The sequence below is a fragment of the Zerene cesonia genome, chromosome 2 (assembly GCF_012273895.1).
Source record: "Zerene cesonia ecotype Mississippi chromosome 2, Zerene_cesonia_1.1, whole genome shotgun sequence".
NCBI lineage: Eukaryota > Metazoa > Arthropoda > Insecta > Lepidoptera > Pieridae > Zerene > Zerene cesonia.
The window spans coordinates 3649025-3718294 of NC_052103.1; the positions used below are offsets into that span (position 1 = coordinate 3649025).

The 69270-nt window shown below is 32.3% G+C and overlaps 6 protein-coding genes across 6 annotated transcripts in view; 2 read left to right on the plus strand and 4 right to left on the minus strand.

The window, feature by feature from the left end:
* The first annotated feature begins 6948 nt into the window (after positions 1-6948).
* On the plus strand, positions 6949-11292 carry LOC119833804. Its single transcript, XM_038357993.1, has 6 exons — positions 6949-7184; positions 8066-8222; positions 8926-9040; positions 9648-9782; positions 10238-10451; positions 11001-11292. The coding sequence occupies exons 1-6, from the start codon at positions 7022-7024 to the stop codon at positions 11153-11155; spliced, it is 939 nt and encodes a 312-aa protein (XP_038213921.1). The 5' UTR covers positions 6949-7021; the 3' UTR covers positions 11156-11292.
* Positions 11293-18744: 7452 nt separating this feature from the next.
* On the plus strand, positions 18745-20936 carry LOC119835530. The gene is made up of 3 exons (XM_038360422.1): positions 18745-18897; positions 19341-19554; positions 20782-20936. The coding sequence occupies exons 1-3, from the start codon at positions 18745-18747 to the stop codon at positions 20934-20936; spliced, it is 522 nt and encodes a 173-aa protein (XP_038216350.1).
* A 1836-nt stretch (positions 20937-22772) lies between these two features.
* Positions 22773-35911, minus strand: LOC119833983 (potassium channel subfamily K member 18-like). The gene is made up of 3 exons (XM_038358250.1): positions 35536-35911; positions 24827-25494; positions 22773-24388 (listed from the first exon to the last, which is right to left on the minus strand). The coding sequence occupies exons 2-3, from the start codon at positions 25422-25424 to the stop codon at positions 23595-23597; spliced, it is 1392 nt and encodes a 463-aa protein (XP_038214178.1). The 5' UTR covers positions 25425-25494; positions 35536-35911; the 3' UTR covers positions 22773-23594.
* A 2543-nt stretch (positions 35912-38454) lies between these two features.
* On the minus strand, positions 38455-48228 carry LOC119834571 (apyrase-like). The gene is made up of 11 exons (XM_038358970.1): positions 47946-48228; positions 45072-45294; positions 44680-44877; positions 44350-44480; positions 43195-43345; positions 42326-42452; positions 41498-41655; positions 40507-40588; positions 39693-39851; positions 39213-39358; positions 38455-38603 (listed from the first exon to the last, which is right to left on the minus strand). The coding sequence occupies exons 1-11, from the start codon at positions 48065-48067 to the stop codon at positions 38478-38480; spliced, it is 1623 nt and encodes a 540-aa protein (XP_038214898.1). The 5' UTR covers positions 48068-48228; the 3' UTR covers positions 38455-38477.
* A 3489-nt stretch (positions 48229-51717) lies between these two features.
* Positions 51718-59801, minus strand: LOC119835538 (apyrase-like). The gene is made up of 11 exons (XM_038360437.1): positions 59719-59801; positions 58303-58525; positions 57561-57758; positions 57244-57374; positions 56618-56735; positions 56216-56342; positions 55717-55874; positions 54857-54938; positions 53194-53352; positions 52209-52369; positions 51718-51843 (listed from the first exon to the last, which is right to left on the minus strand). Exons 1-11 carry the CDS (start codon positions 59799-59801, stop codon positions 51718-51720), a joined length of 1566 nt encoding a protein of 521 aa, XP_038216365.1.
* A 3269-nt stretch (positions 59802-63070) lies between these two features.
* Positions 63071-69270, minus strand: part of LOC119835080 (apyrase-like) — a 15865-nt gene continuing 9665 nt past the window's right edge. Inside the window, 7 exon segments of the mRNA XM_038359698.1 lie at positions 63071-63257; positions 65185-65327; positions 66035-66193; positions 66441-66522; positions 67655-67812; positions 68659-68829; positions 68917-68979. Coding sequence (XP_038215626.1) covers positions 63132-63257; positions 65185-65327; positions 66035-66193; positions 66441-66522; positions 67655-67812; positions 68659-68829; positions 68917-68979 — 902 coding nt within the window. The 3' untranslated portion in view covers positions 63071-63131.

Genomic DNA, 69270 nt, shown 5'->3' on the forward strand with positions numbered 1-69270 from the left:
AATAACCCTTAGCTATAAAACTCATTAAATTCGCCATAACTGATTCGAATGAAATACCCCCTTTATACCAAATAAACCACCGACCGAGATCATCCAATAAAATAAAAACAAACGAAGTAAACCAATAAAACACGCAAAAGTTTCACGTATCGTCCATTACAGTTTCACTTCAGGCACGGCGCGTGAAAACAGCCTAAATGTCAAGTAAATCACGCGTGTATTCAGCCCATTTGTCTGCTGTAAAGGAGTCACCAATGGACCCCGACGAAAGGCAATGTATTACCCATTGTTAATGGCTAGTGAACAGTTTTGCACGCGCCCACAAATAGCAGGCTCACGGTCCGACAAATCGAATGGATTTTCCATTACATCAAGTCAATTGGATGGAAGACGAGATTCGCGTCGTTTCTGGTAACTATTCTTTGAAATCTCTACGCATTTTAGTTGTGTAAGTTTTGCTTTTAAATTTGAATCATACGTAACTGAACTGATATTAAGATAATGATATTTTACGGGTAAATTCGGAGTAAATAATTATTAAAATGTATTTTTCTCAGAGAATATAGAAGTTTCATTTGTCGTCGATTCATAACCTACTACATTAAAAAAATAATAACAATATTAGAAAAAAATTAATTAAGATATTTTGATTGATCAAATAGTAATTAGACAAATAAATAATATGGTAATGATTTTTTCCCTTTAAAAGTATACATACAAATAAGACTTACTGAAATTTATTTGATATACACAACAATTTATTCAGTAAAACAGGTGAGGATTCCTATAGGGTAATAGGTAATAGGGTATTCAGCGCCAAAACTCCAAAGACCATTTCATAATGACAAATGCGTTGTGAAAAACAAACTTATCAATTATAAATACCTTTCGACGACCTCCTTTAACCATCTACTTGAACTAAGTTTTTTGTTTTATCATAATTATTGGCATTAATGTCATTATCAACAATTTTTAGTTATTTTCACTTACATCTCTTTCTGAAATAAAAGGATGTACATATGACGGACGGACATAACGAAACGGAATGGGTTCCTAAGTTTACTATGGAACTTTCAAACCAAATCTAAAAGCAGGGTTCTATTTCATCAGTTCTATACACTTTTTTCTTGTAAGAGAACATGACATAAGTACTACAAAACAAAAACAGAGTCCCCCTTTATAAATAAACGTATGTTCATATCTAATTCAATCAATCTCAGACAAAACCCTCTGCTCGATTTAATTACGAATGATCATAATAAATTGGTTTAACTTAAATCTTATATATTAGCTGACATACGAGTATATCATATGATAACATAGCTTACTGGAAAATCCAATTAGTTTATTCCCGATGTTAGTCGATCCGAGCGCTTGACGTGAAATCGGTGAACCGAATAGTCTAAAATTCGCGTGCGTTGTCACACGGTATAGCTACCAGATTAAATGTTAAAATAGAAACGATATCTCGTATTGTGCTTAACGTGTTTTTAATGTGGAACATGGGAGAGAATTTATAATTAATTTGTATAGTTATTGCACCCTTGACTTCGGGGTTACGCGAAAAAGTCTTTAAAATTATACAGTATAAACTGATCGAAGTATTGATTAAGATATAAATTGATAGGAAATTTACTGATAACGTTTGGGAAATTGGTCCAGACTTAGGGCCTACTTCTGAATGTAGTAAGTAAGCTAGTAAGCGGCCGCCACCATTAAATTCATAAGGAGTTTATAATTTTTTTATCAGTGTCTATAATTTCAACAGATCACATACAAAAAAGTGTGCAAATCTTTAGAGATTTAAATTAGTGCAGTGTTCATGCTGCGCCCTGGTTACAAACCAGAATTGAGAAAATTAAGGACTACATGACGATTTTGAAACACACCTACTTAGCCTTTAACTAACTCCTTTGTTTTATCATGCATGGAAAATGAAAGGTCACAGGTCAGATCAGATGGGGTTAAAGAATCTGTTTTTTTGGAAGAGAAAGAACATGAGCATTTTTTTCAAACTTCAAAACAATTGACAACACGCTGAGCATAATACAAATACTCTTGCATGTAATGTACATCTGACGAAATACAATAGAGGGAGGCAATAGAATTAGTCGCTCTAGTCCAGCCCTCCAGTCCAAACATTTTTTTTTTACTTTCTAAGAAAGGGAAAAACGTAAAGCAAGTCAGCTGAATACTGATCATGTTCTGCTAACAAAATGATGACAAGAACAACTTTAGCATTAAAGGGATTAATAACAACACATAAAACTATATTACAACGATATCCAATATTAATATCTCCCAAAAAATTGCATGTTTTATAAAGTAGAATAAGACAAAGAGACGAAATTATGCGATCAAGTAATGGGAAATAATTAATACTAAGGTTGGGTTCGCTATTTCATTTGTTTACGTTAAATTTACTCTAAACAAAAAGACAATCATGTTCTTTTCTCGTTTTTCCGATCGTAAATAGACTTCAGTATTATTTATAAATACTTTAATAACATTTACCTTGATGAATTTTTTATCGTTGACCCTGAGCATAACGAGTTTATTATTATTTGGTATTAACAATAATTAAAATAAAAGCTTTAAAAGACATGATAATCTTTTTTATAAATTTTATGAAACCACACTACTTCATTGGAGATAGATTTTTTGCATTAAACCAAAACTTCACTTTTAGCCAACATGCCGAAAAAATGGTTCTGAATTCCTCCTTTTTTCATTTTATTTGTTTCTCGATTACTCTATTAGTTTTCAACCGATTGACGTGATTATTTTTTTGTTTGGAAAAGTTTGCCCAATATTATATAGGCTATGAGTATAAATTAACAATATATTTGAAAACTAGCTGCGCCCCGCGGTTTGACCCGCGTAAGTCCGTATCCCGTAGGAATATCGGGATAAAAAATAGATGTTGGCCGATTCTCAGACCTACCCAATATGCTTACCAAATTTCAGAGGAATCGGTCAAGCCGTTTCGGAGGAGTATGGCAACGAAAACTGTGACACGAGAATTTTATATATTAAGATAATCTACTGATATCATGGTATAGGGTTTGAATTATATACCATGGTATAGGGTTTGAATTATAATTAGACTTAAAACGTGTAAAAAATATCTGACGTACACAGCAAATTGGCCATTCAATGTGTTTTATCTCCACAATCAACAACTTGGTAAATCGTATTGCTAATGCAGCAAGCGGACTTAAAATGCAAATTAAGAACTTGTTGTTTACTAGAGAATTGGTTTTTTATTCGAGTGATTTGTTTTTTCTATTACTTTCCTCTGAATAATGTTTTGTGTACGTTCTTTTGTTGTCTGCAGCACTTTAGCTGTTACCTTGTAGCAATGTGTTCGTAATATGCCATCAATATGGTATTTTATTTATGTTTCTTTCTCTTTTGTTTTCTTCTATGAGTATCTGTTAAATGAGTATATTGTATTGTAATATCTACACACATACATACTATATGTATGTGTGTAGGGCTGCATTAAATAAATCTACATTGAGGTAAAAGTTACATTAGCAGTATTATATAAAATAAATATTGAAATTAAAATGTCAATGGCCTTTTAATTTTCAAGACGTCACATTTTGGATTTAAAAGCTGAATTAATAACAGCCATACTTACAAAAGCGACCGCCTCCTTGGTACAGTGGTTAACGCGTGAGCTTAGAACCGAGGGGTCCTGGGTTCGATTCCCAGTGGGGACGTTAAAAAAAAAAAAAAAAATGTCTCGGTCTGGCAGGACACAGAAGGCTGATCACCTACTTGTCCATAAAGAAAATCGATCAGTGAAACAGATGTATATCATCTGCCCCATACCCCAGTAGGGGACACGGGACTTCACTTATACTTACAAAAACGTCCCATACAATTGATTAAACTGAATATAACCTTTTTGTTGAGTGGGAAAATCTTGCATAGATACCTACAGTCCCGAGTAAGGAGCTGTGGGTTCTTAACTGTACTGTGTTTCGTGGAGTCGCTTTAGTGTTGGGGCCACGGGAGCTGGTTAGAATTCGTCCTTGATAAATGAGTATAAAGAGCCTAAGAGTTAAGCAAAGATAACCAAATGTGTGACAAATAGACATGACATAGCTTATGCTTAATTCTAAGGATAACTCTGGAATAACTATTAAGTCGTCATATCCTGCTTTTAATAGAATCGTGAAATGTATGAAAGAATTTTCGTTACGTGTACCCTTAAAAAGCTCATGCATCTGTAAAAAAATTGATTTATCCGAATCAATCATTTTATTCTGGTTTAGCAGACCGCCACGGCTTCGTTCGTGGTACATATATAGCCTATAGCCTTCCTCAATAAATGGACTATCTAACACTGAAAGAATTTTTCAAATCGGACTAGTAGTTCCGTTTTCGAGATCAGTGCGTTCAAACAAACAAACTCTTCAGCTTTATAATATTAGTATAGATAAGCACATAGGTTACTTTTACACGGGTTACGTAGTATACGGTTAGTAACGCCACGGGATAGTCTTTTATTCTTTTCTTGAATTATAATAATCAATGCAGTAGAATAAAAAAGTGGTTAAATATTTACATATGAAAGTTGTTTATAGTAAAACAATTATTTTTATTACAGAATCGACAATTACATATTTCCAAAAATAGTGTAAACCAGTATTACATTTATTTACGGACAGCGGCAGTGGATTATAATCTTGCCTCGATGAAAATAAAAGTTAATTTATATTAAACCGACACATTAATTTTAAGATATTGTTCAATTTGTTAAAAATTGGTCGTTTTCTTATTTATAAAAAATGTATTGTTATTAAAAGTTTTTTTAGTCGAGTAGTCCAGATACAATAAAAATACAATAAACATAGTAAATATCAAAAAAAGTATAACCTACTTATAAATAAAGTGGAATCATAATGGAATATAGGGAACCCATCAGATCTTTTGTGACACTGAAGAAAATCGAAAAAAATATTGTATTCGAAAACCCCTTTTGATCAGTAAAAATAAGCTACCGACAATTTATTTATATACTAAAAATACACAGCTTTATATTCATTTTTATAGCACGCTGTTTCAAAAGGCAGCGCCTCCATCGAACAGTAATCCCAGTCGCTTTAAATTCAAATCTAATTTTCATACAAACGTTGCGGGTGGCGTTTTCCATACATTACCTGTCGATGTAGATAATACAATACCTGAACTATCCGACTATCCCTTTGTTTGCATTCTGTATCAATATAAAGATACTGTATTCAGTTTTCAACTTTAATACGTTTTGTTAGAGATTTAATTCAAGCAAAGGTTAGCGAGATTGTTTGGTCTTGATAAAGCGTCGTTACAAAACTTTCGTTTTACACATAAAATAATATGGAATTGAATTCTACTTCTATTTATATTTCTTAGATATTTTGAAGTATAGTTGAATATATAATATATGTCTAAATGTAGATTCTAAAAGATTTTCTACACAGTTTAACGAGCCATTAGTGTTGCTCGTTGTTGTCGTTGCTCGACATATATTATATTATCATACGAATCAAGTGTATTATTAAATGCATCAATAGGAGCATAATGTTTAATATGGAATATGTTGTTAAGTATTATTAAAATTATATGTAAACATAATGCACTTCTTTTCTAAGCTACTAGCCCCAACGATATAAATTCTTCATTTGGGTTAAAAACTTTCTCTTAATTTTTTTAAATATATTTTTCAACAACTTATGACGCAAGCATGAAATATACATACTCAATTTGACGTTTGTTGTTTTTACATTATTTCATAACTATAAGTACAATTCAGTTACTCATTTTATTTTTATAGAAGAAATATTAAATACTAAAAATAACATAAGTACTAAATAACTATATAAACATTTTAATATCTCCTTGGTACCTACTTAAAAAAGAAACAAGACAGGTATCATAGCAAATGGAGAACCAGTGAAAGGATATTGGCCTTATAATTTGTTTACTCATAAAAATAACTTGTTATTCCGTTTTGATTGCAGGAAACTAAACCTTACCTTAAGTATCTGTTAAATTGGAATCAACAATTCTCTATTCTGTTAGTGTTTCTTGCAGAAAATATTATGATTTAATTTATATTATTGAACAGTAAAAACATCTTAAATAGATAACCCCGATAGATAACCAAGATTTTCCTTGGAAATATCGGGTTTTGAATGATCTACAAAATAAGAGACAGATTAAAGATGTTATATTACATGACAGCCAGTCTCACACCGCATTAAAAACACACACAAAAAATAGAATAAAACATTTCTGGGTCGATAATTATAACCATAAAATAGTTAAGTATGCATTAAATAATTATTGGGAAAAAGAAAAAGAAACGTGTTGAAAACGGACATCCGACTAAAAACTTGAAATAGCTTGCTTATAGCTTGCTAACATGATTATATAAAAACTTTTAACTACTAGACATCTAGAAAATTGGGAGTAGTTTAAGTAAAAAAAATACTTAAATCTTTATCGATTCTGGAAAAGTCCTTTAAAACGGTCATTGGCCTCTGATCGATTCACCTTCCCCTCACTAAAATCTTTCGTATAAAAACTTAAGCCTTTTTTTGTACAAACGCATTTTATATATTTTTTAACTTCTTAAGAGATTCTGACTCTGACATGAAATTCTTAATTATTGTTTGATTTTAGTTGTTGTAAATACATAATATAGCAAATTGCAAGCACAAGTCACACAGTTATTTGAGTTTCCGTGTCAAGCTAAAATTTATCGCATTGTAGTGATTACACAGTAAATAGGGCTTATTAATACTTAATTCGTGCTTTCGGAACCTTATTTTTTGCAGATTGAACAACACTCTTAGCCATTCATATCTTACATGTCATACAATCACATTATCGTATGCAAAACTTACAATAAAATAAAAATGAATGCGGAACATTCTGCATTTAAGCGACCGCTTATACGTACTTTAAGTAAATTATTATTCAGTATTATAACAAGCATCGTTAAGAGAAGGCGGTCAAATATAAAATGGACTATAAACCAAAGAAAAACATTTTACGCTTACGACCAGATACTATCGATTATGTTTATAGAAGTATTAATTTAAGCAAGCCAGGTGAAATGGAATATGCTATCAGAATGTTACGAGATTGGACTGAAAAGCAACCCCATTTTAAAAGAAACGATTTTTGTAAGTTATGTATTAGTTATTTTATTTTATACTAGATATTGAGATCGCTATATAGGTTTCCTATTGAATTATCGATCGTGAACTTATTTGCTGTGATATGGTCATACAACATATACTTCATTAAGTTATCCTCATAGGAGGCCTGTGTCCCAGCTGTGGGAACATGTATGGGCTGATGATGATGATGATATTTCATTATAAGACTAATTGTGCCCCGCGGTTTTACTCACGTAGTATATATGTTGATGTTATATAGCCTAAGCATTCCTCAATAAATGGGCTATTTAATACTGAAAGAATTTTATCATACTAGTAGTTCCTGAGAAATAAACTCTTCAGTTTTATAATATCAGTACAGATTTAGTTCGGACACACTGAGCATTTAACACAGATTATTTAAACCATTATTTCGAAGTCTTCGAGTGATTAATATGTTCTTAATTAGTAGAAAATAGTTTGGGCTTGTTACGTTTTCCTAGCCTTCTATTTGTGCAAAATGAAACAGCGTGCGTTGTTAATGATTTCATGAGGTTGCCGCTTTTTAAGTTATGTACGAGTATGGGCCATGAACATTTGTAGATTTAAAAAATGTTTTGTTAGCGTGTTTGGATATTGGGATATAGAAGGGAAAATAAAAGACATCGGGAATTAATTAATTATATAATAATTAATAGGAGACAAGCCTACACTCCACTAATTCCACTAAACACAGTAGCATTCACGTCCTACCTGCTATTCCACGTCGAACTTCTGTGGGGGTGTGGTATCTTGAAAGCTTAGTGGAAGCTTTCAAGATAATTCTTTTTCTAATCTTATACTGAATTTGAATGTGATCATCTATTACAGTTTCTATTTACCTTCTAATTAAATTGTTATTACAGCTGACAACTTTTTGCGTTCCTCAATAATTGTTGCGAAGGGATCCATTGAGAACGCTAAGCAGAAAATCGACAAATTGTGTACTCTACGGTCATTACTTCCAGAGAATTTCCGTTGTTTTAACGCTAAGGAAGATTTCGCTCACGTGTTTGAAGTCATGTATGTGTATTTTATTACATCTTTATAAGCTAGTTTTCTGTCTGCGGTCTCGACCGCGCGCGTTGTAACTTTATGTCTCATGAGGGAGGGATGATGGAGGGATTCTGTTCTAAATTTATTGTTTAAGTGGCGATGAAACTCAAAAATAACAAAAGAATTTATTTGTTTATTTATGTTTATGAGTAAATATAAGTTTAATCATCCGATCTTACTATTTTATAATCTCAATATAATACATACAGATTTTTAAAATGAATTAATTATCTCGTGTTACCTATTAACTTATATAACGATATTGATTCATTTATGATTAACATTATCTATGTAACATTTTTATAATGAAAGTCGATTTGATTTATTCAGTTGAGATCTTATAACCACTAAAATGTTACTAGATCACATATAATGATATTAATATTCATTCTTCAAAATACATCTATATTTAATATATTTCCATTCTCAACTCTCAACTCTCAACTCAACTCGCAACTCCATTCTCTCAAAGAAAATCGTAGATCGGATGTAAAATGCATACAATATGTATTTCCCACTGTCAAATAACAAATTACCTCACTTCGGTAGATTATTTCATCGTTGACAATGCTACTTAATGAAACATTAGAAACATGTCAAGTTTTGACAATGTATTGAACGTCGAATTTCTTTTTTACTATTCTCTTACTATAATTATATGACATTTCAGGAAACCAATTGTTTTACCACAAGTTACAGAAGATCACTGCAGATTGATGACAGTGAAAGTTTACGGGACTATCGAATCGTGTCATATATCTGATGCACTCAAATACTCGATTGTTGTAAGTATTTAAGTATATTCTAATCACTGTATAATTTAATTACCGTTCTATGTGTCGGCCTATAATAACCGGCCTGTCGTGACAAGAACCTCAAACCCGAGATCGCCGTTGTTGGAAAAAACTTGCTTCTCGAGGAATTAAAGGAACAATCATCATCACTTTGTCTCGATGTCCAATCACAATCGATCAAAAGAACTTTTGATAGTGGCCGTGACACATATACTTGAATTATAAATCTGTAGGTACTATTCGATTCAAATGGCAACGTCAATGTCCCTTACATGTCTATTACGTGTCTATGTTCTTCTTAGAAAAATACTATTTACTTATAAAACGTCTTTACAAATAAGGTTAAATCAAACCTTACATCTTTGAATTAAAATGTTGTTTCCTAACTTTGCTTTGAATGAAGACCTAGGAATGACGATGACACAAAATGGGGCACTTTCTTTTTATTCTCGTAGTTTACCTGATGGTAAGCGATCACCACCGCCCATAAATTTTACTTAAAAAGTAAAATACATCTTGCTCTATGTTTTTACATTAGGTCGAAACCGGTGAAGGCGCGTAAATAGTCTAAATTAATTATTTTAACATTTAATTCCAGCTCGGCGATTATATGCGACAATGCGACTTCATTCGCGAATATATTTGTATTTTTGACTTGAGCGATGTCAACATAATGGACGTAATAACAAAACTTAATCTTATGGACTTAAGACACGCTTTCGCGGTATACTTTGTGAGTATTATACGAATTATCAATGTATTATTGCTCTCATTATTTAGTAAACGACGTACCCAAAAAACGAAGAGACTTAATCTGAATTCGACTGAACTCTTTTGATTAGTTTTGTTACTCGATAACTTCGTGAGTTGTCAATCGATTGGCTTTTTTTTTTTTGTTCTCATTGGAAACTGTTGTAATTGGTCCCATTTTAGAATATGGAGCGGTACTTTGGACTTTTATTGAAGAAAAGAATTGATGCCTATATTATACATAATATTTTTTTAGTTCAGAGCAAATAATATGAAGAATTCGAAAGCTTAAGAAGTACTTAATTATTATTGTTATGAGTCAGGATAACTGTGAAGATGGCTTACTAAGAAATACTATAGTACTTAATTTACCGACATACCAATATTTTGCAATTATTTTACCTATTTTCTGCACTTATAAAATGTTATTTTTCCTAGGAAGGACATGGTTTGAGATTTAAGAGCATGTACTTCATAACAACGTCCAAACTTGTAGATACCTTGATCAATCTCCTAAAACAAGTCCTAAAGCCAAAACTTATTGACCGTATCAAAGTCGTGAAGTCCTGGGATGAAGTACACAATATAATTGACAAGGACATCCTGCCTGTTGACTTCGGTGGTTACGAGAGATCAGAGCAGGAGTTACATGGTTAGTACTTTCAATTTAATAAATTTGAATGTTTTCATTGAATCGCGATCTGATGAAGATCGTTTATTTATTACTGTATAATTGTGGTTACTATAATAATTGGAATTGGATTGTTTGTTGAAATGCAACATAGTTTAAAACTGTTTTACCATATGTATTCGTTTTACAAACGTATCGTTTAAAAATATATATAACTTATCAATGTCCTGCAGGTATTTACCGAAAACGATGTAAAATTTACATACTTCATCATCAACATCACTCTATATGTGTTTCCACTGCTATAGCACAGGCCTCCTACGAGGCCATAATCCACCACGCTGGCTAAGTGGGGTTAGCAAATGTTACATATCATCGAACTTTTGATTCTCGGACATGCCGGTTTCCTCACGATGTTTTCCTTCACCGTTTTGAGCCGTGGTAATGTTACACATGCGCTGATAAATTGCAAAACCAATTTATTTCCTGCGAGCTCGTCTGGTCTCCTACTCCAACTTGTCGACTTTAAGTCCATTACATATACTTATTGTAATTTTTTTTTGTATGCAGATGATTGGTTAGAAGAGACATGCAATGAAGAATTCCAGAAATATTTGCGTGATATAAACTCAACAGGAACGGATGAGAGTTCGAGGCCATCTTACAAATTCAATGAGGAATATGCTGGAATGCCTGGAACGTTTAAACAGTTAACCGTTGATTAAAGAAATATTGTGTATTGGTTAAAGATAGATCACATTTAAATCCGTTTTCTATCAATTTTAGTGAAATATGACTTAACATCAATAACCAACAAATGAACTACGGGGATAATATTTATGAAAAATTAAAGTGATTTATAATGTATTGCAGTCAATTTTTCTTTGATAATATCAATGTTTTTATGAAACAATAAGATTATGATATCTGTGATTATTAGTTTTGAAAGTGCACGTTCATTAAAGTAGAAGATTAAATTTTTACACTAACAATAATTTATGTAATATTATGGATTTTTACACGTATAAAACTTATCAAATAAATATTTTAAGAATCAGCTGCCGTGTGTTTTTTAAACAATAAGCTGCTATATGTATAACTGTGGCAGTTCATTTAAATGAAAAAACAATTTTTCATAACATTATGAAGATAATTTAATTTTATTATACGTTTATCTATGTATATCAAATGTCTTATCGGTACTTGAAAATTTGATAATCACACTGTCATAAACTATAAGTAAAAGTTATGTAAAACTAGATGGTCGCCTCGGTTTCACCCATGGTACATATTATATAGCCTATGTCACTCAGTGTAATTGCAGCTTTCTATGGGGAAAGATTTTTTGAAATCGATCCAGCCGTTTACGCGTGATGGTGTAACCAAGGGAAATAGGGATCCAGTTTTTTATTTTATTTCTTAATTTGTTAACAAACGTACGAAATAACAAGCTGAAATGTGTATGTAAATAAATGAAAGATAACCGAATAAAACAGATTCCTGTAACATAATTTTCATTTTTCCTAAAAGTTACAATGTATTTAATAAAATGAATGTAACAAATAAAAAATATAATCCATATCCTTTATGTTAGTTTCGATTATCATATGAAAGTAAAATTTATGGACTTAACTATCTACTAAATGAATAAAATTTAAGTAACTAACAATAAAAAATAGCCAAAACGTATTAACACGATCCGAATTAGTAATATGAAACATATTCAATATATGTTACATAATAATTATCATATCATTATTAATCATAAAAACCATTTTTTTACATTTTACGATCCAACTGCCACAGTAGACTCATAACGTTTTGCGTAACTCGTAGATTCAAGTCCTAGCCAGAGTTAACCAGACACGCAATGAAAGAAATATTTAAAAAAAAAATAAATAACATACTTAACGTCGTAAAATAAGCCGCTTGGCTCATGAACGTTTTTTTTTTTGCAATTCCTTATATTTTTTACATCATAAATAGTTGATTTTATTCAATTTTAACACAACATCATAATATAGTTAAGTACTAAAAATATATTACAGTTATTTACAATTATAATATTTATACTGTAATTAATTAATTAACAGCACGCCCACATTAATAATTACATCACAGAATCGTGGGTACCACATAAAAAGTATGAGCTTAACATGTTTTTAATTAAAATTATTATAGATAAAAAAACGATGAGGTCAAACAAACTGCTTTAATGATTATGTAACAAAAATTGAATAATTCATAAAAATCGTAAGCCATAAATAATCTTAGGCCTAGGTCAATATAATTGTGTAGATGTCTTGAATCTTAATGTAGACTGATAGTGGTAATAGTAAAACGAAATAAATAAAAACATCTGAAATTCTTTTTTGAGTGATGGAATAAAAATAGTTTCTTGTTTAAATGTATTCCAATGCCTTCTTGACTTTTTTGGCATCTCTAATATCCTACTAATCCTACTAATATTATAAATGCGAAAGTTTGTAAGGATGTGTGTGTGTTTGTTGCTCTTTCACGCAAAGACTACTGAACCGATTGCAATGAAATTTGTTACATAGTTAGCGGGACAACTGGAATAACATATAGGCAACTTTTTATCCCGATATTCCTATGGGATACGGACTTACGCGGGTGAAACCGCGGGGCGCAGCTAGTAATACATAATTTGTCAAAAGTAGTTAACTAGGTAATACGTTTAACAATATTGTAATTAAATTAATACTGTAAATAGACGTTTATTCGCTTTAGTATATTTAGGTTATTTGGCATTTTATTACCCACATAATTGACTCGACTATTAAATCGAAACAAACAAAGTAATTTAATAAATACATACATCAAAACTATCAATGTTTATGTAAATGTAGTTGCGTAAGTAGTGAACATAATTATTGCCGGACTCTGAAGTCCCATTGAAGGACGAACGTGGTAGTCATATAGCTTTTTGGTACGTGATGGATTTTTTTTTGTAGTTAATTAATATTAAATTAGAAACATTAGATAAGTCTAGTTTTAGTCTTGGTTACAACTAGTTCCAAATAGGGTAAAAGGGTTTACCTGTGACAATTATATTATCGACAATTATATTAAAAAGAGGAAACCTTTGTATTTTTGTATGTTTGTAACGTTTTCAAAAAATTATTGCACCATTTGAAAGCTGCACCTTCATTGAGACATAGATATATGTACGGGCATAGCCGGGGACACAGCTCGAATTGAATAAAGAGGTAGGTAGATGGCACAACAATATAGTGTACCCTCGTGAAATCAAATATTATATATTTTTACACACCAAGAGACCAGTTCTTCATTTGCTGTATGTATCTAAAAACGCGTAATACAGCTCTTATAAAATCGAAGTATCAGTTCTGATTCTATACAATCTATGTAAATAAACAAAAAATGATTAATTTTGTTCTGTCATTCTGTTTATCGCATAATTTTTAAAAAAGCTACCAAGAACAATAAATTTTGCTGGTCACTTATTATTTAGATATGACTGTTTTATATCAGTATCATCTTATATATAAGTTAAAAAGAAGACTGGTTTCGTTTCATCGCATTTATTTGCATCTGTAAGTGCATTTATTACAACGATGAATAAAACTATAATATATCTGACTTATATGGACATTATTGCTAATTAATTGTAATACGATAAAATTTTGCAATTAAGTCATGATTTAATCCTTCCTACTTACATTATAAATACGAAAGTTTGTAAGGATGTGCGTGTGCTTGTTGCTCTTTCACGCACTGAACCGATTTCATTTATTTATTTATTTATTTATTTATTTATTTATTTCAATGAAATTGTGTACGTACGTACGTACAACTGAAATGACATATAGGCAACTTTTTATCCCGATATTCCTACGGGATACGGACTTACGCAAAAGCAGTGGTGGCTCAGTGGTGAGAACCTCGGACTTCAAAATCGATAAGAACTAAATTGGTTTTTCAATTTATCTGCGCATGTAGATAACATCACCAAAACTGCTTAAATCGGTGAAGGAAAACATCATGAGGAAACCGGCAGGTCCGAGAATCAAAAATTCGACGTTATGTGACATCTGGAAACCCGCAATTGGCCAGCGTGGTGGATTATGGCCTGAGCCCTCATAGGAGGCCTGTGTCCCAGCAGTGGGAACACATAAGAGCTACGGATGATGATGATGATGACGGTCTTAAGCAATTGAAACCGCGGAGCGCAGCTTGTATTATAAAATTGTAATAAATAGTTCTTATTTCCTATTTATTGTGCATGTGTGGGTAAGTAATTTTAAATATACTTATCGTTTATGGATTAAGTTATATATATATTAAGGATTTGAATTAATTAGTGATATGACAAATCCCAATTTATTAATTAATTTATACGAAAACGATTTTTTTTTTACATTTTCAAAATGCTCTTACGAACGTGTATTGCCGATATTTCCATTTATTATTGTATTATCGTAGTCTTGCTTTTTTATATTTTCTGCATGTATCGCGTCCGGATAAAATAGAACAAAAAGTGAGTGAAGTTACCTAAATTACCATCCAGTTAAAAAGTGGTAAAATTGTTATAAGCTATATATAAAACTAGCTGCGCCCCGCGGTTTCACCCGCGTAAGTCCGTATCCCGTAGAAATATCGGGATATAAAGTTTACCAAATTTCATTGCAATCGGTTTAGTAGTTTTTGCGTGAAAGAGCAACAAACACACACAGATCCTTACAAGCTTTCGCATTTATAATATTATTAGGACTAGTAGGATATCAAAAATCCTTTCCCTTACATTTTCAGCCGGTTGACAAACACCTTTAAATGTCTAGATTTACCAGACTATCACTTTTATCATTGCAATGCAGACTGCCTCAATTCTCATATCGTAATTAAACTTGACCTCAAACATATACTAACACCAAATAATTTACCGTGAGAATTAAAGCTACACCAAATGCTGAGGGCACAAGGGTTACCAGTAATATATCAGACAAGAAGATATCAGAAAAAAAAACAAAAAAATTTCTTATTCTGTATATATATTACTTGTAACTGCTTGTAAGTTAAAGTCAATCATAAAATATAAATGTTTGAAATATGTACTAATAAAGTTTTTATGTGATAAATTAAATCTTCCTTAGCTCTTAGATATTTTTATGGATTACATTTTATACATATTCGATTTCCAAAAATGGCCGTCTCAATTCTATTTATTACGAAGATTTAGATACACAGCATGCAACATCAAAAACTATGTTATTATGTACTGTTAGGTTTAATCACGTGGTGGCGCGAACGAGTTTTTTTGTTTATTTTGGATAGCCAGCGGAATTATGAAGATATGATTCAGTATAGCCTTTGGCCTTTAACAACGCACATCTCTACGTAACAAAATAAAATATAAATTGACGATGGATTACGAGGCTAAGAAACAAATTCTATTCCTACATTCGGACTCGGCTGAGGTCGCGTGCAAAAGGGTCAACTTAACGAAGCCAGGGGAAATAGATCAAATGGTTCAGTTATTAAGGAGCTGGATTCAAGAACAACCTCATTTTAGAAGAAAGGACTTTAGTAAGTTTTATAAGCAAATATTGTACTATAGTTTAGATTCTAAGTAGATAGGTATTAGGCGTTGCTTGCAGACGATGACTGCCGTTTAAATAACGGTAAGCGTCAGCGATGACACACATTGCTAACGTATTGTTTATTTCTTTACGAGGACTCTAAATCTTTCTTAATTTTTCTTATATGAATTAATTTTTAATCCCTATGCCTTGTCCCCTTTCTATTATTAATATTAATCCCTGTTTATTTATTTCCTAATAACTTGCAGTAATTTTATGTGTGTTACTTGTACACTTGATATTTTTATATTATATTGAACTGTATTAAGAGGATTTAGATTTCGCAAACTATTGTTTGGTGTCCCTGTTTTAAGTAAATCTTAATTAATAATAATTGTAGAGCACGGCAAGTTGCGCGTTATATTTTTGCACAATTTTTGTAAGTGTTATCGTAAATCTTACAAACGCTAATTATCTTGAATATTTTGATAAATATTATATTGCATTTTATTTGATAATGATATTTATTCAAGAAAATGCAGAATGAAACGCATAAATATTCTGATCACACGCTATATACATTATATTTAAACCTAGCATGTAATATAAATAAATTAATTAACAAATTAATTAATTAATGTATTCAAGGTGATGCTTACATAAAAATGACTATCCTCACCTCGAAAGGGTCATCGGAACGAGCCAAAAAACAGTTGGACAAAATATGCACGTACAGAACTCTATTACCAGAAAGTTTCCGAGACTGGGACATTAAGAGAGACTTTCAACATGCATTTGAAGCTGTGTAAGTTCGATATTAGTCTATGTTTTGAAATCCATGTGATTGTATTTTAATTGGCCTTGTAATTGGTACCTTTAAGATCCGAATCTTTCGTATCCGGACAACTAAGCTTCTAGTTAGAGCGTGTCAATGGACACACATTGTCACATTCATACATACAAACGCTCGAAAACCAATACCCTCCTTCGGCGAGTTGGCTAAAAAGAGTGCTTTGTTATGTGCTCATATAATTTCTCGTAAATTTTGCAGCCATGTCTAATTAAATACAATTGTTATTTCTTAGTCATATGTGACTATATACAACTGTAGCGGTGCCACCTGATACACTAACAAATACATATAATTAACCAGATTAAGGTTAATTTCTCTCCCAAATTGGGTATATTCTTCATACTACTCGAATCTTTTTCTAAAATTTGTTTAGACTTTCAGCTGTGAAATCGGAAAACACCTGCATAATCCTGCAAATTCACAGTCACATTTATCTTATATATAAAATTCTCGTGTCACAATGTTAGTCTCTATACTCCTCCGAAACGGCTTGACCGATTCCTCTGAAATTTGGTAAGCATATTGGGTAGGTCTGAGAATCGGCTAACATCTATTTTTCATACCACTAAACGATAAGAGTAAGGCAGAACAGCGTTTGCCGGGTGCAGCTAGTAATCTTATAAGATTTTGTAAAAAGCAGTTTAAAATTCGAATAAAAAGTCTTTATCACAACAAAGTATAAAACAAAGTTGCTTCCTCTGTCCCTATGTAACTATGTATGCTTTAATCTTTAAAACTACGCGATGGATTTTGATGGGGTTTTTTTAATAGATAGAGTGTAATAATTATTAAAAAAGTCGGACGCGAAGCGTGCGATCCCCCGGACAGAAGCTATTCATAAACTAATCCATTTAGCATAATGTTTCCATAAATATGTTAATAATAGTAAAATAGAATAATTTATTTTTTGCCTATCAATTTGAATCTATAATTTTGTTTTTATTTAATTCAGTTCACAGGTAATTCTGCCAAAATTAACCAAAAATCATCACAGAGTATTCTTATACAAAGCTTGGGAAAATATTAAAGATGCATCCCAGATGTCTAGCAACTTTAAATATTCTTATATCGTAAGTATTTTAATTAAATATAGTAATATGAATTATAATGATATAAAATAGGGGATGAAATCTCATATCATGGACATTTCTTTTGTCCTCGCGGGTGAAGCTACGGGCAACAGCTAGTTTGCATGTAAAATGCTTAGTCCGGTCCACCAGCCACGGCCATATTTCCTGTAGTTTTAATACATTGCATATGGACTTGCTATACACTGCTGACACCGGTGTCCGCCAGACACTACAAGTAGTTCCCTACAAATCGCTTCTCGTGGCGGCGATCCTCATTTACAATAAATTAAAGAAAAAGTTGAAACCGTAATACTACAAAGCTACTAAACGATCAGTCTCATGCTAGACGGACATGCGTCACGCAGGTAATAAAGCTAATGAGCAACTGCAAAAGAATTGTTCACCTATCGAATTTATGATGGTAGCAACCGTTGCTTGGATTTTAATTATTTATTGTTATATCGTCAACAAAATAGGTTTGAAAATTTGAAAATTTCATCTTTTGTGTGTGTTCATGAAAGACGTGCATGTCACTAACAAATTAATTGTTACACAATAATTGTTTATTTTAGCAATTTTCTTCTTACAATATATGCCCATTGCTGTTATAGAATACAAGCTGCGCCCCGCAGTTTCACCCGCGAGTGTCTGTATCCCGTAGGAATATCGGGATAAAAAGTTGCCTATATGTTATTCCAGTTGTCCAGCTGTCTACGTACCAAATATCATTGCAATCGGTTCAGTAGTTTTTGCGTGAAAGAGCAACAAACACACACACACATCTTTACAAACTTTCGCATTTATAATAATATTAGTAGGATTTATCGTAAATGCCTTTACAATTTCAGATAGCCGAGTACGTCAAACAATGTGATTTCGCATTTGGATATCACCTAGTTGTAGACTTCTTGAACATTAACGTTATAGATTTGATAAATAAACTAAATATTGTCGAATTTAGACAAAGCTTCAATCTTTATATGGTAAGTATTACATGAATATGATTAGTTATTGCTATCGCCTATCCTATAATAACTATCCCATATCCTATATCGGGTCTCAAACTATCTTTGTACCAAATTTTATCCTAATCAAACAAATGTACAAATAGCCAGACAGAGTTTCCTTCGCATTTATAGTATTAGTAGGGATAGTAGAGATTAATTTTTACATTATATTAGCTCACCCGGCAAACACTGTTCTGCCTTACTCTTATGATTTAGGGATATGAAAAATAGATATTGGCCGATTCTCTGACCTCCCCTATATGCACCCAATTTTGTTTAAATCGGTCCAGCCGTTTCGGAGGAGTATGGCAACAAACAGTGACACGCGAATTTAACATTAGTTACAAGCGTATAATATTTGTTCAACCATTTCTAAAACATATATGACAAATAACATTTTTTGGAGTCTTTTATTTTAGGAAGCTTATGGCATGAGAATAATTGCGATTCATATTGTCAGCACTTCAAAGCTTATAGATGCCTTCGTTACAATTTTAAAACAAATCCTAAAGCCGAAAATCGTGGAGCGAATCAAACTTCACAAGTCTTGGGACGAATTACACGACATATTGGGAAAAGAAGTTATACCCAATGATTTTGGCGGTTATGAAAAATCTGTAAAGGATATACACGGTGAGTATTACAATTTCTGTAATATATACGTGGTGTGTTTCAAGATGTTCAATGTTATACTGAAATGGAAACATATAGAAGTATACAGATCACTCTATTTTATTCATATTGAATAAAACTAAGCCAAATCATAGACTGTGTATCCAGCACAATTTTTCTAATGATATTGTGTTGGTAGAAATATAGGTATACAATGGAGCCAATCCATTCCATGTCTCTTCCATCAGTTGATAATCTCTCCTCAGCCTTTGCCTGAGAATTTATTTACGTGCTATTGGGCAGCCAAGCTGAGGGTACGCCTGATGGTAAGACATCACCATCTCTCATAAATATTTGTAGAGGTAAAGAACTTATGTAGATGCGTCGCCCGCTAATAATTGATAAGGAAAAGATAAGGATTGACGACAGGAATGATGGAATGGACTGGGAAATCCTTTCTCATTGAACTAAACACAGTTTCAGCGTATGCGTGCTACTATTTCACGCACAATCTTCTGTGGGGTGTGGTACTTTCCTCCATACAAGCTGGTACATTTCGTGCAGAAGAGTGCTTTTACCCTTTGCTCGTTATATGTTGTATCGAAGGGAAAGTTTTATAAATCATGCTAATTACTTTATAGGTAATTGACCGCCTCCTTGGTACAGTGGTTAACGCGTGAGCGTAGAACCGAGGGGTCCTGGGTACGATTCCCGGTGGGGACGCACAAAAAAAAAAAATGGTTTTACGTGACAACGTCTTTTTCTCGGTAGAATATTTATTGATATGAATATTATAAAATTGCACAATAGGAACAAGGCATTGAATGAAAATAAGAATTGCACAAATTTTAACTATAGAAAATATATTTTGTTTACTAAAAAGACAGAGACAGAGACACAAGCACGCGCCGATTCAATGCGCCTAATTCTCTAGTACTGCGCGCGCGGCGGACCGATCATAGTTCGGTGACTCATCGTAACGTTACCGGGCGTTACACTTTTTCATAAGTGACTCCTAGCCGCAACCTAATTTAAGACGTTGTCACGTCAAAAATTTCTCGGTCTGGCAGGACACAGAAGGCTGATCACCTACTTGTCCATAAAGAAAATCGATCAGTGAAACAGATGTATATCATCTGCCCCATACCCCACTAGGGGACACGGGACTTAAATTTTTTACTTTATAGGTAAAAGAAGACTGAAATCTGAAAAAGCAAGAAGTGTTAATATAATTTCAATATCTTCCAGATGATTGGGTGGAGGAATTATCGAACCCCGGATTCAGACAATATCTTCGCGAAATGAATTCAGCTTCCACAGACGAGTCTCGGCGACCATCAAATAAATTTAGTGAAGAATACGCGGGAGTGCCGGGCACTTTTAGAGTATTGAGTGTTGATTAATCAGATGTTTGTGTATTATGAAATTGTTTTGTCTTAAAACTATTATAATATAAATTTAATGTATTGAATTGAGTTATTAAAAAAGAAATGTTACATAGGAGTAGAAGAATATAATAAATATACGATGTACCTTTTTCTTACTTTTCCTATATTATAAGTACAGAATATGGATACTCGTACTCACAAAGAATTGAGTGAAATTGTTGTTTAATTTGAAGTTTTCATTGAGAAAAATTGTAAGGTCAGCAACTGCATTGAGCTATTTGACAGATTTTTCAGGTATCATGGTGTTATGGTTATTATTTATGTTTTTGGGCTTTCCCAGAACTTCATACATTTTCTTTCCTATCAAATTGCCTGGCAGAGATTGCTGTTTAGCAATAAGGCCGTCTCCTATACTAATGATGTATTTTTTATAATATTGATCCACTTATTGTTTTATTTTAAAGTTTGTGCTGTAAAATCTTATAAATAAATTAATTTCTCCAACAAACTCAAAAATGTTCGTATTCTCTTAGTTATTTTTAATTTTTGTATTTATAATTTTATATAAACAAACATGAATAAATAATTAACCAACAAATCTCCATCGGATTTATATCAATGATTAAATACGTTATTAGTTCAAAAAGTCACTATGATATTTGATTTTTGTATGTACTTTTTGGTTGTTATCTTTATCACAAAGGACTGTAAATAGGCAGTGTACGAATACAGCACAAACCACATTAAACTTTCCACGCTATAGCGAGACGCAAACTGAATTGGATTTTAATATTAATTAGAAATTCTAGTGACTTGCCTTTTTGCACATTGTTTAATCCCGGCGGCAACCGCTTTATGCATGTAGAAATAAGTAGAAGCTTGACAAATTAAACGACTTTGATTTTAAATATATCGGACGTGCATCCATAGATCGCAAATAGGACTGTATTTTTTTATTATTATGTTATCATTGAAAAGATGACGTAGCCAAGACATATAACATCTCAGTCTCCCCGTGACCACGCTCGCTGTAAAGTGTTCGAAACGTCGGGTTAATAATATAATGAATAAATCGCGTTTAAAATCCGTTGAAAAGTTTTTAATTTCTAAATGTATAATACTCGCGTGAAACCAAACACAAGAAAATATTATGACGTAGCCAGTTAATTGCAACTATAAATTAATTGAAATGTAAAATTTTGCATTTTTTAAATTCACATATCATATTCGAGTTATTTCTCTCCAACTTCCATAGTTATATTCTTATATTAGCGGTTCCGGCTTCGCTCGTGGTATATATAATGCCCATAGCTTTCCTCAAAAAATGGGCTACCTAACACTGGAAGAATTTTTCAAATCGGACCAGTCGTTTCTCAGATTAGTGCGTTCAAACAAACAAACAAACTCTTCAGCTTTATAAATTTAGTACAGATTATCTATTTATCTCTAAGCAAATAAAAAAGACATTCCCTCTCTATTTAAATGTACACTTATTTGTGTGGTGGTGATCCCGTCACCATCTCCTTTATTTATAACCTACAAGCTGTCCACTTGCGGCTTCTCCTGTGAAATCAAAGAACAAGACAGCCCGGGGTCTTATCCACATACCTCCTGTTGCCGGGATTACCGGGTTAAAACTTTCCTGTCTTTTATCGAGTCTTAAACTATAAAAAAAATGTCATCCAATCGGTGCAGTGGTTGGTGTGTGAAGAAATAACCCATACAAAGAACTACATAGATAAACAGGCAAACACTGTTACTTTATATCCATACAACCATCTTATGTACTATGATGTGTTCAAGCAATAACTAAATTCGAATTTGAAGATATAAATGTAACTCATTTGATCATCTGAAATGTGAAGCTTTAGGTTATTTCACACACAGTGTGATAATATAATGGAACAAATAAAGAAAACTTTGCACTTTTTAAAAGTTTTATTATTTTTACGTGTCTTTCAATTGCACAAAATGACTTTAGTCATTAATTAATAAAAACCACACTCGCTCTCAACTAACGTATCTAATTAAACCCTTTTACACTATCCGATTCAAAAGAACACCTTAAATCAATTCCTATAATACATTTGGTTTTAATTTAAATAAAACAATTCCAAACATAACCAAATCACCTGTTAATAATTTAGTGAAGTGGTTTAAAGGAAAATAATCATTACACATTGATAGTAGGTATCTAAAACATAACTCAATTCCATAATCATTTACACAATTATCACAATAAACAAATATTTTTACTAAGTGAATTTCTTACGTGTAGATTGCAATCTCACTTTTAAGATTAATATTCAATTTATACATACATAGTATAATACTGCTTTATATAATATGTAAATAATATTTAATAGTTTGGCACTATCTGCTTAGATAATAATAATAGTTAGTTATACGTCAGTCCTTCTCATTACTTTTAAATGATAAAATGCCATTCTCAAAAACGATTTGACTAAGACTCCTATAAACAAAACTATCAAAACCATTGATTAATTGAAAAATTTAATTTCATTATTCCGGCTCCTCTTTTACAGTATACACAGACCGACGAATTGCCCCACCGTTATATTTAGTTCTGGTAACGTGTTGTAAAACTTCGGGTAACATGTCCCCTTCTGATGATAGCAATGATTCGTCAGTCACATTTCCACTTTCATCCCGTCAGGAGCGCTGTAGAAATTCCGGCGTCAAAACTTTTTGAGTGGCCTTCATGATTTTTTCGTGGTGCCTTAGTCTATGAACAATTTCGTCATGTAAAACGTTAAAACACATTGCAGTCAACGCAAGGCCAGTAATTATGTATATGGAGCAAAACCAAACAGTTCCTGAAGACGCGCCATTTCTTTGTGTTACTCCAGGCGCCAAGTGACCAAATCCAATAGTGCTCAGACTCATAAAGCAAAAGTAGACACCGTCTACTGGACTCCAACCTTCCAACTGATATAAAACCAGCGCCCCGAAAAATATATAAGTAAATATAGCAGCGAGACATAAGGAAATAGGAGCTAGAATAGAAAATCCTCGAAGCGATATTTTTGAGTCGGTATCTGTGCAACTCATAGAATCACAGTCTCGTAGAAAATTCAATCCAACTGGCTTGTCCTTAATTGATGTGGTACTAAGGCTATTTGCTTGTGACGCAGAAATAATTGTGCCAGAAGGGGAACGAACGTAATAGGGTTCTTGAAGATGTAATGTTTGAGTTCGAAAATCTTCGGGCCGCCGCACTTTTTCCTTGCGATCTTTGTTTGTAATTGTGCTTTCATCAAGACAACAATATCCACATTTAACACATATACAACAGCATATAGCTCTGCTAAATATACTGCGGGCAAATCTAGAGAGCAATGCGCCCACAACTGATAAATAAAGGAGTGTTAATGGTATACCTATAACAGCATATCCAATTGTCACTACTTTACCTAAAGCCGTTTTTGGAGCAACACTGCCATAACCTGAAACAAAATAAAATTATATGTATATTGTAAGGACTGAATTGTTTTTATTATTTGCATCGTTTCATACATTTAATTTCACACAGAAAAAACGGTCAGCTGCAAAATATATGTGATACATAATAATAATAGAGGTTCAGGGGATATTGTTTGTACAAAGTAACAAAACTAACTTAGAAACATTTATTTTAATCACGAAATATTATAATTTGTACAAGCTGTACTTTCGTGGAACTTGGTACGATAATTTGGTAGGCGAAATGGCTACCACAGACCTCTAAAATCTACCCGCGCTTTTTGAAAACCTCTATATTATCAATTATGAACTAATATTACTATCAATTATACTGTACGTTATAATTATTGGTCTCGTTTAGAAAAGGATCAAAGTTATCATGTAATTTATACTACATCATTATTTACTAAAAAAATGCTCACCTATTGTTGTCAGGACAGTTAATGAATACAAAAATGCCTTGGAAAAATTCCATTCGTAGTCGTCGGTGACAAGCGCAGGTGCGGATTCCAAGACCCTAGCTCCACCGTATTGTTCTGTTACATCAGCCGTCACTCGAGCAACTAATTTATCTTGAAACCTTGCTATTTCTTGAGCAGCAAGTCTTGTCCAATTTTCTTTGTACAGTATGTTTAAAGACACTGTTATCTCCCATATACTTTCAACAGTTTGTGATCTAAGTTCAGCGGTGACTTGTGCAATGCTATTATTAACTTTAGATATCGGCAGAGGCTTTTTATTCTCATTAGCCTGATAAGACGTCGTCGCCAGTGTTTTTTGGTGTATTTTGGCAGCGCTACCTTCGATAGCCAGGAATATAAAAGCCCCTACTAATGTGTATATTAAGAGTATCGCAAATATTCCGAGATTTGTTATACATCCTGCAATCAGACTCTTTTTCTTACTCTTTTTGGTCTTCAAACAGAAACAACATGTTGTAACAACGTCGTCCGAATGATCAGTTTTCACATTTTTCTTATATTTCCCATTAGTATGGTTCTTTTTCTTAGTTTTATCCATGTCTCATTTCTTTGGTGTAATAATTATTTACAGCATGTCCATTGCAAAAAATTGCATTTTACAAATATATCTGAAACAAACGAACGATTTAATGGGTAAATCTTTATTTGAAAACCCGTAAAGGTTCCGTTTTTCCGTAATAAAAAGGCATTCACAGTTTATACTATTAGAAATTCAGCAAAAGAAAATAAGTCGGCTTGACTCGTAAAAGGCGTGTCGGGAGTTTCAATGGAAAAGAATACGTAAATTCAAAGGAGGTATCTCCAATGTTTGTGAATTGTAAATAGCGCTTTGATGTAAGAGATTTTAACATTATAGGACCTGATCATTTATTTGATTCTGTTACTTTATTTATAAATTGTGGAAGTTAATGAGTGCCTGTTTCGATACAAAAAAAATAAAGTTTTTAATAAAAACCTTTTTAGCTTACTTAATGAACAATCACTATTTCGTTTTTATAAAACTGTATAAGCTTAACAACAACAACTTAGAGTTACTAATTAACAGGAAGAACAATATGTCAGTTTTTAAGTTTTTCCAGTACCACATTCATCGTACATGATGTCATATAGCCTTCCGGAATAAATGGCCTATTCGATAAAAATATTTTTTCAATTCGAACCAGAAGTTCCCGAGATTACCGCAAAACAAAACAAACTCTTTAGCTATAAATCATTCGGGCAAATGAAGTGGGCTTAACACCGTCCTACATTGTATATACACTTCTTTAGAAAATTACCTGTAATTTAAACTTTGATAAATAGCATTTTTAATCGGGACTAGATGTGTTACCAACAAATATTTTATCCCACGATTTAAGCAGTAAACTTCGCGAACTCAACTCTACTAAGCAAAAACCCGCTTTTGTAGACATTCAATTAAGCGTCTCCAAGATTCCCAAGCACAAGTATACTGACCTCATACATCTATCGCATTTGCAATGAAAACTTAACACATTCACCGAATTGCAAAACATAAAGCCCGAGGAGTGTGTTATAATATATATCTTTATTGTTAACCCGTGTTGCTGAGTACGTGCAAGTTTTGGTTGGATTGTTCCGGCTAACATTACATCTGTATTTCGACCTTCCGGTCCATTAACATCTGCGAACCCGTACAGATTAAATGAAATTTATTTAAATGGTCGTCACTTGCGGTCCGTTTTCAATTTGCACTGGTTCTGATAGTGTCATTTGATCTGTTGTGACAAATAGTAACTTTGTCTATCGTATTTTTATTATTAGGGATTTTTATCATATTTATTTGCTTTACAATGATGTTTGGTTAGTTCTTTGAGCATTACATTAATCTATACTAATATTATAAAGCTGAAGAGTTTGTTTGTTTCAACGCACTAATCTCAGGAACTGCTGGTCAGATTTGAAAAATTATTTCAGTGTTAGAAAGCCCATTTATTGAGGAAGGCTATATATGTATATATGTATTGCGGGCGAAGCCGGAAGCGGACCGCTAGTAAAATATAATGAAATAGATTAATAATTTTATGAATCACTCGTTAAATGAGTATGTTCATAAATAATGATACATTCATTCACAATCAAAATATTTGATGGATTAAAATCTGAGATTTTCTTCTTTAAAATATGAGCGGAAAATTCTATAATAATCAATATATGACTATCCAATGCGAAATCTACTGAAATTAAACAACAACCGAATTTAATCAATTTAAAAAAAAGTTTGGTCAAATTGGACATAGCAACGTCACAAATATATTATAAATATTAATAGTTTTACAAGAGTCTACGCTAAATGTTGTTATTTTCTAATTTTCGAATTGAAATATAAAACGTGATAAAACAAATAAAACTCAATCACAGATAATATAAACCGATCAAACATGAATCCTCTCTTACAACAAACATCATGCGTTCACGTGGCTACACGCGTTTACACATACATGTATAACATATACCTATGAAATGTTTAAGTGAGTGTGTGGTATATCTCCTTCTGCAGTAACGACTCCACTCCAAGTAATAAGGCCGAAAACAAACTTCCCAACACTTGCCTGTTTTTACCCGTTAGATTGCGACGCAACTAATCGCTAACTTTTGTTCAACAGATTCCAGAAACTTCTCCAACAAGATTGCGACCGCGCTAACTATCGTATTAAGTACTTGTACTTCTTGTTGGTAAAGTGTAAGGAATTGTAAGTTTGGTGGTGTGAACTGATATAAGCCGGATATATCGTTATTTAAATATTTACCACTCCGAAACAAGGGAGTCGAGTAAGGGATCTAAGTATCATCTAATTTGTTTGCTATTTTTTATATAATACAACCCAAATATATAATCCAAAAGTAATATTATGTACTTATTCTTTGAATAAAATTTATTGTCTGGTACACAATTTGTGTATCTTAAAAAGATTCGTAATACAAACTCGGTTTTATTTATAAAGTATAATCATCTAGACGCTCATCATTTTAATAAAATATAGATCAAACAATTTCCTTTCCTCATATTGTATCTCGTTAGTAATAGTTACTTCTTTGATCTTTTATACAACTCCTTATGAATATGTTTATATTTGAAGTATCATAATTGAGATACTCGATTACTTAATAATTCTTAGGTTAAACATTTTTACTTCCACATGTTCCAGAACCTTTAAGATTTAAAAAAAAAAAATTTAAAAAACCATCAAGGAGACTTGTCATTTCATGTCTGAATAAGCATGTCCAATTTCCAATAATATAACAATTTAATAATAATGTCCAATAGTAATATATGAAATTTACAGCATCATACTGCCGAATATATTGTTGAGATGAGTGTATAATATTCTGCGTTCAGTAGCACAGCTCATAACTATTGAAGCAAACCAAATACCAAATAAGCAATGCCCTTTGTGAGAAAATCGATCTTTAATCTATCGTCGACCTACGTCAATGACTACTTTTGTACAAACAATTCATTATGTTCAAGAATCAAACTTTAAGATCATATCTTCTTTAATTCCACTACAGTATCCCTCATTATACGATGAATTACAGCATGCATACAGCACTTAAAACAAACAGAATATAAAAAACAATAAGCAATTTATTGCACACCAAGATTTCAAGTGAGTTCCTGCATCATCAATAAGTGCTTTTAATAAGTATCTCTAGAACTTTCGACCGTATTCTAGTTGCCAGGCCGCATTGATGAACATATTCATCTAACACTTAATCGTGCAAGTCACAAGAATAAAGCCCCATACAAAACCCACTTGACCCCATTCATGCTACAAAATAAAATAGGAGGAAACCTCTCTCGCATCAGCGTGATCGCAGAACACATGGCAATAAAATAAAGATGTTTTTGTGGAGGAAAGTACGCTAATTAAATGGAATGTTTTGATGAAAAAATTTTAAACTTATTATTAATTATCAGAAAAATACGTCGTGAAAAAACAAATAAAAACGCAGGCGGAAATTTCAGGAAGTCATTTACCAATGTTGACTGGAGTTACTCATAATATAAAAGGATAAATGCTTGTTGTTCGCCCGGGGCTTCGCCCGCTTTTTAATTCTTATGGGAATGAGATATTTCACCGAAATAAAAAATAACTTATGTCTCTATCTAGTCTTCAAACAATATCGAGATAGAAAATTTATCTCATAATTAAACTGCTCTTTTGCGACGTGAAACAAATACAATTTCACATTCATGATATCTATAATATGAATACTAGGAATAAACTATAAAAAACCTTTTTAAAAATGTAATATTTAATTTAGGTAGCTATTTCACAACACTATGTGTATGAATCAGCGAAATGATTGTACACGCATACCTTCTACACCAAATTAGATTTGTCTTTTATATGTTTGTTAAGGTTTGAAAAACAAAAAAAAATCCTTAGAAGAAGTTCCAACGGGGTCGAGAAAAACACATGGTTCAACACTTTATAAACCTAAATAATTGCTGCAACGTTTCATAGAAAACTATATCCCGATTAACCAAGAACCGAATACCTAAAACGAACATTATCAAATCATCGCAACAGGCTCGATAGAAAATAACAATCCACGTAATATCATACTAAAATTTTATTATCAATTTGAAAATTTATGCCCACGAATCTCGCTCAGAATCCATTCGGGCGTACGCAGTAATGAAATAAGTCATTTAAATTGGAATAGAGATTTCAATGGGAACATTAGGCGTGGGGGGAGGCTAAAACGCGATAATATTGGATTATATCACTGATTTATGCAAAATCTTTATCGGCGGCGACACTTGAAATTGGATTTCGGTATCGTCACGTTGGTTCAGGTAAGCGGGTGGAACGTGAAAAGATTTCGCTCTGTCCCTTTTATTGCAAAGGCTGGGATTACGCTGGATTTGTGTAATTTATTTCGCCGATTCTGATAATTATTCTGTTTACGTTTGGATTAGATGTGTTCGCGAGTGATTTGATATTCAGTTTGCATTAAATAGAAACAATATTTGACCAGCAATGTGACTAATTCTTGTATTATTTAAATGACATGTTTCCTCGTTAGTCTAAGAAAACACCCATGGGTATGAGATATTTCACTGTGGCTTCGCCTATATCACTCCCTAGCCCCCTACGTCCAGGTATAAAAATAATTTCATTAAATCAATCCGCTGCGACGCAAGAAAAACACACATATACATAGTACATAGTTATATAAGTCCTGAAGTTTTCGCAAAATAAAGATTTTATTTATTATTTACTCTTTATCCCTACTAATATCATAAATGCGAAAGTAACTCTGTCTGTCTGTCTGCCTGTAACGCTTTCACGCCTAAACCACTGAAACAATTCTTTTGTAATTTGTTATGGAGGTAGAACTGAACTTGGGAAAGGACATAGGATAATTTTTAACGCGAAAAAAACGGTAGAAGGAGTTGAAATAGGGAGATAAAAGTGATGTAACCGAATTCCACTTGGGCGAAACCACGAAAGCTAGTTATTTATAATATGAGAAATACACCTATGGATAATATAATGAACTAGAAGAAGAGTGTATGTAACATTAAGTCAAGTATATCATCATTCATATAGCTGCATCCAAATCTATTCTTTTCTGCTCGGTTATTATTTTAATTTTATTTAATTAAGAATTCAATCGAATGCAAATAGTTAGTTTTTTAAAGTCAATTGGAAGAGGAATTGTCAAAATTATTATAAAACTTTATAGAAGTATTAAAAACAAAATACGATGGTATATTTTTATGACAATAATCTATTTAGTTATCTATAATTAAAACTGTTCCTAAACTTTTAAGAGTTTTAATGAAGATGAGACGCTAATTCAGATGGAGTCATTTTAGGGTTCCGGACCCAAAGGGTAACATTTTAAAATCAGAATATTAGTATTTATGTTGTCGTCTTGATAATAAATAATAAAAATTGAGTTTAAACTACGCGTGCGATCATAATTCGGATAGGTGACTAATATTTTTGCAGTTGTTCTTTAGTTTATTTGTACTGAACCCTTAGTATCGCAAAGTCCGACTCCCACTTGACTGATACCATTTGCGAATTGAGGAACGCTTTAAAATTCAACTTCATTCGTTGATTGATGTGGCATATATGGGTTAAAAAACTTGGTCTAGTATAGAAAGTATATTAAATTTAAAATATTTGCATGGATCCAGTTATTCTTCAGGTAATTAACTCCGTATTAGATTTGATATTTTTCTATGTAACTCTATCTACGAGGGATTAGTAGTCTATACTAATGTTATAAAGCTCAAGTGCTTGTTTGAACCCACTAATCTCTGGGACTACTGGTCCGATTTGAAAAATTCTTTCAGTGTTAGATAGCCCATTTATTGAAGAAGGCTATATATGTACCTTAGGCGAAGCCGTGGCAAACCGCTAGTTAAGAATAAATCTACAACATCATGATTATTATAGGATAAAAAGGTACCTAATGTTTAGTTCTCTAATGAAATAATACACCAGGTACATTAAAATTATCTTCATCGCAGCGGCGTATGCATAACTATCATTCACGAAAATCAATCAATCGCATATTCCACGGCACGATTTTTGGCAATTTGCTAAAGTTTAAAATCAACGAATAAAATCATGAAAAAAAAACACACACTCAGAGCTGCACTCTGTTAAATTTGACAAGCCTCCTGCTAGAACAACTTCGATTTTAATTGAAAAGTCTCTTGAAATCGACTGTAGTGAAATTGGATGAAAGGTAATCTTGCCTGGGCTCATTTTATTTGACATGCACATACGTAGAGCGCTGAGCGAAGAATTTACCAAATTCATTTATGCTCCATTTGAGAGGTGTCAACGGAAAAAGCAATAAGTACCATTTTAACTGACTAAAGATGAACGGAATGACGCATATATATCTGTCAATCTATATAAAAAACAAATGATTTAATAATAACAACTCGTGTATACAGCTGAGGAAGACATTGTGTATCGTCGAATACTGAAAGTATCATTATTCGAGATATGTCTTGAACAAAATGTAATAATAATGAGCAGCCAGTTGATACGAGACACGTGGAGGCATAATATACGTGACTTTCCTTTAAAGATACTGTTTTCAGGAACAAGCGTTTGTGCTAATGAAACTTGTTGATTATTTAAAAGGTAGTCAGTAATAATATACTAACACACATAATTTATATACATTACAAATTTGTTTGTAATGTATATATATTAAGGTTTTTATGATGTTTCAAGAGCAATAAAGAGTTAATAAATAAATAAATAAAATAATCTACAAAACTCATCGTAACTTCTTATTCATAAAATAATTACAGAAAGCGAAAATTTCGTTGACGTTAATGGGGCGCGACTGAAGGTTAAGAATTTTCGGATGTTTTTTTAGTTACACAATGCATAATTTGATTTTATAATTAAATATTAAATCGCTAAATCGCTAACCCACACACCATATTATCACATAAATCTAATATTAACAAAACTATTTTATAATATGTATTTACAGTAACCTTATATTTAAAATGGTAACTAAAAACTTAACTTGGACCACATGGCCCAACCATACTTTAATAAGAATAATATAGTTACCAACGCCTCCAAATAAATCAGTTAATCCCATCGTTTTATAATCGATGTTATAGTAATCAGCCAATAATTGGTGATAGTATTCCACCTAATTCCCAGTTTTACATAGTAACATGTAATCAATTCAGTTTTACGACCGGTTTATGACCAATTCGCACAGTTAATAGAGCATTTGACTGTCCACTTTTATTGTTTGCTCGTTATAGTTGCATCCACTGTTGTACCCTCATATTTTTCATCATTCCATAAATTCTATCGCAGATATACAGGACGGCGCTCCAAAGACATTTTATGGAACAATAAAATTGTTCTTTATTTATATCGCTATATATTTCTAGACGCACTTGTAAATAACTGTTAATAGTAGTAAAAAAAACGATGTCATTAGAAAACTAAGGAAGAGAAGGTTGTTATACAGGGTGCCTCGCCGATGGTATATGCTCAATAGTACTTATAGTCTTGCAAACGCTGATTGCGAAAATAATACGGTATACAGGGTGTCCCTGTGTAGCGAAGATGCGTTTTATGAATAGAACGATGATACGTGACACGTGACGGCATTTACATATTCTTTGATCTTATTTAATCGATCTTTATAAGTTTCTCTTTAAATGACTCCACCAAGGACCTCTTAATGTTATCCGAGAGGCGCCTACCGTTGCCAATAGACTCGAGATCTATACAATTACGATCCTGATATTTTCAAGGTGGTGCTACTTGAATCTATAAAAAATCTATCAATAATCGAAAATCATCGGGCAATAATAAATCTGTGATTATTTACAAATAAAAATAATTATTAGCTTTTATTCAATAACTGAAATTCAGTTTAAGTGAATAAAATACGAAAATAGCAAATAAAGTATAATGGATGTTTTTTTTTCTATCACTTTGTTTTACATGGATTATGGGCTGAACCCTCAGAGGAGGCCTGTGTCCCAGCAGCGGGTACATGTATGTAGGCTGATAACGATGGTGACTTTTTTTTATATATTTTAATGATTATTACCATTACATCGCAAATGTCAAGCGGCTTTTATGATTAAGATTAATATGCAATTCTTTTTTGAATACTACAATAAAACAGAATTACGCAATAGATATATAAACAAATAAGCCTTAAAAAAAACTGTGGAATAATTTATGTTCAAATACAACGAACGAGTTATCTAGCATGAACTTTTATATGAGAATTGATATCGGTCCAAAGTTTGAAACGGTTCTGCCACAGATAATATAGAACTGAAGTTTATAACAACATTTTAACCCAAGTTTATTTTTCAAAGGAAAACTAGAACGCTTGACTGCAAAATATTTGTTTTGCTATTGAAATTGAATGCAATCTTATATCCTACATATTCTGAAGTTGATAATCATGTCTCAATTAACTATGTTTACATTATAACATGATTCATCTACAAACGAAATTGAATAAAAAAAAAATCACGAAAATATGTAGGATATATTCTGAAGTTGATAATCATGTCTCAATTAACTATTTTTACATTATAACATGATTCATCTACAAACGAAATTGAATAACAAAAAAATCACGAAACTATGTAGGATATATTCTGAAGTTGATAATCATGTCTCAATTAACTATGTTTACATTATAACATGATTCATCTACAAACGAAATTGAATAACAAAAAAATCACGAAATATGTAGGATATATTCTGAAGTTGATAATCATGTCTCAATTAACTATGTTTACATTATAACATGATTCATCTACAAACGAAATTGAATAACAAAAAAATCACGAAATATGTAGGATATATTCTGAAGTTGATAATCATGTCTCAATTAACTATGTTTACATTATAACATGATTCATCTACAAACGAAATTGAATAACAAAAAAATCACGAAAACAAACTTTCATTATGAGAATTAACTCAAGGGATTGAAGGAATTTGAACTTTATGTACAATAGACATTAGAACATAAATACCCATGTCGAAACATGAATATACAAATGAGTCTCTCTATCGAATGATTACGAACGTAATTAGTTTCGTATACAAAACAATGGGGGTACGGGCCGCTACGTTGTTAATACACACGCAATCTGTTTCTTCATAACAGTGTCAGCTGGTACGCAGCAGCAAAATATTTTTTTTTCTGATCTGTACATATACAAATGATGGACATTTATTCAACGTAAGTTGTAAGAAAATAAAAGGAATTTTTATATGTTTATCATTATCAGGCCATATATATAATTATACGTGTAGATAATATTGCAGAGGCACAGCACTCCTATAAGGATAAGAGCCATATGCTAGTTAGTTACCAAGCTACTCCAAAACAGTTTGATCGATTTTAATATTTACCCAATGTTTATGTTATGAGAATAGGCCCTTTATTTGATATCACTATGTAAACAATGCATTCTCCACTAAAAAGGAAGTGGTGAATGCATTTGACGCACATCCAAGGGAAAATACCCTTGTCTCATGCCTTTCTTAAAGCAAGAGTGACCTACCGACCAAACTCTATTGGCTTTCGTCGAATCCCTCTGTGGCGGGGTCATGAGTATTGCTTAGAATTCATCCAAGGACATAACAACGTAACATGGAAATACCCTTAATATCGGAGATATCTAGGGAACGATCAATGAACCGCTGACACTACGAAATGACAATCCTACTGATGCTAAGACTACTAGCGGTCGAAACCCGTGTTTTCGTCAGCGGTTAAAACTACGCAGCACAACTAATGTAAAATAAAAATATTATGCACTCCAATAATGATACTGGGTATCCCAAAAATCTTATAAACATTTCAACTAAAATAGAAACTTAATAGTGGAAATATATTAAAAAACTAAACAAGGCCGTTAATAAAAAAAGATAAGAAAATTTTAATATAAAACTGGGCTGAGGTTTAGAAAATTAGAAACGACACTAACATAAACCGGCAAAATAAATGACATACGCACGTGTGAATAAATAGAAAAACACAATTACAAACAACCAAATAATTATCTACTGTCGATTTTTTACAGGAACAATAAATTTGTACATCTACATTCTATTCACTATCTTTTCTCCTCTTACCTCGTCACTGATGTTGGAACCCAACCTTTTTATTTGCTTTTACAAATGGTAGCTCAAATCCCATTTTCAATTCCTTGTTATTTGTCCATCATGATAAGATCACTTAAAACTTTTTAATCATTATCTGCTTCGTAGATAACTGGATAATTAAAACGGTGTTAAATCATGTAAGATCATACAGTCACTCATCTTTGATAATTGCCACTTATCTGTCAACACAATAATTAAAACTCTCCAAAATAAAATGTCCAAAGAAATGGTTCACAAATTCCTTGTTCGAATATTTTCTCAGTTTTTTGTTTGTATTTTTATTAGTTGCCAGAATTTAAATTTGAATAGCGAATAACACGCTACAATGAATCGAGCTGGGCTCTTGCCGCCATCTTTATCTGTAACGCGCATGCGTACATCGTTTAGAAATTTACACATGCGCCCTAAAATAGTAAATTGAAAAATTTACCCCTATTTGCTTCATTATAATAGCTGACTAACTTATAATTTATAACGTCATGAGCTATATTATCAGTTCATGACAATTCCATTATAAATATGTCTCTAAAATTTTAACTTTTAAGGTCCATAATAAATACCTCAAGTAACAAGTAGGTACGGTGTTTATGAAGCATTGACTTAGATTATTTTTACCTTTCACAACCAAGCTACAGATCATTTTCCTTAGTTTAGACTTAGCTAAAGCTGTTGGCACTTGCTGTGACAATTTTTTTCATCTAAAATATAGTAGTTTCTCCATTATATTTGAATGCAACTGTTTTTATTTTAATTAAAATCAAAAAATAAGGTAATCAATGATAGTGAACATTAGTTGTTAATTATTTTTATTTTAGCACGAACCCATTTCTTCTAATGAAAATTGGTTTATTATTTGATTACATATAACGGAACTTGAAACACCCATATTATAATACAAATAGTTTAAAAAGCTTGACGGCTTGCTGTATGTTCTTATGCGTCTTTATTTTCCCTCTTTTTTATATCTAAATAAGATAAACAATTTTCGTTAAATACGGGTTCTATAGTTCTGAAATAGTTTTAAAAACTACATAACTATTTTAACTGAATAGTTAAATAGTTTCCTACAGACATGCGGGACCACAACGTTCACACGACCTTTATTTGACTTTAAATCTCCAGTTTCAAATGGTTCTTGGATGTTATGAAGTACCTTAATTAAAATAATTTTAAATCCAATACAAACATTTGTTTATTCAACTAAATTTCTTCAAAGAACACTTTTGATATTAAGCTTCTAATTAGCTAATGTATAAACATAATTATGTAAATTTATATTGAACATGCTAAATATCCACCAAAGTAATTAACAATTTAGTGGAAATATTAGAGATTGCCTCTCCGTATTTTGCAATTGCACAATGGGCCTTGGCCAATGCCTTAGTATTTAAGGGGACTACATGATGCTTTTTAAATATATGCATTACCTTGAAGTATGGAAAAGAACAGAAAAATGTATGGTATGTTTCAGAATATATGCTTATTTAATGATGAAAATATAATGTTATTTATTGGATACTATAGAAAACTAACGAATATATTATTATATAAATATTCAGATTTTTTGACAATTTTCTTTTAAACAACATGGTAACTTAATGGCTTTGTTCTTACTAGTTAATTATTATTATATGACTATTATGTTATCTGTGGTTCCTAGCGCGCGACAAAGCGCTGTCTTGACTCCGCGGTATGACGCTGAATTGTGTTGAAATACTTTTACTAATGGTTCGTCAAATATCTTAAGTAAAAGATATCTTTAGTAAAAAAAATCAAATTCCCGCTTCTCGAAAATCCACGAAGTACAAAACTAAAAAAAATAGGTTATTCTTATTTACGTACACCAGATAGTACAACACGAAGTTTTAATTAAAAAACGCATAGGTTTACTAGACTACTACTTAGACCATCAGCTAGACTTTACTCGTGAAATGATGGCAACAGTGCTATAACTATGAATAGAACTTGTTGTTTGTTCTGACTGCCCTTGGTATTAAAAATGTCATAATAAATATATTTTTCTATCACTTTACATAAAGCAAAGATACTTTATACAATTAACTGCATTAATCCCCTACAAAGAACTGAGAACTTAAAATTCGACAGATGTCTTCCATCCCATAACCGCAGAAATGGTCATCATTAAAATACATTAAAATTAATTATTCAACCGCAAAGCGTTCCATTCTAATTGATATAGCAGAAGTTTGATCCAGGTAAAATTTGTTTTCAGAATTAGTTATTGAAGTTTTTGACACTTTTATTGATCCTTTGAGTGATGTCCGTCGATGGAAGTTTTATTTTGTTTTCATGTTCTTTGTCATGTTTGATTTAAAAGTGATTTTGGTATAATTCGACGATGGCTGTGTGAAAATATAAGACTTGTTCTAATATAGTTTTGTATTATCTGTGATTACAGTTTATTTTCCATTTATTACCCTGGGCAAGAACTTAATCCTGCTCATAGTCACTCATACACAATAGTTTGCTTTATATCCTGTATGTTAGTACATAACAAATTATTGCAATTTGTGCAAATGTATAATACGCTTAAATTCAAACTCCATTCGGTATAAATTAGATGTCACAAGCAAGTCGAAACCATTTTATTATTATTTACTGAACTGATATATAATTAGGCACATATATTAATAATAATAGTATTTTAATAATATTTTTTTCAAAGAAGGCTTTTTTTCGTTGACAGCCAATATATGAACCTGTGTGCACCGCAGACGCTGATAGCTATACATTATATTCTAAAACGCTTCATAGAGTTTCATACGTTTGGCTGTCAGTACCGGCGACCAGCATGCTGTCAACTCAACCTTATCCTCTTCCATATTATGTTAAGCAGCTTGCACATTATTTTTTAAATAAAAGACAGTAAATGCTTTAAAAATATAATATTATCAATTAATAACAATGAGTCTGTTATCCAAGGTTGGTGTAATAGGTGATAATTTACTAAGATATCTCTCCACGACGTCGATATCATTCCCAATAGTTTTAAAGTCTCGACCGTGTTTTTTTAATGTCTGGAATTAAAGTTGTATATGTAAAAAATATGTTCTTAATAAAATAATGTAAAAAATATGTACTTCTGGCCTCCATTTTATATATGTTTCAAGTATTCTTCTAAAAAGTAATCTCTTTAAAATGATCTCTTTATATTCAGTAACGGTTCAAAAAACATTAATAAGCGTTATTAACTTACATAATTTGAAGCAAAAAAAACGCAACAAATGTTAAATAATAAACATTTTCATAAGGAAAAACGTACAATTTTAATGTTATGACAATAGTTATTAGCTATGTAGTTAAAGTAATTGGATTGTAAGTACTATTAATAAAATGGCAGAATTGAATTGTGAATAATTTACAGAAAAAGGTATACAGCAATAATTTTTAACATAAGGTAAATCACCGATACTTGATAAGTGTACAAAGTTTTCATTAAATCTTACCCTCAAACGTGAGTCAAAGTTGAGTCTAAAGAAGTTTATTACAAGTATACAAATATATACATACAAGTATACAAGTGACGACATGTATACAACACATGATACTTGTATACAACACGCAAGTGAAGCTAATAAAGCGCGTTAATAAAATATTGGACTATACGAGTATTTCCCATTGTTTACCTCAAATTGATTGCCTCCTCTGACGATAAATGAAATGGTTGTGACTTGATATTCTTTCTGTGGGTCCATACGAACAAATTCACTTCCCTCCTTTACCTTTGCATCTACTTCAGTCCCGTTCTTCAAATTTAGAGTTAGTTGCATACCTAAAAATAAGGTTCACGCCATGTTACTCGGAATATATTTTTCTCTATAATTTTTCGTACTTTTTTGTCATTATCTTTTTTACTATTAGTTACCATTATTACAAGTATCACATAATTTATTTGAATATCCTTATTAAAAATCAGTCCAGCAGTTCCTGCGATTAACACATTAAAAAAAAAACAAACAAGCATACGCCTCGGTTGTCTAATATTAAATGGTATATTCAATGGTGGTTCAGTTATTTTCAACTTAATTTAAGTATGAAAGATTTATATATCGATAAATCGTCTTCCCAGAGAGATGGTTTCAACGTAAAAATAGTTAATTCTGTACCAGCAATTTGTGGCATCCAAGGTCCTTGGAAGGGCTTTTTCACCCAAGCATTGGTTGTGCAAATTTTAAAGATATCTATTAGATATTCGCCTCGAACAATGAATGTTACCACCCCATTTCCAAATGGTAAAGTATTTATGAGTTCCCCTCGGGTTATGTCTGAAATAAAAGATTAAATTGTGTAAAGCAATTTTTCAATTTAAATAACTCGGAATCATACTTCGTCTGGAATTATTCGCATAGATCTTATATTGTTCCTAAGATAGTTAATATTATTTTTATATAAAAAACGTTCAATTAGGTTTTAGATAACTAACAATTTAACTTTTCAATCCACTTAAAAACAAGGAAGAGATTACCAAATCGACTGTATTTTTGGGTTTGTTATTTCAGAACTTTTTAAAATTTTAGTCTAGTTCTGAGCATTGGGAGATGGTTCAGTTATTTGTTAAAAACAATTATCTGTAACTCGTTTTTACGAAAAAAAAATATAAATGGAGAAAAAATAAACTAAAATTTATCTCCACGCGACATCAATTTCGTTTCTAAGCTTCAATAATTTTCAAACATTTTAATGTTTTATTTGATAACATTATAAAATTGCAAAAAACTCCAAAAATATTATTTTGTCCTGTCCCTATGACTGGTTCTTTGATGTTAGATCTTTCATCCTTTTACGCGACTGGATTTCTTAAAACTCGATTCGAAAGAATTATACCATAATATAAATGAAATTGTACGTCTAAATAAAACATAGCATAAATGAAGATGAATTCATTATTATTGAGAGATTTTATTACTCGTTGCTACCTACCTCCTTCTTCAATTGATCCTCTAATCATATTTCTCAGAAAGAAAGCTACATGTGGTAAATCGGAAGGCTTTGCTTCTTGGCCCTGAAAATAATATTATATTATACAAAATCGACTGATATTGGAACAAAATTGAATTGATTTTGAAATATATTAATATCTACATGAAATCTTCTATGTAAATAAAAAAGAATCGTCAAGTGTGATGCTAAGTTAAAACTAGAAAAAGGCTCGATCAATCGGTTAGTGTTTCTTTTAATGTTATTGTTAAGGCACAAGGAAGGTTTTTATAAAAAATGTAACACAGGTGAAGCCGGTAGGCTGATATTAAACTAGTTGCACGCCCCGGCTCCGCCCAGATAGTCATTTATCTTGATTGAAATATTAGCATAAGGTCTGCAAATGTGATAAAATCTGTTGAGTAGTTTAGGAGTCCATCGCGTAATTTATAAATATTAAGATGGAAATTATTTATTCATAATTCCATTTATTTATTTTTATTTTAAGAACATTCTAAAGAAGACTTCAGAATTCATTAAGATATTCCGAAAATATTCTACTGTATGTATTGTTTACATATGTCTTAGCATTTGATTACTTGGAGAATAAGTAAAATTTAACTTTTTTTAATTTAAACGTGAAACGACGAATTACATGCGCCTTAACTTCTAAAAACCTGTATCTCATTTGATATATTTTGTGTTCTTTAGTCTGGACACGGTAAAATATTAAAAATATATACTTGGAAAAGATTTAGCGGCTTTAAAATCGTCAGAATCAGAATGATTTATATGAGATCACACCGAAGGTACCATCTTTGAAATAAAAAAAAATCATCAAAATCCGGATAATAAACAAAAAAAGAGAACTCCATCCTTTTTTGCAGTCTATCAAGGCCAGAGCCCAATCGCCCAGAAGCATGAAAAATTACCTTCCCAAAGATAACATAAAACATGCATGATGTTATATGAACTTCGCTTTATGATGACTTACCGCTTCTAACAATGCATCAGCAAATATATCGCCAATGGCGCACTCGCCCGCACCACATGGCGTTGCTATGAGATCTTCTTTGGCGAACGCCACAACTTCCTTAACAATTGTATGAAGTTTATCTTGATAAGGCTTCAGCAGTGCTTTCATCTCGGGGTCTGTAGACACAACAAATTTTTAAGTATTATGGGTATCTGTAAGATTGTTAAAACTGTTAGATTGCAAACTAACTCGCCGGATTGTTTATCGACAAATTGTGATCCGCAACAATTGCGCGCTATTAAACACATTATTTTTTGTTAGAATATAAATGCGAATATAATTTTTAGTTTTATGCCAACAATTCGCTTTTTCCTGACGTCGCTCAGGTGCAAGCTGCATGTTTGAAAGCAGGTCAGCACCGCTTCGCGGGTCTTTTAAATCTGTTTAATTATTGAATTGTAAAATACGCCAAACTTAACCTAACCATCATATTAAATGCCCATTTCACAATTTATCGATTTCACATTGTTAGATAATAATGTACCAAACAATAAAACATGATATATATAGTATTTACAAACTAACGATGACATAAACAAAGAAGCAAATCGTTTTAGTAACAAATTTATAACTTAACAACACCTGAACGGATTTTAATGGTTTTTTTAATTGTTTCTCCACTTTGGCTGCGCTTGAATAAGGATAATACCGAACTAAACAATTTGTTAAACATAGGAAATAAAAATATATACCGACGAGCAGCTATTAAAATATACAAAAGAACTATATAAATATGAATAATAATAAATGTTGCAAAAGTTTAAAATTTATGTAGTTTTATGGTACCTTCAGGAATGGATCTGTCTAAGAAAACCGGTTTCCCTTCGAAATGCTTCAAATCTCCGTATTTGTCGAAGTATACGGTTAAATTACCAATATACTTCGAAAACGCAGATGCTGTGACTATGGGTATCTGAAATGGTAAAATTAAATCTTAAGCATAGATCTGTTACATAAATCTTTTATCAACCTCCAGTTTTAATGAATGCATTGTGGCTATTGAAGCCAATATAACATTATTCGATTAAAATTTTTTTTCATACATTTTCCCTGGATTTTAAAGCGATTTATCACACTAATATTATGAATGTGAAGGTTTGTTTGTTTGGATATTTATCCGTTAATCACGCTGAAAGTACTGAACGGATTTTGATGGAATTTGGTATACAGACATAGTATAAGTTGACTTTGGTGATAGGATACTTTTTATCCCGATTAAATACTCCCTTCGTATAAAACAGAAATCTTGACATCTGGGCGGAGCTGGGACAAGCGTCTAGTTCATTATATTATTTATTGGTGGTCATTAAGAGAAAGAGATGCTACACGACTTGACTAAAACTGACACAAGAATCACTGTATTTTCCCAGTCTTATCCAAAAGACGTGCTAAAATCGTGCAAAGTATAGCAAAACTGAAGATAATAAAATGGGTAACATATATTGATTTGAAGACTTTCTTACTTACGTACATCGAATATTAATCACAATATAATAATTACTTTTTTAGTACAAGTAAGTACTCTCATTCATAGCGATAAAACTAAATTCGAAGTTCTATTTTAGTAGCTCTTTACTTTTCTTCAATTATTATATATAGCATACGACGCTTATCACGACGGTAAACACATAAGCAAAATAACAAAATTGGCTTACTTTATGCCCTGTTCTGGCGGCTGTTTCAATAATAACAGGATATGGACCTGATATTTCCTCGTGACTCGGTGATTCGCCATTCCATAGAAGACTGTGTGAGTGACCTCCAATAATAATATCTATGTTTTCACCAACTTCCCTTGCAATTATTCTGAAAAAAAACAATCCAAAAAGGTTACTACATATGTATAATACGTCTACTGGAAGAAATCATATACATAATTCATACACATAGTCAGCAAATTGTACATAGCATAGTCATGACTGACTATAAATTATTACAAAAGAACCCATTATTATAAAAGCTCCCAAAAACTCAATCTTTCCTAATCTACCTTTCTGAATTTTACTGTATTTATATTGATACTCGGTGACTCCTTGTGTTTTCAAACGACTGGCTCTTTTAAAACCTGAACTGGTGTTTACCCCCAGGGACGTCGGTAACCTTTTTTTATAGAAAGGAATTTTTAATTACAGCCGAGGAAACCTAAACTAAAACCAATCTATTCGTTTTATAATTGAGCCTAGGCGATTCAAATGGATTCAAATACCCATGAAGGTCACTAGGAGTATAATGACTTTCTATGACAGTTGCAAATCGATAATTTAATATTCAAACAATGATCAAATCTATTTCTCAACTCCGAAAACCGTCCGTTTACTTTTCATATTATCCTTTCAATACTGAATTATTAAAGAATACTTCTGGAGAGTCTCCGCTGGCGTCGAGTTAGTAATTTGACAGGTTTATTGGAAAATATCGTAGAACGCTGCTTTCCTTGCATTTAAATCGCCAATAAGTCAAACGTATGAAGTTAAATGGAATTTATTGTGACTTCTTTTACATTCTTTATATGAGATATATATCAATATTTTATAGACGTTGCGTATCTACATAGTATGAGGATATGTGAATAGTTGTTTTACAAAATGTAACATTACGTTGTATGTACATTTTTATCTAAAGAATAATAATTTAGTAACTAAATAGTTTAGTGGTTGCGCAAGATAGCGTGATATTAAAAAGGTAATTTGTATTAATGTAAATAGAACTCGCTAATTACCATTTAATTTCGATGTCGTTACACCACTTTACCAACGTTCCAAGTATCTAAATGAAGTGCATTTATTTATAAGGTAATAATCGAAACTTACTTGTCTATATCAAGTCCACAATGTGATAAAAGAATAATTATATCAATTCCTTCATCAGTAAGTAGTTGAGCCTCTCTTTTCGTAGCTTTAATGGGATCTAGGAATAATACTTTGCCAGGGTTAGATGATGTCTGAAAATATGAATTAGTATAAAAAGAATACTTGTATAATTAACAAACATAGTAGACGTAATAATAGTTAATAAGAAACGCATCCTAAACAGAGCCTTCCAACCAAAGTCTGTACCATTTTTATTATTAATTCTTTTGGTTTAAATATGTTCAAAAACATTCTACAGGCTATTAAGCAGCCTCATAAAAAGTGACTCACCTGTGTTTCTGTGGTCATAATGCCGATAATTCCAATCTTTCTTCCGTTTCTTTCAATTACTATGTGTGGTTTATACAGCCCCTGCAGGGACGGCTCTTGACTAGTATCTATATTGGCCACAACCACTGGTGCTTTGAGTGCTGCAAGGTACGGTGCTAGGCCCGGTATTCCATCGTCAAATTCATGATTACCGATTGTCTGTAATTAAAGACTTTCTAAAGATATATGAAGGAGTGAGACGATTTTGAGAAAAAAAGAAGTATATTATCAAAATCATATCATTTAAACTAAATGTGTTCTTCGTTCGTTCATATAAAAAAGAAATATTTGCTAATAGAAATTATTTACTCAATATTACTATGTTCAAGGTCAGATATTAAGTGGGTACTAACGTGAACATCATTGGGCAGCAGATTGATGAATTTCTGCGTAATATTCCATTTCAATAACGTATACCAATAGGTCCCTTGGAACGTGTCGCCGGCATTCAATACTAGAGCTCCGGGTTTTTCTTTCAATAGCTCTGTTATTTCATGATACAAACGCGCGTAACCGCCTAAACAATTGCTGTCATTTGACACACATACTGGATAATGCACTGTTGTTTCCTCGAATCTGTAAACAATAGTGGATTCGAGTTGTTTTACTTTGGTAAAATGAGAATTTGTCGTTTATTAGAAATGCTTGTTTATTGAATTTGCTTGGGTATGACTTGGGTATTTGCAACGGGTGTCATAAATATATTTGGAATAAAATGGATATCTAACTTGTAATATAAACGCGAAATATTGTATGGCTCCTACGGCTTCCAGGTAGTAATGATAAATAATTTCAGATACATTTTTTGTGAGTTCAGTTTATTACAGCTAATACAAACTAATAAATTTATTGTTGATCGATAAATATAACCCCAACCGATTATCACATTATGAACTATAATTTTAATGAATTTTGAAATAAATATGTTGCGATAAAGAACATATTTAGCTTATTTCCCGGTTGGAAAATAAAAGTAAATCTGGTAACATTTTTGGGGACATTTAAACTCCATATATAATAAATAAATGTTCGTATCAAATCAATGTTGATTAATGTTTTATTATATGTTATAGAAATATTACTGATAAAAAGGTCACGCATATAGTATCAAAATTATAACATTGTAAGGTGCATTAAAACGTGTTTAAAATGTAAGAGAAATAAAACAATATACAAAAGTAATCATCACGCTATCGTCATCTTACTTGCACGTAACACTACGTTTTCATTGAAATGCCTACTGATCTGATCTACTGATAATCAACTAAATGTCATATATATTTGTCTGGATACCTTCCTAATGTGTGTTTAAAACAATAACATATATTGTATTATAGATAGAAAAACACTTAAAATATACCAAATAAATACATTTTTGGAATGGTTGAAATGGCAATTGATGTAATGCTTGATATTTCCTTGTTTTTACAAGAGAAGACAGAGTACTGCGATATTATTTTATCATTGAATGCTCAAGATATGATTTATAAATATTTTTTGTGCTAGTGCGATGAACCGAGCGATGTGATTCGCTTGACGGAATGCGATCACCACCGCCAATAAAAATTTGCAAAGGTAGGGCCTCCGCAAATACTTTGCCCGTTTTAAAGGGGTAAGGGACACGGAACTTAGAAAGGATGAGGAAAAGTATAAAGTAAGTATAAAGATAAAGATAAAGATAAGTGTCTCTATGATTATTTTTATAAAACATATAAAGTAGATAAAAAAGAACATTATAACGGAGATGTAAATAAAAATATGTAATGAAATTTGTAACAAATTATAATCAGTATTGTGTTATCCGTGTTATAATGTAACGGTATGTTTTTTCTTTTCACAAAATCACTCATAAATCCTCTTTATAAAATAATATTTAATCAAGCATACAATTATCGTCACGGTTTTAAAAGATTCTTACAAAATGTAGAATGCCTATTAGGAAACGCAATAATCGATTAATGCATTATTAATACATTAACGGAGGAACCATATTTTATTATCTACATTATAGTATTATCTATATTATAGCCGATAGCTATATTTCTTGCGTCTTTTAAACATGCATCACATAAATAGTTTTGAATTTTAAATCAAACAAAAATTATCGACCGCGGCGTTCCCCAAGGTTTTCAATTCGACTGAATTTCTTGTTTAGTTTCTCCATGGGTTTTCAGCCGATTGACGTGATGATTCTTATCTTGTCAATTAGTCTTATATATATTTTAGAATTTGGAGTGGAAAGAATTATTTGTAATTCATAGTGGCAATTAAACAATGATTAACATATATTGCGTTAGTTATATATACAATTTTGCTTATCCATATAGTGTGACTGATAGAAGAATAAAGTAGAAAATTGCTTTGCAATCGTTGTTTATTTAATAATTTGATAGCCAAAATTAGTTTTTGATATATTCACAATCCAAAATATAAGATAAGTTATGTGATATTGGTTCACACATAATGAGTCTACTAGGCCAATAGGAGGCCGTAGACACGAATATGACCCAGTAGCTTAGTTTTAGGAATTATGCAGAAAAAACGATTGTCAAATGACAATCAAACAACATATTATGTTATTCTTTTATAGGATAATTCCTTAAATTCCAAAGAAAAAATAAAACGGATAATTTCTTGATTCTATTATATTCACTATTTATTTAATTTCTGACTTAAATACTGATATCTAAAGTATAAAAATGATGCGGAAAATGTGTTATTTATAAATGTTAAATTATACGGTGGTCTCATAATTATTCAGGACAAGAACAATTCACGTGATCTATTTTCATTGGTTTTACAAGGTGTTTTCCTTCCGTACTTTGAGCAGTGATAATATAAGTAACCTGCAGATAAACCGAAGGTCAAATTTGCTTTGTTGTTTTTGCAATGTTTTTTGCAACAGTTTTCTTTTTGTTATTTTCGTTTACGAAAAAATGGCGTTCATTCAAGCATCAGTATACTTAATGACGTACATTGAATATATTAATTCGAAATAATAAAAAATATATTGTTTTTGTAAACAATGACAATTATTTTTGTTCACACAAAATATTTAAGAAAGCGTAAATTCATAATCCAATAATTAATCAATATGTGTTAAGTTTAACTATCCTTTATAAAAGACCAAAACCATATAAAAAAATAGCATATTAAAACGATGACGGCGAAAGTAAAAAATTCACATATGTAAATAACCCAATATAAATATTTAAATGGATATTAACCTGGCGTGAAAATCATTATAATGAATTATATCTAATCTATAGATGCCACTGTTCAAAACACTGCCACTCGATACACACAGAATAACTGACAGCACAAAAACATTCAGGTCCAAAGTGATCATTTTTTCGATAGATACGCGAGATGGGGATCAACACATGTTCGATAAGCTGCGCCTGCGTCAGGTCAAATGGCGGGCTTGTGTAACACTGAACCACTTTTAAACTATTCGGATTCGTTCATTCATCTCAACGAATATATTGACATTATTCGTACGTTCTAAACTAACGGCAATCGGATTTTAACTCAATGCCTTTCTATTAGAGTTTGAAATTAAACATATCATAACGTTTGAATCAGAGCGCAATGAACATGAATGCTAAACTCAAGGATTCAGCCGCAATTAATACAACTTTCCTTTTGTATATCCAACAATGTCTTTAATTGTAAATAAACAAATAACTGTATAAAGCAATACAACTGACAATTAGTCGTTTATTTTGTGTGCGAACACTAAATAGATAAATAATTACCGGTACTTTTATAAATGGGTCATTAACATAAGTCTTATAATAAATTACGAAAATTTTAACAATAAAATTAAATAATTATATTATTAGAATATGATATATCGGCTTTTTCAAAGTGATTTAAATAACTTAATTATACAATGAAATTTAAGTAGATTACAGCTGTTGTCACATCTATACATAAAGTTTAAATTGATAAAATAGTATAGTAAATGAATGTATGTAATAATGTATTTTATATTGTGGGAGTCGAGCACGGCACGAGCACTTCGGCACGAATTGGGCCAGCTCGCACCGGGGAAGTACCACACCCCCACAGAAAACCGGCGTGAAATAATAGCTTGCTATTGTGTTTCGTACTGTGTGGGGGAGCCGGAGGCCCATATCCTTTTCCTTACCCTTCCTAGTCTTTTCCTTTTTCCTCTCATCAATCCTTTCCTAATCCCTTCCCAATTAAAATCGGCAATCCATTTGTAGAGGCGAAAGGTCTGCAATTGACCTTATACCTCTTCAAATGTTCATGGGCGGTGGTAGCGCTTACCATCAGGCTACCCACCAGCTCCATTGCCGACTGTGACATAAAAAAAATGTGCCAATAAGATGTGCTAACTGTGATCTAGGTTATTCCACAGTAATATAGTATTACCGTGGTTAAATACAAGGAACAAAGTGGGGTTTTATTCGGTAGGAATCCGACATAACCCACGGCCTCTTCCCCGGGGACGGTGGGCATCTATGCAAGATTTCCCCACTATATTAAAAAATATATTCTTAGGAACAGTGATTAATTTAATAAAATTTGTTATAATCTCAATACAGCTAACAAAACGTTGCACATAACATTTTGATTTTATTTATGTTGAATTATACCGTCTATCAAGTCACGTACAAATTGATTGTTCAATAAAAGAAATATCTAAAAATGCTATTTACAAATGACATTGGATGTCACACGTCTCATTATTAACTCACACAAAAAACAACTTATTGTACTAATAACGACTGGAGAAAAACGTGTGTAATAAATAACATTCATATATGTGTACTTACAGACTAGTGCATAGCTTTTAAAATATAGACGTTTCTTTGCACACGTTAAATTTATAGTAAAACCCCTTTCCCCCTTTTTTTCTATGTTATTATACATACATACATACATATAAACATTTCTCTATCTATTAAAAAACACCTCATCAAAATCCCTTGTGCAATTTTAAAGATATAAGCATACAGTCACATAAATAGATAGCGACTACGTTTTATAGTATATAGTCATGAAACCAGCTGGAAAATGGAGAAAATGTAACAAAAGTGAGACTAAAAATAAATTACAGTCGAGCAGGTCAGGAGTGAGAGGGGAGGAGAGGGTAAAAACGTGTCTTCTCGATTTCCGACATAATTAAATACTAATAATTTTACATAACAGATTCATAGAGCATTTATGACCAATCAGTAAAGAGTATGGGAATACATTTCATATTTGATACACTCCGCAATGAAATTAAACGTTCAAGGAAACGTTCAAAACACGGTTAATACTTGAGACATGGGTCAATGTCTCTCATATTTAACGTGACCAATTATATTTACGTGGCGTGACGGTATTCTTTAAGATTTATAATTGCTCTGCACGGATCATTGTACCATGCATTTGACACGGTGTAAAAATAAATGTACGTCAAATCGCTACTTCTCTACTAATATTATAAATGCAATAGTTACTCTGTATGTCTGTCTCTGCTTTACCCGTAAGCCACTTAATTTGGATTAAATTACCGCTTTTAGTAACATTTAGAACTATTAATTGTATAAATAAAAAAATAAAACTCTGTTTCACCTGAATCATTTGTACACATTTATTTTATAGAGGCTCTCACCCTCTGCAGTCCTTTCCCTGCTCATTATATAACATTGTGTTAAAAACTACATACATAAAAACAAAAAGGGTGATACATCGTTATAATTTCTGTAATTGTCGTTATTTAAGACATAAGGAAAACAAACAAAACACACGCCATAAAAAGCATTACCGAAACATAAGAGGAGCTATAGCTCGTTTCCAAGAACAAAAAAAGGCCAACGAAACTTAAGATTTCCCGCAGTCATTCTCATTACTTGCCCTGCCTCATTTCGCAGTGCCATTTACGAAGAGACATTTTTCGTTTTTAACTTGGAATAGTAACCGTGAATGACACATTGCGCGCGAAAACTGTATATTTTTCGCGAAAATGCCGAGTACTTTTTAACATCTATTTTAAGGTTGTAAAAAGAACTTGAGGTCAATAGATCGCGACAAAGTGTAAACAAAATATGTATATTGTGTGAGAAGTAAGTATTAAATTAATTAACGTATTGTCCTGATCATCAACATGAGTTACAAGTGTTTATTGTGGTATCCACTTTACATCAGGTGGCCCATCTGCTCCTTTGCTTGATCTGCCACAAAAAAATAGATATAGATCATTATAATAGTTATAGATTATAGGTAGGCAAATACCAGAATTCTAGTTTAAGGAAGAGTAAAAGTTATATTCCTGATTATATGTATGTATTGACCTCAAAAACAAATGTAGATCCTAGATTTCATGATGGATCGCTCTACACTCATTGCTCATTACGTTTGCGATTATTCATGTTTAATATAAATAATATTATATATTTGAAAATATGTTTCTATTAGTGTAGATTGTCTTTCTTTCACGTCAAAATGGCGTGATATCTATTAACGTCTCTAACGACTCTATTTTGGCCCACTTAAAAAGGACAGATTTTATTCAAACTTAGTACACTTGTCAAGGATTGATAACAATACAATAATTTCACGTATTTTATCGATAGGATGTGTATGTGTTTGTTGCTCTTTCACGCAAAGACTACTGAAACGATTGCAATGAAATTTGGTAAGTAGACAGCTGGACAACTGGAATAACATATAGGCAACTTTTTATTCCGATATTCCTACGGGATATGAACTTACGCGGGTGAAACCGCGTGGTCCAGCTAGTATCTTATATTTTTGTCATACTGGAATTAGTTCTGCTTTAAATAATAGTTCTAAATATAGAGCTGGCAAATCACCTTGCCGTTCTAAAATGTAGGTAAAAGTTTTGTTCTAGTTTTAAACATTATTATATTTAACCCTCAAACATGCAGGTAACTCATATAAGGTAAGTCTGAAAGGTTTCGAACACTCAAGACTCCTGCTAATGAAGAAAATAAACGATTTCTATTTTTATTGGTTTTATTATCTCACTATAAGAATTCTGCCTTCGATATTTACATAAAATGACTTGTGTGTTTCGATGTACTCTCGTAATGCATGTTGATCGTAACCAATTACTTGGGGGTTCTTCTTGTTTTCATTTAACATCTGAAAAAGACAAATCATTATATTGCTACTATTTGAAGTCCAAGGTGCTTAGTAGAATTATGAATGGGAAAGTTATTCGGTCTGTCTGGGTGTCTTTGTGACCAGAGAAAGAAAAAGACCAGAGAAACTATTCGAAAGTTCTGACGTAACAAACACAAAAAATATAATCGAATTGGGAACCCCTTTATTTAAAAAAAAGAGATGCCTTTTGACTTTTTTTGCGTTAGCCTTTATCAGACGCAAGAATATAACATATAGTTTCAACGGTAAAAATATAAGAGATAAGTATAACATAGTTTCAAATATAATATGTTATAAATTGACGACAATATAAGACAAATTTGTAGCCCAAAACAAAAGATTACCTCATAACCATCACCACCGTTCGATAGATATATAGGTGAGACAACTTGATACATTTCATCAGGATCTAGAGGCACTTTGGAAGAATTTGAATGATCAGACACGAAGATTGCTTCTACTCTGTGGCCTTCTGGTTTCGTCACGTTGTATATCACTTGCAACCCTGAAAGATAATTGAACAATAAACGCACTTACCTGAAATGGATTTTTATTGTAATTATACGACAGGCTTGGCAACACACAATGCGCGGTATGTGATCCTACATATAGAAATTAAGGACTTTTTAACAGATTATAAACGCGATTTATATATATTATATAGTTAACCCAACGTTTCGAATACTTTACAGCGAGCGTAGTCACCGGGAGACTAAGATGTTACAAGTCTTGAAAGTCATGCGAACTACCTCCACCTAATTCAACACATCAAACACAAGAAAATACTATGATATATTAATGATATATAAGAAAATACTATGTATAAAATATAAAATAATTTAAACAAAGGAAACCTCGCTCGGTCACACTTCGTAGAAGTATTTCGCCTATAACAGTGTAACTAAACGTAAACAAAAGTCACTTGTCTCTTGTATTATGTATATGTTTCGATGCACAAATGGCTCAATGTCTCAAATGCATACTTTTGAACACAAATATTTTTAAGAATATGAAGAGAATAAGAATATGATTAAAAGCTTTCAGCACGCCAAGACGAAAAACATTACATGTAAAATAAAGTCGCTTTCTATGTCTGTCCCTATATCCCTATGTGATCTTGAATATTGAAAACTACGCAACATATTTCGATAGAATTTTTTAATAAATATAATGTCTAATTCTATTAAAATACTCCGAATTAAACGCGTACGAAGCCACGGTCTTATAACTTTTTACGAAGAATAATTTTGCATTTGAAAATTTTAAAATACAGTATCCTGCACTACCTACAATTTAATTAAATTATCATAATGAAATTGTAATACATACCAGAAACCTGCAAAAGCCAGGGACCAGTAAATGTTTTTCCCTCCATTAATTCACTCGCCGAACGCTCCATGGCTTCATATATATGTTTCCCGCGTAATTCGAAACTTTCCAAAAAATCCAAGTATGGAAACAATTCAACCACAGAACCTTGTGTTATATCTAAAAACATAATTTTAATATATATTTAAATCAAGGAGATATTAAATATTATTATCATTATAAATTAAAATTATCTTACAGGCTTACTTAATAACGAAATTAAGGTAACTAAGAAAAAAAATCAGTAATAATGTGTGGGGTTAGATAAAACATTTTTTTAGAAACAGTTTTCAGTAGAATAAGGTCATAGTTAATGATTCTTTTTCTAGATATTTACTTATTTTCTTAAATCAGTGCATATTAAATTATAGTTACTTTTGAAAGAATTAAGACATCTATCCTACTTCCTATTCTACTAATATTATAAATGCGAAAGTTTGTAAGGATGTGTGTGTGTTTGTTACTCTTTCACGCAAAATCTACTGAACCGATTGCAATGAAATTGATACGTACATAGCTGGACAACTGGAATAACATAAAGGCTACTTTTTATTCCGATATACCAATGAGATACGGACTTACGCGGGTGAAACCGCGGGGCGCAGATAGTATTTTTATGTTTCCCAAAAACTTGTGGGAGAATCGAAACGTTTATAATAAGTCAACTAATTATCTTTCAGAGAATTAATGGCATCCATTAGGTGTAGAATAAAACGTCAAATACTGAATAGCGCAACAAAATAGCTGTCAATTCAAATCATCTAGACATCCATTGTTTCATGAACAGATTGTTATCATTGCTTGAACACAATCTGATCATGTGAGTCAATTTTCTTGAATTGAAATACTTGCGTGATCACTTCATGGTATATTTACGTCAATTATCCGATAATGTCAGTATATGATACTCTTTAATGTACATATTTTTATCTCTATAGACTAAAACTATCTGTTTAAGGCTAGGATACCAGTTGGACTACTGCGCTTGAGTATGGGTTCAATTTGTATTAATAATATAATGAGTAGAAGTTTGTTTGTTTGTACGAACTAATTAGAAAGTAATAGAATAAAAAATCCTAATTAGTGTAATATTTGAGTAGGTTCAATTTTATGTTAAAATGCATAAGTATGTTATCACCAAGAGGTTCTGAAAGAACTACTTCTACTTCGTCAGATCCTAACCATACGGTTAGTTACGGTTACGGATACGGTACATATTCTTTCAGTCTGTTCAAACGTACCTTTTACCTTTATTTTGATAACGATACATAGCAATTGGATAACGACAATAATTTCCTATTAAATATAAAACGAATCACGCCAAACGTTTGAAAACCCACTGAATTATTGAGTAACGAAATCAAAAAAATAATTAAAATACAGTCAATATAAGAAACGTGGATTAAAAAGCATACTTTTTTTTATGTCATAGCGGGCAACTGAGCAGGTGGTTCGCCTGATCGTAAACGATCACCACCGCCCATAAACATTCGCAAAGACTTAGACCTCTGAAAATGCGCTGCCCGCTTTTAAGGGATAAGGGATAAGGAAAGGATTTATGACTGGAAAGAAGGAATGGACTGGGAAGGGCTAGGGGAAGGAAATAGGCCTCCGGTATACTTACCTCCCTTTTGAAGAATTGCTCTCATGTTACTTCTCTGTATGATGCCTACAAAAGGTCGCGAACTGTTCAATCTATGTTGAGCCTAAAAATTATAAAATATTATAAGATTTTAATGAGAAAATTACAAATATACACACTATCATAGTTAAAAGATAGAAAACGCCAATTATAATAGAACATAAGTGTTTTAATGACACCTTTATGATGCAGAGAGACATAATTAAAAAAATTGTTTCAATATAATATGACTCTCAAAATTCATAAATGTAACTAAGTAAATCAAAATGCATAAAACAGATAGTTTCTCGAGAGATCCTTAAATACTAAATTACGATTTTTGTTATTAGGGTTTTTATTATAGTTTCTTTTTCAGTTGAACTATCTAGTAATTTCATAAATGGTAATTTGTGTTATCTTATGGCAATTCACTTAACAATATAATTTTAGTTGAAAGTGAAAGTTTTGAGTCTCTAGAACATAACAATATTTAATTTCATTCAGCAATGCAATAGGTAATTCATAATAAAATGTTATATAAATAATGCTTCAATTATGTTATAATAACTGACAATAATAACAAAAGCAGTGGTGGCTCAAAGGTGAGAACCTCGGACTTAATATCGATAAGTCGAAGGTTCGAAACTAGGCGAGAGTGCAGGAAATAAATAGATTTTTCAATTTTTCTGCGCATGTGGATTCAACATCACCACTGATCTACCGGCATGTCCGAAAGTTAAACATTTCGACAACATGTGACATCTACCAACCCGCACTTGGCCAGCTTGGTGGATTATGGCCTAAACCTAAACAGAAGGCCTATGTCATGTGTCTCAGCAATAGCAATATGATGATGAACTTACAATATATTTAATAGCGTCCGTCAAAAAGTTGCCCATCAAACATTCGCCGTGCACGCAGTCGCTGTGATGCATTGCTTTGTCCAAATATCCAATGACTTCTTTAGCAGCGTTGTGCACTACTTCTGTGTAGGGTGCCAGTTCTTTCTTCATTTTTTCATCTGCAAAAAGTGCTTTAACATCTTGAATATAAAATTCAAAGTCGAAAAGACCACGTTGTCGTATCATAATACTTTTAGTTAGTTGTATGAAAGTAATACTTATATCGTAAGTTATTATGAAATTGCATAACTCCATTTAAGTAAAATATATGATTAATAAATCTAGCAGTATCTAAAGTTTTTCATTTTTAATGTAACAATAAGAATTCATTACAAAATTTAGCCGTGGCCCGTACTACTTATATTTTGGGTAAATTTTTAAAGAAAGAAAGAAATAGAAATTTTGTAGCTTTGATTTGTAAGTTCTATAAAATGCATGCCTGATTAGGTCCATAACTGACCCTCAGGTATAGAACTGTCCAATTCTATCGGGCCCCCAGACCACCTTATGACGTTGCCTTCACAGTCGAAATCGATTGATATACTGCCTAGAAATTTCGTGAACGCGTCTGCTTGTAGAACTAAAACCTGAAAGCATAATCACGCCACCGCATTAAATATATTGACGGAGAATTTGTGAACACATGAGCGTGATTTGTTGTTTTTTTTTTTCTCTTTTTACATATTCCAAATATTACAACACCAAAAAGATTAATGATCAATAGGATATCGGCCAATCAGCATTTGGCTAGCGCGTTAGATTATCTGACTCATCAGAGATAATAGAATTGTTATCCGTCTTTAATCATGTGAGGTTACAATTTGCATTGTATCCGAATAAGATAGAAAACTACAAAACTTACCTCATGTGTATCAGAAGTCTTAACAGCCGTAAGGTAAGGGAATATTTGTGTCCTGTCTCTGTGTGAATGGCCACCGACAATAACATCAATGTACTGCCCGTAGTCTTTGGCGATTTCACTGTTGAATAAAAAGTTCCATAAGACATTAGCCAGTATGATTATGACCTAGACTTAAATTTAAAGAATATTTAATCCTTTCTGATTTATAACCATAAACAAAAATGTTTTACTTTATTATCTTTACGATAAGTTCTCCGATGTATGGTAGCGGCCGTTTAATTGTTTTTTTTTTAGCTATTACTAAAAAAACAATTAAACTATTTGCACCATGCCATTTTTCACAACTAATTACCGACGAGAAGCCTTTCACGAAAATCACCATGCCACATTTCCGACGGTTTGGGAACTTCTCAAAGAAGTAAATAAGTTGTTTTAAATATATTATATTAAATGAAATACATTTCAAAATTCATTATTATGTACTGGTATTTAATATGTTATATACTATTTATACATTTATACAGAATTCTAAAACTTAAATGACTCCTGTCAGAATTTTAACACTCTTCTTAATTTAAATGTATTTAGCAGTGGCCACCTGAGCGAAGATCATAACATTAACTTACATGTCCAATGGATATCCACAGTGAGAGAGCAGTATAATAATATCAACTCCCATCTCATTTAAATATTTTGACACTCGAAAAGCAGCTTCCCTTGGATCCGTAAATGTCACGTTCCCAGTTGGAGCTAATCCCTGTAATGTAAAAGATGACCTCAAAATTTGCGGATTACAAAAAAAATCAGTTATTATTATTAGTTTTACTTATGCGCTAGATATTATTAATACTCAAATTACTGTCATAAATAGGCAGTTTAATCTAAATGGTTAAGAACTTCTTACGTTTAAATACATATTAATTCAAAACTTCTGAAAAGTAACCTTTGTCGCTGTCGTAGTAACACCAATGATGCCAATCCTCCTGCCATTTCTCTTTACAATAACATACGGCTGGTACAGGCCCTTCAGTATCGGTTCTTGTGAGCAATCCATGTTAGCAGCTACTGCAGGAGCTTTCAGGTGAGTCAAATATGGTACGAGGCCTTCTATGTCATCGTCGAATTCATGGTTTCCAATTGCCTAAGTTAGGAATAAGAAATTGTATTTACCGTGCAGTGTACACATATAATGATTTGAATTTATCATAATTCAACTACTCAATATATCAAAATAAACCCGAAGAACGTCCCTTATCCCCTAGTGGGGTATGGGGCAGATGATATTCATCTGTTTCACTGATCGATTTTCTTTATGGACAAGTATGTGATCATCCTTCTGTATCCTACCAGACGTTTTTTTTTTTGTGCGTCTCCACCGGGATTCAAACTCAGGATCTCACGGTTCTACGCTCACGCGTTAACCACTATATCAAGGAGGCGGTCAAATCATATGGGATTGCTTCTTACTAAACTACTATGATTAGAGTATGTAATGTTGCAAATCTTGTTTTATATGCACATTTATCTGCGATACAATACCTAATAATTTTTTTTATAATATAGTCCCTAATGTTAGTAGATTTAACAAAGCAAAAATTTTATTTCTCAATTAGAATAATAAATTGTTTCCCTCTTTGAATTGTTCTACTGAGAAGACAAAATATACTTATAAATAGATTTCTTACATGTGCATCATGGTTCAGTAAATTGATGAAGTACTGCGTTACGTTCCACTTCAGCGCAGTATACCAGAAGGTACCCTGGAAAGTGTCTCCCGCATCTAGCAATAACGAATCAGGATGCTGGCGCCTGATGGCCTCAATCTCATACACCATACGAGGCAACCCGCCAAAACAGGTGTTGTTCACGTGGTTGCAAATCAAAGAGTCGTCTGATGTCTCTTCGAATCTGTTCGCATAAGAGAAAGGGGCATTACAGCACAGATTACTGAATGGTGTATTTGGTAGCAGTAGTTATATGTGCTGTTATTACGTACATAGAGGGAAGCTATTTTTTTCATGTTATTTGGTCATTCCAGCAGATTAAATCTATTTAATTAGCGTGCCTCAAATTTACCATCAGTTGACACACAGTTTAAGCTTCATCATATTCATAGCCCTTTATCATCTTTGTATTCTCCTTCTCCCCTTTGCAGATATGATCTTTTGAGTGACACACGCTCACAGATAAATATCCTATTATAATATTTGTTTACCAGCACTAACAATATTGCCTGCATATTGGTCGTAGGTAATATCCATTACAGACGTTGGTGTTCATATTATATATTTTGTGTTTGTAAAAATTGGTATTTAAATAGAAATTAAGTATTCGTATTTTTTTACTCCTGTTACTTTGTGTTGGATCATCAAAACATACACAATATTTACTCGTGTCTTTTAATAGGAGTCTCAATTAATGTCTAAAATGTTTAAATGTTATTACAAAAAAGTGTATTTTTTAAGTTAAAATAGTACCTACACCAGTAATAAGACTCATATTGAAAGTTTGTACTTTACAAGGGCAATACGTTACATTTCACACATTAGTAACATTAACAGTTTTTCTAAATTAGGTTTGTGAAATTACTTTGTTAATTTTTTAAATAAAACTTCTGTTACCAATGGAAACCACGTTTTGTGTGATAGGCTATTTTTTTACCCCGTGTCCACCCGGGCGGGAAAGGCACCAAGGGATATTAACTTCATAAAAGGAAAAAATTAGATCGTATTACAATTTAAAAATGTTATTTCAAGATATGTATATAGATTGCGTTTTGTTAGTTATGGATAACCATGTCACTATCTGCAAAATATACAGAATCTATAAAAGCAAACCTGGTTATTTCAGATATGTTGTTTATCCTACTAATCCTTCCTACTAATATTATAAATGCGAAAGTTTGTAAGGATGTGTGTGTGTGTTTGTTGCTCTTTCACGCAAAGACTTCTGAACCGATTGCAATGAAATTTGGTACGTAGACAGCTGGTCAACTGGAATAACATATAGGCAACTTTTAACCCGATATTCCTACGGGATACGCACATACGCGGGTGAAACCACGGGGCGCAGCTAGTAAGTAAAATATCGAAAGAACTCACCTTGCATGGAAGTCATTATAATGAATAAGATGTATGGAATGGGTCCCCTTGCATCTAATCACTACACTACAAACACTGTTCATAACAAAAAATACGAAAAAATATATTTTCTTCATATTTATCACATGCGTGTGATGTCGAACCTTATAAAATCAATATGAAATGATACTAAAACAAATGTCTATCACATTTAGTACAGTTATGCAAGACAGTCACATTAAGGTAAATAATTAAATAATTACTCCTATTAAAATTCGAGTAACAAAATAGTTTGCGGTTTTATAACAACTTTTACAAATTTTCCGCACAACGTTTTGATGCACATGAGAATACGCAATTTTAAAAAGAATTTATTTTTTATTATTTTAACTTTTTACTATCAGATTATTTTGAAAACATAAATGTTTTTGGTGTATATATCATTCAATATATAACAATTAATAGATACAATGCAATCAGTTCTTCAGTATAGATAAAAAAAAACATAAATTTAACGGTTTTTATTTAGACTAGAAATGACATTGTCTAGTGTTCGTGGCCACGATCATGTAATTAAAGAACAAACTAAGTTTATGACCAGTATATTAACCAGAAAAATATTCATGTAACAATACTTTGAATCAGGAATAAATCAATTAAATCAAATAAATACTATTATAATTATTAGTTTTTACACACACAAAAAAGGTAACTTAAAAATACAATTCAACTTTTCAAAACGACTGTACCAGTAGAGTAGATATCATAATACAGGCAATCTTTAACATTTAAAACGTGTTTAATGTTTTCAAATTTACATTAACAATTAACATAAACGCTTAAGATTAATTATAAATTAAAACGATAAAATTTCTGGATATTTTTTTTTATAGGCGGGCGAAGAAGGAACTTATAATGATTAAAAACTGAAGATTAATCGATCGATATTAAAATAATTTACTTCACCAATAAAAGTCACCGACATCCCTGGGAGAAGTCCCAGGTACTAAAACAGGACCAACTGACAACAATTTCCTATTAAACACATAAAATCACGTCGATCGCCACGGAATCAAATCCACAGTTATCGAGTAGAAAAAAACAAAGAAAAAAGATTTTTTTCTATGTCATAGCGGCCAGCTCAGTAGCTGGTGGTTCGCTTGATGGTAAGCAATCAACACTGCCCATGAACATTCGCAGAGGAGGTGCCTTTGCGAATGCGCTGCTTGCATTTAAGGGATTAGGGATAAGGATTGATTGACGACTAGAAAGAAAGAATGGACTGGGATGGGTTGGGAAAAGGAAATGGGCTTCCGGCTCCCCCACCCACCATTCGAAACAATAGCATGCTATTATTTCATGCCGGTTTTCTGTGGGGATGTGGTACTTCCCCGGTGCGAGCTGGCCAAATTCGTGCATGCTTGACTCCTACATTAATGAAAAAAGAAATGACATCGAATTGAGAAACTCTTTCGTTTCTAGGAACGTTGAATTTATATAATTAAATATTATCGCTCGCATTTCTGCATTAAAGAGCTTCTTTTTAAAATAGAGATCAACCTATAAATACATTATTAATTATAATTGATTTTCATGATTTTTTTTGTAGATAAGTCCTTCATAAACTTATCAAAATTTTAAAGTCCAAATATATTAATTCGCAAAATATCCTGCTGGTGGCTACGTTAAAAAAGACTTGAATTTAATCCTCTGTAAAGTAGATCCTTAGTTATATTTCGAAATTGACGCTAAAACAGTCTTTTTTATTAATTTGGTATAATCATTGTTAAGCTGACATCTTCAAATCCATCACGCTATTTACGATGGAACCATGCTCTTCATCATCAGCCCATGCATGTTCCGACTGTTAGGACACAGGCCTTCTATGAGGGTCTTTATAGAGTAAACACAAATAAATAAATATAATTATAAATACATACACACAAACCTCGAGGCGCAGTCGGGTAAAATACGAATGTGTTTATAAGGTTAAAGAATAAAAAATTTGTAAACCAATTTATAACATATTTGTATTATAATCACTACGAAATAATACTGAGTGATCCGCCGCGTCCGTCTATATGCGATAAGGTCGAAAACTACTGCACCGATTTTCATTGTTTTAATTTAACACCAATGGAGAGATTGTTCCTTAAAAAGTTTAGTTTATAAAGTGATAAGTTTTTCACATCATATTTGTATGCATTATGATGCCCAATATGTATTTTACAAGTCACTCACGGCTTATGAAAAATAAATAGAAATTGGGTTAATAATACCATAAAACAATTAATATGTACTCCAACTGTTGTCTAATTACTTTTTATCGCTTCATAACGTTTTTGTAAGCAGAATAATGTTAAAAACAATGTTTATTAATTAGGTACAGTCAATTAGAAATGCCCACAATTATTAAGGAAAATATTAAGAATTGAAATGTAGATACACTCTTGTTTCCTCTTTCAGTTTAAAAACTAATAAACACAAGCTGATGAATCTGATAACTAAATTGAGGATAAGTCCTATCCTCCTTTCAAAGTCAACCTATATTTATTCAATACACATTCATATTGTCATTGTTGTTAAATCCTATCCTACAGTCCTAAGAAATAGCCAATGAGACAGTTTGTGTTTTTGAGAGCTAGTACTAGTACTTTACAGAGGCTGTATGCCTGTGCAAATGGCTTGCCAACTTTACTAGGCAAAGGATGTGGAGGGTATATAATAAATAATATATATAAATATATAAAATAAAGGATATAATAACAAGTAAAAATATATATAAGGGAAACGACTAGGAAGAGTAAGGGAAAGGATACGAGCCTCTGGCTCCCCTACTCACCGAACATGTAATAGTACACAGTAGAAACAGTAGCATGCCGCTATTTCACGCCGATCATCTGTGGGGGTATCTTCCCCGGTGCGATCTGGCCCGTGCGCAAGCATACATACCACTTCCACGCTCAATATGTATGTATATTTGTTACTCTTTCATACAAAAAACTACCATACCGGTTTGGATAAACTTTTGGATTAATCCTTGTAGGTCTAATATACAAACCTCTGAATAACACATAAGGGTGAATTTGGTTTTTTTTTTAGGTTATACCATAACGATAAATATCAAGTGAGTTGGACAAAATTCTCCCGTCTCTTGAATGGAGTTCGAGCCAAATAAAACGCGCGGCAGGCAAAGCGGGGGAGCGGCGAATCTATTTAAAAACTAGCAGTCCGCCCCAGCTTCGCCTGTGGTATGTATGTACAGCAGCCAATCAGTGAAGATAAAATACACTCTTTTTTTACTCAGGTACTAGGCGACTGACGCCGCGTGCTCCAGCTCTTTTAATACAAATATAGTGAAAAATAAAAATGTGACATGTATATAATAATTTAATAAAACAAAATAACAATACACATAAACGTATTTCTAACATTCACTGATTTATAACAATTCTTCCGTCCGTTGTAACGTTTAGAGGAGAATGCTTCTTTATGAACGTTTCCAGAACTTTCTGGTCCCTGCCTATTACTGCCACGTTTCTTCTTCCTTCTTTAAACATCTGAAAAGAGAAAAAATCATTTAGATCTCCTTTATACAATGACCGCCTCCTTGGTACAATGGTTAATGCGTGAGCGTAGAACCGAGGGGTCAAGGAAAAAAAATGTCTCGGTCTGGTAGGATACAGAAGGCTGATCACCTACTTGTCCGTAAAAAAATCGATCAGTGAAACAGATGCACATCATTCGCCCCATACCCCACTAGGGGACACGGGATTTCACATTATTATATTAATATCGTTCAATGATAAATGTAATGATAATGATGTAAACTAGTACGGATAATTAGAAATATTTTGCAATTGTCCTGCCAAATAATGTTCTACTATTTAACTAAATATGGAATTGATATTATATTTGATCAGGTGGATACTATTGTAGGTATATGTACCTCCCGAGCCTTCTAATTATCTCCAGATAAAAAAATCATATAGCAAAATCACTCCGTTTCGACCTAAATAAAAGACAGACAAACAAACATTTCAACAAACACATTGATAAAAGAGAACTGTATTAAACTAGTCCTTTTATTACAAAATCGATGCCAGTAACTGATAATTGTAACACTAATTCTGATCTTGCTTATTATTTTATTTCCTTTAGATAATAATTAAATATAAAACCTTTATAGCCGAGAATATATATCGCACGCATTTGTGGCATAGATGCTAACTATATTAAATATTCTAAAAAAATATATTTATATTCATTCGAGGTTAACGACATTGCGTATTATTTTTGATACACGTTCGGATTTGCATATATTTTAATTGAAAGCAAACAATTTAAATATTATTCGTCACATGTTTGAATGCTTAGAATTCGACACGGAAATATTACTCCGGATTCTTACCATATTTTTGAAGTTTTTATTACTAAAAATAAAACAACACTTATATAATGCATACAGACTTGTGCAGTCACGTGGTTACACAATGATCGTTAAAGACGCGAGTTCCTGGGTTGAGCTGAAACACTAGTACAAAGCTAATAAGCTTCGGTTAAATGGAAGAAGCGATTTGTTAACCAGTATATCTCACATAATATATACATAAAAAAATCCTATCCTCTTTCACAAAAATTATTTATTCAAAAAACTAATTTAAATGGAAACACACCAGAAACTCGTGGACGGATTTGGACGAAACTTTACAGTAATATAGGTTATAGATCAGAAAAACACATAGGCTACAATTGTTATGATTTTATGTAATTTTGGTCATAATATAACGATACGTGTCAATTAAGTCGGAAAACATCTTCCATCTGAGATCTATCTTGTCGTGCGCTGCCTAAACCAATGGAGTTGTATAAAGATGATGTACCGCAGGATTGTTTGTCTTAAGTAGATCTGAATAAAAGTCCACCACAGCATATATTATCTACCTTTTATGTGTAAGCCATTACGACCAAAAATGTGAACAAAAAATTTAATTAAATTTGAAACTATATTACAATGCACATATCCTACTAATACTATAAATGCGAAAGTAAGAATGTGTGTGTGTTTGTTGCTCTTTCACGCAAAGACTACTGAACCGATTGCAATGAAATTTGGTACGTAGACAGCTGGACAACTGGAATAACATATAGGCAACTTTATATCCCGATACGGGATACGGTCTTACGCGGGTGAAACCGCGGGGCGCAGCCAGTTAGTATATAATTATCAAACTCTTATCAAAATGAATACATTTCTCGCACTAAATATTTGTTGTATATAAACTTTGTATTTCACACTAAGTAATGTGGCCGAATAGTTTAAAAGTTATCATGATATGATTGACTTGAACGGAGCGCCAAACGGCGGCGGCAGTACTGGCGGTCTTAATAAACAAAAAAGTCACGTAACTTAATGTGGCAGACCAGATTCTAAGCGAGCGAAGCCGCGAGCAAAAGCTAGTAATTCATAAAACACAATAAACTTACGGCAAATCCATCGCCGCCATCAGCCAAGTACGCTGGAGCTACCACTTGGTAGAACTCCTCCGGCTCTATCGTTTTGTCACCGATCATCGCCGACGTCACCCTAGCGCCCTCTGGTTGTTTTATATCGTACGTCACTTTGACGCCTTGACAACAAATAATATTTACTTAGATAATTAATTTTAAAAAATCACTGAAATTTTCAGAACTAGACATTTAATGGGCTCATTTAAATGGTAGGCACCAGCTTGAAGAGAAAAAAGAATCTAAAAAATCGGTCCACCCAGTAAAGAGTTAAGAGTTAACAAACACAAGGAAAATGTAGTCGACTTGATGATCTCCTCCTTTTTTTTTTAGTTGGATGGAAAAATACGATGAAGATATAATAGTATAGACATACTCATAAAAGCTTAAGCAATTATAAAAAAAACAGTATGCTCTCGGTTAATGATGTAACATTTATTTGCGAATTACAAAATTATTTAATTTTAGCACAAACTTAACTATATAATATCCTTACATAGTATAAAGCAAAGTCGCTTTCCGCCGTCGTGTATGTATATTTTTTTTTAATAGATAGATTAATTCAAGGGGCGAGTAGTAGTTTAAGACGCAAAGGTGATTATCAGAACACAGCCTAAATTACTGGACCGATCGGGCTGAAATTTGGCTTGCAGATAGTCATTATGACGTACACATCCGTTAAGAATTTTTTCGACAAATACTTCCCCCAACGGGATAAAACAGTGGTTGAAAATTTGTACCATAAAAATTCATTATGTCCACGGGCATAGCTTCTAACAACAAGTTACTTATATAATTAATTATATACGAAAAAAAAAACAAAATTTACCTGAAACTTGCAAAACATATGGTCCCTTAAACGGGTTAAGGCCCCAAGCTTCAATGACACTTCGCTCTAGCGCCTTTGAAATATACTTGCCCTGTAATTCAAACGTTTGTATCCTATCGTTGAAGGGTAGGAGTTCGAAGATAACCCCGTTTGTGATTTCTGAAAGGAATTATAATTTCGTTTATATGTATTATATGTATATATATTATATGTATGTCTATCTTTCTTTTTTGTTATAAAGTAAGTGAAAAGGCTGGAATGGGAACAAATGATTTGAGACCAAATACCATCCATTTATTCATTCCTTCAGTGAATTTTTGCGCAAAAAACTTTTATATTCCATAACATACAATTCGTGAATGACATACGGCAAAATCGTTGCTTTTTGTATAAATAAATAACTTACGTCCACTCGGTATAGACGATTTGATATTGCCTCGCTGGATGAATGACACAAAACTGTATGACGAATTATAAGATCCCATAGCCTGAAATTAAAAAATAATCCATGATATTAGCCAAAAATAGAAGCGGTAGTGCAGTGTTTAGGACCTCTGACTTATAACGAAGCCGGGGGGGGGGGGGGGGGGGGGGGTTACTAAGAAACAAATTGGTTGTTATTTATGAAAACACACATGACACGACATGCGATATTTGCCAATCCGCATATGGCCAGCGTGGTGGATTATGGTCTGTACTCTGAACAAATAAGAACCCATGATGATGATAGTGACTAAATATTTTCAATGTTTATTTTTAACTAGCTTTTGCTCACGGCTTCACGGCTTAAATTTTTAGATATTATTTTACACATAAACCTACCTCACTCTATCTATTAAAAAAAAACATCAACTCTGTTGTGTAGTTTTAAAGATTAAAGCTGAGAGACAGATATAGAGACAGACAGAGATAGCAACTTTGATTTATACAATGTAGTGATAATGGGTAATGAAATAAGATGACTCATCGGTATAACATTTACACACTTTCTAGAATGAAAGAAACTAATGGCAAAACCACAATGATCCGGTATCATTGACCGGTCAAATACTGGTTAAACTTGACATTATCCAATTGCACCTAATTGTTTCAGTGTGTTAATGTTTATCATGTTTGAGAGTCATAATCTACACTAATTTATTAAACAGGAATTTTTTGTATTTTTGTAACTTTTCTTAGGTTTTTACACAAAACCACTGGACCGATTTCAAAAGCTGCAACTTCACTGAGTAACATAGGCTGTATGTACCACGGGCGAAGCCGGTGCGAACAGACAGTAATATATAAAATTTTGAATCATTACATTATTGTTTCACTGTCAATTTATTATTGTGAAAAAATATACTATCATTTTAAATATCCTTTTTGGGTCAATAAATTATTTATTCTTGGCTTTTTAACCGACTTCAAAAAGAGGAGGTGGTTCTCAATTCTACTATTGAATGAATTTTCGAAGATTCTTCTTTTTTTGGAAAACTGCTGTCTAGGTCCTGTTGTCCCATTCAAATTTGATCTACTTGATGCAATTTGGTTAATGTTGATTGTAAAAAAATAATTACTCATATATACTTCATTATTCCGACTGGTGCTAAATAGCATTATAATATCATTATGACTAACATATTCTCTCATAGCGTCAACAAGCATGTCCCCGATAGCGCATTCCCCGAACACGCAGTCTTCGAAATAAAGTGTGTTCACACTGTCGCCGACCACTTCTTGCTCCGCTTTGTGAACCATCTCCGCGTATGGCTTGAGCTTCTTCTTTATTTCTTCATCTGTGAGCAAATAGTATATATGTGTGGGGATGAGGACCAGGGAGAGACAAATTTAGACGCAGTTTTGGGTTATAAATTTTGTTATGAAATGTGGTAAAAACAAATCTATTTTTTTTTTTCTTTATGTCATCGGCAATGGAGCTGGTGGTTCGCCGGATGGTAAGCGCTACCACCGCCCATGCACATTTGGTCGATTGCAGACCTTACGTCTCTACAAATGGATTATCAAGTTGGAAAGGGATTAAGAAAGAATTGACGATGGGAATAAAGGGAAGGACAAGGAAGGGTAAGGAAGCGGATATGGGCCTCCGGCTCCCCCACTCACCGAATGAAACGATGGAACGAGCTGTATGCTATTTCACGCCGGTCTTCTCTAGCAGAGAATCTTAAATACTCTCCACAATTAATTAAAATAAGATACATTAAACGGTTTTAAAGTGAGTGCGTATACTTGGCGCGGTGGATAGTAGCAACGAGACTAGTCCATTGAAGTAGACTCAAGGAATACACTATATACAAGTAAGGCCTTTAGCGACCTGTAGTCTTATGCACAGAATAAAAGACTTTATTCTATGTCATAGAGTACATAACACAAATGTATTGCCACATAACAGCTTCTTATGTTTTATTCTCTTACATATTTATTTGAGTTATTCAATGTTAATTTTAATTATGAAAAAGATTACCTATTATGGAAAAGAATGAGCTAAAACATATCGAAATAAAAAGATGATAATGCTAGTGGTAGGTACGTAAATCGATAATATCCGACATCACAAAAAGGTTACATAACTTAATAAGGTTTCTCATTATCCGATACCTACAACTGAAATTAACGAAAAATACCTTCCGGTAGGGACCTGTTCAAGAATATAGGTCCACCTTCCCATTTCACGTAATCGCCGCGGAAGTCGAAAAACACGGAGAAACTTCCCATGTACTTGGTAAAGGCTGACGCTTGTACTATCAGCACCTGAAACGTTATGAAGGAAGTGTTACATTACCCATTATAACATACTAATTGCGCTAAAGTCTATATCTCGTAGGAATATCGGGATAAAAAGTTACCTATATGTTAGTCCAGTTGTCCAGCTGTCTACGTACCAAATTTCATTGCTATCGGTTCAGTAGTTTTTGCGTGAAAGAGCAAGCAACACACATATCCTTACAAACTTTCGCATTTATAATATTAGTAGGATTAGTAGGATATGAACTGACTACAATTAGGCAGTTGTATAGAATTACAGTACGTTCTTATTACGACTCATAACAGCAGAATTTTTGCGCATAAATATATGTTGTTAGTAAGGGTGTTTGGGATAATGAAACTATAAATAAAATGTTTAAAAATCCATGAAATAGATGATTAAATAACTCGGAAAATAAATTCAGCTAGCAAAAGAGTAATTAAATAAAAACCATTTAAAAATTTTTAAATCGCAATAAATTTCATGTGAA

Coding starts and splice junctions, on each gene's coding strand:
- LOC119834571 (XM_038358970.1), bottom strand. CDS start 48,067: ATGATCACTTTGGACCTGAATGTTTTTGTGCTGTCAGTTATTCTGTGT. Junction 44,481..44,679: donor TTATGACCACAGAAACACAG/GTGAGTCACTTT, acceptor TCATATTTTCAG/ACATCATCTAACCCTGGCAA. Junction 38,604..39,212: donor GAGGAGGCAATCAATTTGAG/GTAAACAATGGG, acceptor CTTTAATTCCAG/ACATTAAAAAAACACGGTCG.
- LOC119835530 (XM_038360422.1), top strand. CDS start 18,745: ATGCCTTTACAATTTCAGATAGCCGAGTACGTCAAACAATGTGATTTC. Junction 18,898..19,340: donor AAAGCTTCAATCTTTATATG/GTAAGTATTACA, acceptor CTTTTATTTTAG/GAAGCTTATGGCATGAGAAT. Junction 19,555..20,781: donor ATCTGTAAAGGATATACACG/GTGAGTATTACA, acceptor AATATCTTCCAG/ATGATTGGGTGGAGGAATTA.
- LOC119835538 (XM_038360437.1), bottom strand. CDS start 59,801: ATGAACAGTGTTTGTAGTGTAGTGATTAGATGCAAGGGGACCCATTCC. Junction 57,759..58,302: donor TACTGAACCATGATGCACAT/GTAAGAAATCTA, acceptor TTCCTAACTTAG/GCAATTGGAAACCATGAATT. Junction 52,370..53,193: donor CTGGCTTTTGCAGGTTTCTG/GTATGTATTACA, acceptor ATTATCTTTCAG/GGTTGCAAGTGATATACAAC.
- LOC119833983 (XM_038358250.1), bottom strand. CDS start 25,424: ATGGATAAAACTAAGAAAAAGAACCATACTAATGGGAAATATAAGAAA. Junction 24,389..24,826: donor AACTGTCCTGACAACAATAG/GTGAGCATTTTT, acceptor ATTTTGTTTCAG/GTTATGGCAGTGTTGCTCCA.
- LOC119833804 (XM_038357993.1), top strand. CDS start 7,022: ATGGACTATAAACCAAAGAAAAACATTTTACGCTTACGACCAGATACT. Junction 9,041..9,647: donor CACTCAAATACTCGATTGTT/GTAAGTATTTAA, acceptor ATTTAATTCCAG/CTCGGCGATTATATGCGACA. Junction 9,783..10,237: donor ACGCTTTCGCGGTATACTTT/GTGAGTATTATA, acceptor TATTTTTCCTAG/GAAGGACATGGTTTGAGATT.